Genomic DNA, 67,005 nt, shown 5'->3' on the forward strand with positions numbered 1-67,005 from the left:
TCCGCTTCTGGTGTCCAGCGGAAGTGCGTTTTCTTTAAACAGTTCCTCAATGTTGACACGAAGGGAAACGACTTATCCGCGTGGTTTGCCAAAAAGCGATTAAGTGCCACTAGTCGTCCATTCAGTGTCTGAGCCTGTTTGATGGTAGTAGGTGATTCCATTTTGATAATGGCTTCGACCTTTTCAGGGTTCGCTCTGAAGCCATCTTTAGTGACGATGACCCCCAAGAACTTCCCTTCTTCCATTCCAAAGGCACACTTGCTCGGGTTGAGCTTCATGTTTATCTTCCTGAGCGTGTTGAAAGTTTCTTCGATGTCTTTCAACATCGCTTCTGGGTCAGGGCTTTTGATGACCAAGTCATCCATGTAGACTTCCAAGTTCCTCCCAATTTGGGTATGAAACTGGTTGTCCATCAGGCGTTGGTATGTGGACCCGGCATTCTTAAGTCCGAATGGCATCATTTGGTAACAAAATGTGCCATCGGGCGTCCGAAAAGCGGTTTTGTCCTGATCATCAACGGCCATGTGGATTTGATGGTACCCCTTATACGCGTCCAGGAAGCATTTAAGGCGGAATGGTGCCAACGAGTCCACCTTAAGATCAATTTCAGGTAACGGATAACAATCTTTGGGGCATGCTTTGTTCAAGTCTTTGAAATCTATGCACATGCGCCATTGTTTGTTATTCTTCGGTACCATAACGGGATTTGCAACCCAAGTTTGATATCTACTAACGCGTACGATGCCTGCGTCAAGGAGTTCCTTGACTTGGGTTCTACACGCGTTAGTTTGTTCTGGCCCCATTGCTCTGCGCTTTTGTACGATCGGCGTAACAGCCGGATCGCATTTGAGCTTATGCTCTGCCTTAATTCGGGGTACACCAGTCATGTCAGCTGGTGTCCACGCGAAGATGTCAGCGTTCTTTTGTAATAAGCGCTTGAGTAAGGTGCGTGTGGGATCAACAATTGTTGGGCCAATGGAGACGGCCTGGTCCGGGTACTTGCCGTTGAAGGCCCATCTTTCTGGTTCGGTGATGGTTGGTTTAGCCATCTTTGGTTTGGGTTTAGATGAGACAGATGCGATGCATACCTGGGGAATGCCGGTGATCATCGCTACACCCTCAGCTGTTGGCCATCCCATCATGCCGTGGACTGAGGATACCACGGCGTTGAATCTTGCCATCCCGTCTCTCCCGAAGAGAATGTCGTATGTGTGGTGTGGCTTCCTCATCACGACAAAGTCCACATCTTCTGTGCGGGAGTGTTTCCCATCCGTAAGAGTGACGGGGAAAGATAGGATACCCAGGGGGGTGTTTGTGCTGCCATCAAACCCTTCCATCGAGGCGTAGATCGTTTCCAGGCGTTCCTTGTCTTCGTCATCTAGCTTGTCGAAGAACTGCCTGTACATCACCGTTGACGAGGCGCCGTTGTCAGCAAGAGTGCGGGAGGTGATGTAGTGCCCCAGCTGGCTTTTGATGACGATAGGGCCTTCTTTGCTGGGTCCTCCTGGCACTCGCGGGAAGCGCACCTCAGCTTCCTTCCACGCACATGGTTCTATCGTTCGCCTTTTTCTTCCTCTGATATTACCATGAACCATGTTGATGCTGATGTCAACGGGCTTTCGTCCGTTGCCTCGGTACCGGTTGTCGTTCCGTCCTCCCTTCTTGATTGATGCCACCAGGTGTGCCAGTCTTCCATCCTTGACGAATGCTTCAACAATATCCTTCAAGGATGTACACTCTTCCGTACCATGACCTTTTGTCCCGTGGAAGTCACAGGATTTGCTCTGATCCGCATTAGGTCGGTGCCGGATCATTGGAGCTTTTGGCCACGGTAGCTTTTCAGTGGCAAATATCTCCGTGACGCTTTTGGTAAGTGGCGTCCACCGGTGCTTTTGGCTTGAAGGGTGTGTGTGATTTCTTCCGCCAACAAGAGGGTGAGAGCTGGATGAGGTGTCAAAGTTTACCCTTGACTGCCAGATACCTAGCTTCCTCTTTTTGTTCTGTCGGGCGATCCGGACATTGTTCTCTCTTGTCCTCTGCGTGTAGAGGTGTGTACTCTGGGGAAGATCCCTTCCCAGTTGCTTCTCCGTCTCGGCAAAGCGCTTGGCCGCCGTCATGATGGCATCTCATGTTGATGGCATGCCATCCTTACCCGTCAATGTGCGGATAAGCTCCGGGTATTCGGCGCCTTGGATGAAAGCGGCGCGAACAAGATCTTCACTTATGTTGCCGAGACTTAGCTTTTTGGAGTTGAAGCGGGTGATGAAGTCTAATAAAGATTCATCCTCCTCTCTAACGCAGTTGAGGATCGTCCACTGTTCTTCAGTATATTTCCTCTGTTGGCTGAAGTGCTGGCTGAACTTGTTCTGAAAGTCCGCCCAGTCATATATGTGGTGGACCAGTAAACGATCGAACCATGCCCTGGCCGCTCCAACCAGAGTCATCTGGAACATATAACACCACGTGGGTTCCGTCCAGTTACTGACGGTTGCCCCCGCAATGAATCTGTTCAAGTGGTCGTCTGGGTCGGATAGACCATCATAAGTGCCAATGTTGGACATTTGTTTGGCACTTCTCGGGGCGATTGCTTCCGCAATGTCCCTTGCGAACTTTGACTTTCCTGCATTTGTAGCAGTTGGCCTAAAGGTTTTGGAGAAGTCACGCGGGTTTCTCTCCGCATTCGTTGGTTTAAAAGCTTCCCCAAAATTCCTTTTCGGCTGGAAGTCCGTTTCCTTACGCTTCCCTTTCGCCTTATGGCGAGGGTTTGCGTCGGTATCGGATTCTTCTCTCTCCTCGTCTGAGTACTCGCACTCGCTGTTCATATTGAGCTGTTGGCGAGTACTGCCGAATTCGTCAGCCTGTTGAACTGAACGCAAGCGTTCATCCAATTCAGCTTGGAACTCTCTCTGACGTGCTTCGGCCCACGCTTTCACTTGATCTAGTGTTTGGCGAGGGGCCCTCGTTCGTTTTTCCAACTGGGCATCAGTGAACCCCAGTGGAATATTTACTGCACTTGCCCCGGCTTGGGTAGTCGGGGTAGTGTTCGTAAGATTTGTATAACCGCCGGTGTTCCCCCCAGTTGCTGGGGTTGTGGTTACCGGGGTTTCTTGGTCGGTTACTGGCCTTGGGACCGGAGTAACGTTAACCATTTCAGAAATTTTGAAAAAACTAAATTAGTTCTAGCTTTTATGCACGGATGGCGCCAATGAAGAAACACTAAGTGAACCCTGGGCAGATTATAGATAATCTGGGGTTTAAGTAATGTTTCCCACGAGGATGAGGTCCAGCAGAGAAGGTTGTTCTTCAAGGGACCTGCAAAACAGACACCGTAAGCTCGTCACTGAGAAGGGGGGGTTCCTCCTTGTGACCACCCTCCGGCGTGAGAATCAGACTAGATTGCTCTGAATATAAGTGTATATTAAGAGATTGCTAGATAAGATTGAGATATCGGATGATGTCCTTACCATTCCAAGGTGTTGGAGTATTTATAGCCGAAGGTAGGTTTCCTAGAAGGTACAGCCGGCTGAATAATATTCCTGTTCTACCAACAGTGGACTACGCACAGGCCATGCTGGTTGGTGGATAGGCTACGGCCAACAGTAGCAAGGTCGGCTGTATACTGTTCCTTTACTGCCGGCTACGCACTGTTCCACCAACTGTAGGCTGCGCACGTCCCATCGTAAGGGTTGGTGAGTAGGCAGCGGCTAATAGTGACAAACAGTACTAGAGGGTGCTCCTTCTCGTATTGTTGTCGGTGAGCTGTCACCCTGTTATTAGTTCATGGGCTGCTCTGGTCAAATTGTATGTTCCGCCCATACCTTAGTAGGTATAGTACGAAAGACCTTCCAGAAGCATACGGACTGGCTCATTTAGGCGGGAGTATTCCCGCCTTGCTCATTCCTTCATGTGACTACTGAAGTAGCGAATGCCTTGTGCGTGTAGCCTTGCTGTTAGTGCGGGTAGCCTTCCCTGATGGCTTGTATCCGCAGCTGCGGGAACAGGCGGGGTACTTCACCATTGGGAGGCTTTCCCTGCGGGTACAGCTGGCGTACTGCGCGTAAGGTTCTCTGAGCATGGTGGGTCCTGCTGGAGCAGTTGGTCATTGCGCAGACGTCCCTATTCAAGGTGAGTCTTGCGGGTCCAACTGGGCTCTGCTGGGACCTACCTCTTCACTTACCTAAAAATCGTTAAATTTTTTTGGGCTGAAGGCGGGAAAAATTTTGAGCCTTAAGTAAAAGAGTTTTTCTTTCTTTTTTTTTTAAATGAGTGCATTTTTCATTTCTTTTATTTTAAAGGCTCAAATGAATTGTATATTTGAGTTTAAATATTAAGGATACATATTTTAAAATATATATATATATATATATATATACATTTATAAAAAAAAATTAGGCCAACCTAGGTAATCGGGCAGGAGATCGTTGTCCCTTCCCAGAGTGCTCCTGGCTTGTATCAAAATGCATGATTGTACGTACGTACGTACATACGTACGTACATACGTACGTACGTATGTATGTATTAATAAAAACACATGTTTCTTTACATTGATACATACATACATACATATGATTTATAATAAGAAAACTTTTAGGTAAAGAAGAAACAAGGCAAGATGGACATATATACTACCTTGTATAAATTTGCCAACATATGTAATTTTATTTAACTAATCTCTAATTATTGATATTGCTTTACAGGAAGTGTAATTCTTGGAAACAACCATTTTCTATGCAAAGCCGTATTAAAGTCTCGTACACAAGGTATATTCATTATCCGCAACTTAGTTGTATGCACACAACCGCGTTAAAATCAATGTTAAGTCGAAAATTGTGATATACGAATAAACACTTGTAAGTACTGTTTTCAATATGATATATAAGACAATTATGTTGAAAGTGAATAACCAAGTTGAATTGCTTCTAACATAAAAGAAAAACAGAAGAAAGAATCAAAATATGAATCGAATAGAAATTGACCTCCAACGATTAACAAAAGAACGATTGGTTATAAAGTATTTACGGGTTGGTTGATGCAGAATACTTTGATGCACTTCAGAAGAATGATGCTTCGTTTATCAATCGCGACAATGACAACATGATGTATCATTTGGACACGGACAAGGTTGTTATTTGACTTGTACTTTTAATGTGTTACATTTTTGTATCTACTAACATGTATCATTACCTTGTTTACCACAATGTCCAATCGCTATGTCAAAAGATCATGTATCCAAATGACGAGATTCAACAATTTGTTGCGCAAATTAAAGAAATGTTATGTTCTATGAGTGATGGGGAAATAAATGTGTCGGCTTATGATACGGCTTGGGTTGCACTAGTGCAAGATGTTAATGGAGGTGGTTCCCCGCAATTTCCATCAAGTTTGGAGTGGATTGCGAACAATCAATTGCCGGATGGGTCTTGGGGGGATCGTGTATTGTTTTTGGCTCATGACAGGATCATTAATACGTTGGCTTGTGTTATCGCACTAACTTCTTGGAACATTCATCCTAGTAAATGTGAAAAAGGTACAATTAAGCAGTTAAATATATGTATATTTATATTTGTATACGAGTTACACTTGAACACGAATAAAAAGAGATCAACGTCATGCCCCCTTTAAGTCGTTATGATGGTTGCAACATAAAAGAGTCGCTAATGCTTGTCGTATACACTCAGGAGTGAACTTTCTTAAAGAAAACATATGTAAACTTGAAGACGAGAATGAGGAACATATGCCGATTGGTTTCGAAGTAGCTTTCCCTTCGCCGCAAGGAGGCTAAAAATTGATGTTTTGGAGGACACTCCCGCCTTGAAAGAAATCTATGCACGACGAAACCTTAAGCTCAAAAAGTACTTACTTTTGCGCACTTCTTTAAAAGAAAAAAAATTGTTTTTTTAATAGGAAGAAAATAAGATAGCAAATAATTTATAGGATAGAGAATATTTGTTTTTGTTTTCAGATGATTTGTCATTTGAAATGACAAAACCTAAAAGTTGTACAGAAGTTGTCAGCTATTGTCTGGTGACATGGAAGTTTCGAAAGTGTTTTGATGACTTTTCCATTGCAGGACATACACCAAACATTAACATATTTGTGATGGTTTTTCTTTATACATTTTTTTTTTGTGATCAAAAGGATACCAATGGATCTAGTGCACAAAATGCCTACAACTTTACTTTATAGTTTAGAAGGAATACAAGATTTGAAGTGGGAAAAACTTCTAAAATTGCAATGTAAAGATGGATCATTTCTCTCTTCTCCATCATCTACTGCTTTCGCACTCATGCAAACCAACGACGAAAAGTGTCTTCAATATCTTACCAATATCGTTACCAAATTCAACGGTGGAGGTATGTTTAATGGTGGTTCAAGAAGCCCAACTTATGTAAGTTTATGAAACTTTTGGTTTTGATCATTTTGTAGTTCCAAATGTCTACCCGGTGGATCTTTTCGAGCATATTTGGGTAGTTGATCGCCTTCAACGACTTGGGATTTCTCGTTATTTTGAGTCAGAGATCAAGGATTGCGTGGAATACGTCTACAAGTATTGGACAAAGGATGGGATTTGTTGGGCAAGAAACTCGAATGTACAAGATATTGATGATACCGCGATGGGATTTAGGGTGTTAAGAATGCATGGTTATAAAATTAATCCAGGTTAGTATTCATGATAAGTATAATTAAATGAACTTAATTTGTTTGTCACAAACTTGTATGATTTAAATCACCAAATAACATTTTACATACCATAAACCATACCTCTCTAATTTGAGGTTTCGTCCTCAAAACCGAGTTATATATTAAACAAACACGAGAAGTTAATTTTCCTATTTTCTACAATTTTGTGACAGATGTATTTCAACAATTTGAGAAAGACGGTAAATTTGTATGTTGCGCTGGCCAGTCTACACAAGCTGTAACCGGGATGTTCAATTTGTATAGAGCTTCTCAGGTGCTCTTCCCCGGAGAGAAAATTCTTGAGGATGCGAAGAAATTCTCGTATAATTATTTGAAAGAAAAACAATCGCTAAACGAGCTTCTTGATAAATGGATCATTTCCAAAGACTTGCCTGGAGAGGTATGCAAATAGTCGAAAATAGCATATCGTCGAAAACTTTGTGCTATTTGTTATGGTATTTACACAATGAAATGTATATCAATAGGTTGTATATGCACTTGACATACCGTGGTACGCAAGCCTACCTAGACCCGAGACAAGATGTTACTTAGAACAGTATGGAGGCGCGGATGATGTGTGGATTGGCAAAACCTTATATAGGTATTATTACTACCAAACTCTTCTTTTCTATTAGCATATAATAAATTAATGTCTTTACAGAACAGCTAGCTAACGCACCTTCTAAATCTACGCATAAATTAAACTTATATTAGTTGTTTACTATAAGACTAAAACTCTTAGTACTAATGTCAGATTAGTTATTGTTTGTCGGGTATCGTAAATTTTTACTATCATCATCAAACAAACAAGTGAAAATTAATGATGCAGGATGGGGAATTTGAACAATAATACGTACCTTGAAATGGCTAAAGTGGACTACAACAACTGTCTAGCCATGCATCGGCTCGAATGGAACGCTATACAACAGTAAGTTTGCTATTTTCGTTACATAATTTTGTTAACTTGCAAGCACCGAGAAAACGAACCAATGGAACTAGTAACCGCCTATATAAATTATACGAAAAAAATACTATTGTAAAACGTTATTTGGTCTGGTTATGAAAAAATTGCGTATAAGATTTTGTGGTTTAAGCAAATAAGCAATGTAATGATTACATTGAATCATAAGGCAGCCGGACAACAAGCTGCGCCGCTACCCATATAACCTAAATAATAGCAAATAGAACCTAAACTACTTGAAATCTAGGCAACATAAAAAAAGGCCGAAAAAGCAGTGACCAAAATAATATCAGTTGCAAAATTAGCTACCAATCAAATTCAGTAACGAAACAGTTGCAAAAAATTGCGACCACTTAGTTTTTTATTGTAATTCGATAGACAAAAGTCATAAAAACATTTAATTAGTAATTTTGAACATCTGTCGCAGATGGTATGTGGATTCTAATATCGAACAGTTAGGGACTAGCAATATCACAAGCCTTTTAGTCGCTTATTACCTGGCTGTAGCCAGCATATTCGAGCCAGAAAGGTCTAAGGAGCGAATTGCATGGGCTAAAACTGCCATATTAGTTGACACTATCTCCTTGATTTTCGATTCGTCACAACTCCCAAAAGAGGACAGAATAGCTTTTGTTGACGAGTTTAAACACAAGTCTTCTTTCGGATCACGTTCCAAGTAAGTTTTTTCTTCTTAAAAGCGTAAACATTTAGCGACGGTGGTATTCAACTGTCGCAATAGTGTTCAATATTGTTAATTTGCCTTGTTTGGTTACATAGTAATGAACCATGGCATAATGTCATGGTTGCACTTCAAGAAACTCTACATGAGCTTGTTTTGGACGCGCTCATGACTCAAAGTCAAGACATCTATCCGCAACTCCACCATGTCGTAAGCTCGATATATCCCTATCCTTATGGTCTCTTTTTGCGACTAGCAATATGTTGTTGCTAACGCTTAAACTCGTGTTTTTGCCGTTTGGAATTAGTGGGAGATGTGGTTGACGAGATGGGAAGATGATGTAGATGTGACAGGAGAAGCGGAATTGATGGTAAAAATGATACATATTACTGCTGGCCGTTGGGTATCGAACGAGCTCTTAACTCATCCTCAATATCAACGGCTCTCGGCCCTCACTAATAACATTTGTCATGAAACATCTAAGTTCGATAGTTCCAAGGTAAAAACTATTTTTCAGGCTCGATTTGTGTAGCACCCCGCCTTGACTAGGCTGAGGTGTCACTGTACAGTAATTTAGAATTCAATCCATCAATTTCCATAATGATAAATATTACATTTTTACAATAAATCACAATAATACTTTTATGAATTCTTAAAATTATTTCAGTATCTATATTGTTATAATATATAGGTGAAAGTTAACGTACAAATGAAATTAACGTGCTAAACATGAGAATCAAGTAGAGTAATTGTATATACAAGTAGAGTAATTATGTAATTACATCATAGAGTAATTACATAATTACTCTACTTGTATATATAATTAATCTACTTGATTCTCACGTCTAGCACGTTAATTTCTTTTGTATATGATCCAAACCCATAATATATATATATATATATAAAACATTTAATTTAGGCTTTGAAAAAGACGTGTTATTTCAATTTGATTGTTGTTAAGATTTTCTCTTAATTGATTCACTTATAATAAAATTTCTCTCTCGATAGGAGAACTGCGTCACACGTGACAATGGGACTAGAAGTTATGGTATAATAGATTCGAAAATGCAAGAACTAATGCAACTTGTATTGTGCAACTCACCCGATGATCTTGATCGGGATTTGAAGCAGACGTTCCTAACTGTCGCAAGAACGTTCTACTACAAGGCGTACTGTGATCCAAAGACAATAGATGTCCATATTTCCAAAGTATTGTTTGAGATTGTAAATTAAAAACATTGATATGTCCAATGTAAGTATAAGATATATGTATAATTGTATATCATTAAAATAGAACTGGGTCGCTAAAAGCCTCTTTCAAAGGATATTGGTCATCACAAAACCCTCGTCGCTAATATGTTTGTGACTGTTTTTGGGGCCAACGTCTGATCTGTTTTAGAGACTAAACATATGTATCTATTCTTATGACCAACATGGATCATCATGCTTTTCGTCCTACTTGCATCTGCCTTGTTTTACAGCTAACTCGTGACCGTCCTGTTTCCGACCAATTTGCAACAGCCTCAATTTGCGACCACTACACGATTTAGCATTGATTCCAATCTAAATAAAACCCCAATTCAAAAATCAAATTCATATGAAACCATCTAGCAGCAATAAGTTTTATCTATACAAAAATCAAACTCTAATTAACCAACAAGTTTCATTTAACATAAAAATCCTAAATTTTTAAATAAAAAGTTTAGAAAAATACCTACATTGGTGGCACACGATTGGCGGGGCAGCGGATAGGTTGATGGTGAAAACGAAGGCATTCAGCTCGCACGAAAACAACAATATTGTAAAAACAGGGTCGACCCTAAAGTAATGTTGGGTGAAGCCAGGGCTTAAGGTCTCCAACGCTTCAGGCCCCAAAATAATTGGGCCGCCACAGGGTAAAAATCATAGCTTTTGTTTCGGGGAATCAAGTGGAATAGCGCTGATGTTTTAACGTTAAGGGAATAGATATGATATGCGTGCTTAAGTGATAAATACGGACCAATGGTCATTGGTCTAGTGATACCAAGGCGTTGGGCATTAGCTATAGTCATCAAATTGTTAAAAATTACCTATTGGGTTTCAAATACGTTCATTTCTATTTTAAGTTTATATAGTTCTACTATCTAAGAAAATTATATTAACAAAATAGTGAATTAGTAGAATATTTTATTTTATATTTTTAACGACAATTCATGTAATCTTTAAATTATACATTTATTGGCAACTAAACACCTATTGAAAAAACACGGATCCAATCCCTGGGTATGGGTCCTGGATCCAATGAGTCCACAGGGTAAATACGATAACTACTAACACAGTATGAGCATAACTTCCCGAAGTCCAATGACCGGAACCTGCAAAACAGACACCGTGAGTCTCGTTACAGGAAGGACAAGAGGGGGAGGGGGGGCTTCCTGTAACCACCCTCCGGCGTGAGAATCAGTATCGTTCGTAAGGGAGAAAGGACTTAAGTATACAGACTAAGTGTAGTCAGAGTATAAGTGAGTCAGAGTGAATATGAATGAATACCTCATGCAGGTTGACAAGGTATTTATAGCCGAATGATGTAGGAAGGGCCAGCTGTCATCTTCTAGAAGATTTTGATAACTGCCTGGACGCGTGTCCCTTTGTGATAGGTTGAGCTATACGTCCCATGTGCATGGGTATAACAATTTGGACACGCGTTGTCTTATGATAGGATGGACCATACCCTGGCCATGTGCACGGTTATAACAACCTGGCCAGCTGTCCTTTGCTCATTGGCTGGCGAGTCACGTAGTCTTCAAGTAACAATCGTGGATACTCTTCTAGAGGGTAGTTAGTTCATGACAACTGTTCAGTTGGCATTGCCTTCCGGTCATTTTGGCGGACATATGTCCTATCTCGCGGATGACTTCTGAGGGTGCCTGGATACTTCCGCGTGTGGTGTGAGGACGTTCTTCCTCTACCGTGTTATGCAGATGATCCGTATATCCCACGGGTGGTATATAAGGGGTTTCTCTACGACCCACGAGTGATACTTAAGGATACTTGGTCTTTTTGGTACCCTACCTCTATACCTATGAAAAGCAATTTTTTAATCAATTTTTTTTAATACCGTTAAGCCAAATCTTCATTGTTGGGCCTTTTCATATTTTTCATGTCCGTTCAAGATTTTCATCGGCCCACTAACATTATTGATGCACCATTTTTAAGTTATCATATGATTATGGGCTTCAGTTTAAAAGTTGAGGTACATAACTTGCACATTGTCATATGGATTAACTATTTAATTAAGTAAATATGTTTACACTTTATAGATCCAATTTCATATAATTAAAAAAGCAATATCACTTTAACAGTTTAACCTATCTAGTACTATTTTAAAAGTATATTTAACTTAGAAAATTACCATAAATAAATAAAATGTTGATTGTTAAAACTTAAAAGGTCTTAAAATACTTAAATTATTTGGAAGTTATGAATATATTCTGATCTTATACATACACAGTTTTAAAATTTTTGCGATTAAGGGATTATTTGCTTAATCATGAAGTCTACACACGTGAAAATTACAAAGGTCAACATGTTGGATTTTAGTATGTCGATTTTCAGTAATCTTGAAAATAAAAAACTATACAATGACTTTGAAACCATTTTAAAAACTTCCTGCTATTTGAAGCGTAATAGTAGCTAAAACCCGTTGATGAAGTGGATAACAATACTAAGATAGCCATGATCAAACGGTATCCCCACCAAACAACTTAACTCAAAAAGGTACAACCATTTACAACCTGTTACATGTCAAGTCCTAGTCCAAGTCGAACCCACAAATCCTTTATTGAAACTACTATGAATATGTTTGCAAGAAATAGAGAGAACATATAAAGAAATGCATCATGAAGAAAATCTAATACACCTACAAAAAAGACATGACTTCTAGTGTGGTAAAAGCCATACAAGATCCTTTAGAGTATCAAAAGAGATCATGTCACAACCGCACCCAAATCATCATGTTCCATAATACCAAAAGTAACAAAAGTAAAATAGATTTTGATCAAAACCCAATAAGATCCATTTGTTGGGTATACAAAAGCATTCAACACTTTAGTATATGTAGAAATATCAACTTTATTCAAATCAACTCCATAATCACATGTTTATAAAAAAAAACATTGTGATTCCAAAAATTCATTGTCAAATGGAAATTTTCAATACAAAATCCAAGAGAGACATGTTCATAGTTCAAGAAATTAAATGCAAAATTGAAAGTTTTGAAGAAATTAACAAGGGTGTTGAAGTGTCTCACAACTCGTTCTCGGTCTTGAACTTATACCTTAACCGCGTGCAACCAAAACCAATTGAGCCTGAAACCCAACATGCACATTAAAGTCTGGTCTTCGATTTTGTTTCCAGTTTAAACATGGGTCTCCGATTGGGTTTGGTGTAGTCTTCATGGGCGAAGCTTCCTTTGGGACAGGGGTGGCACCAAACTCCCTGATTTTTTGCGCAATAGTGTAAATTGATCCGCTTTCACCCAAACATTTGTACACGTAGTGTAAATTTACCCATTTTTGGCCGAAAATTTGAGCCTCCTTGTTTATGATTTTTTGAATACATTTTGAGTCCCCTTACCCCCGACGAACTCATCCAAGCTTCGCTACTAATAGTCTTGTTTCACACCATTGCTCACCTCTACATCTGAATGGGCCGACAATTCAGAATATAATTAAGATCATGTGTAGATAACCCTAATTTTGTTTGTTAAATCGTTACAACAAGTTGTAGAGGGCGCACCAAAGGGTGTAAATAGATAAGGGTGTGGAGACAAACCTTGTTCCAACCAATCAAATCTTACTTTTAAGATTTTTATAAAAAAAATAAAAAAGATTAGATAATAATTTTGTTATCACTTAAATCATTGTGCGTTTTTAGTGAAAAGTTGGTGAATGCCTATATATATACACCTACGTAATAACATTGTTTTTTTTTCATGATTTAGTTACTTTACTAAACATTGCCTTTAATGGGTTTAAGAAACAAAAAAAATAATAATAATAATAATAACAATAAAAATTATATAATAGTTTTCTAGATATCTAGGATTTTATATGTATGAATAATTGAGTACTAATTATTTTAATAATATATTGTTTGTTACAACAGTTTTGAAAGTAACAAATAGAAAACACAAATAAAACATCAAAATCTTAGGCAAGTTTGAGTGTCTTTATTTACGGAACAAGTTCTTAGCTTTAAAATGAAAGTTGTCGTGCCCCACATGTTTTGTTTCACCCTTTGTTGCTTGTTTTGATGTGTCTATTTTATCTTCTACATTATGAGGTTGATGACAAGATAATATTAGATACTTAAACGTCTATTCGATGTCACTACCTGTTTAACTTGATTGGTTAAAATCACATGTCTGACTTAGTAACCGGCTTAGTTACCGGGTAAAGACAGTTTGGCTAAAGGAATTGATCGTTATAAATAAAAAAAAGAAAAGGAGTAAATTGTTGTTCTGGCCCATGTGATTTATTTTATGTCTTGTACTTTATTCGATATTGTTTATGGTTTGCTATGAAGGGTATAAAATGAAACGTCAAGGGTATAAAAAACAATTAAAATGTTTTTTTAAAGTATTTTACTGCTAAATACTTATATAATCCACCTATGCTTGTAGGATTCGAATCGTTCACTTTTACTATACATTATAAAATTATAAATTACCCTGTTCACGCAATTGCTAAATGACGACTAGTCGGGACAAACGGGAAATTCAAACAGAAACTTTGGTTTTCAGTCCAGCAAATTCTCGAGTTTCAACCCTTTCCGCTCCTGGGTTAATTTCCGCCCTTTCAACAATTACAATATCCCGAATTTTTACACTTTCGTAATATCAGGTTCTCCCGGTTTTAAACAGTTGTTGCTTCTATTGAATCTGGAATGCAATACATTTTGAATGATAATATAGAACACCTTATACTAACCCTAAACCCACATAATAATTGATAAATAATCTCAAGATGGTTTAATAACATATAATCTAAGAATCTGATCACAAACTACAAAATAGTTACAAGTAAAACACAAACAACACATTCTTCATTGTTAGATAGTTATATTGTTAAATTTACGTAATGTACTTGTATTTTTTATATTCTTGTATCTTTTTTATTTCCGTAAATTGTTTTTAGTTTACCTATGTATGTCCTAATCATGATGGCCGTCCCCAATAATCATTAAAAATTTTAAATCGAATGCGAGTAAAAATTTGAACCTTAAAAAAAAGTAATTGTGATTGCTTTTATTAAAAATGGATGGTGTTGATTGTTTTATTAGAAAACATAATTTTTTTTAAATATATATGTATATATAAATATATCATTTTTTAATTAATTTTAGGCCTACCATGATGATCGAAACTCGGACGGTTGATTACCATGCCCCTTTATCAAAGACGCCTCCGCTCCTAATTGAGGAGATCTAGAGTCTCCATTAATCACATAATATCATAGCCAAAAGTGATCGAGTTTCCCTAAACATATAGTGGTCGAGAGGACTCACATTTGAGTTTGTACCTCAAGCATGGAAAAACGAAAAACAAATAAAAAGGGAAATATAGAGATGGTGATCGAGATAAAGAATGAGATGTAATACATTAAATAAAACTTTAAAAAAATATTGTGTTTTAGAGACATATAGAGATTTCAACATGAATGCTCTATACAAATAAAAGTTGTTTGGTAGTATCTTAATGATTCTGTTAAGAGACGATTTAAGAACCGTTCAGAGATAAAGTATGTTTGATTTATTTAAAAATCAATGACAACATAAAAGGTGGGACCAACAAAAAGATGTGACAAAAGCAAAGATAAGAAAGAGTAACTATGTAGATTAGGATCCAAGATTATCTGATGAAACAATGAGATCTCTAGGTTTAGCTTTATGCATGGAAATAAACAGTTATTAATGAGATGGAATCTATAATAATGTTTCATATCATATCTACCTACTACCGTCACGCTAGCTACAAGTGGTTTTAGAAATAAGATTAAAGTGAATGGAATATTTGATTAGTTTAAAGTTCGTTTGGTATACAAGGCCATATGTAACTAGGGGTGTGCAAAACTTGTCACACCCCCAAGACCCGATCCGGTCTTGTTTAATGGTATTCTCAGTACCCGTGACTCAATCCTATTGTGAATTATTGATAGCAAGATTCAAACTCGAGATCAATTTAGCATTGAGGGTTACTTAGAATGCCTTCAAAAGAACCAAAAGAATCATGAACATTATCTTAAACACCAAAAACAAATTATTGTATGATTCAACATGTAGTTGTTATTACTCATTCCGTCTCATTAAAAGTGTTCATATTTTTTTTATTTGTCTCATTATAAATGTTCACTTTCAAAATTTATTAGCCAATTTTCAAGTTTACCCGTAAACACACACAACTAGCATTAATAAACAATATTAATGGACCTGTTTTTCAAGGAATATTATTGTCATTTAGTAAACAAAAAAAGTAATCATTCAATCTAACTTGAACCATGACACTTTTAATGAGACGGTACGAGTAACTATTATTGAAAACGGTCAGGTTTTACAGACCGCAGTGGCGATGCATGAGTGAAGGACAATAGACGTAACCAGTTATGTCACGATGTAACACTAGGTTCATGATCATTTTAATTAGGGGCGTGCACAAATCGAAAAAACCTAACGAAACCGATAAAACCAAAAAAACCAAACCAAACCGACGGTTCGGTTTTGAACTTTAGCTAAAACCGAATATTGGTTTTGGTTCGGTTTTGTATTTTGTTAAGAACCAGAAAAACCGAACCGAACCGAAATTACCAAAAAAATTGAAATAACCATAATATCTTAAGCGTAACCGTTAAAACAAAATCTACCGACGACCATTTGTTTAGTTTTAACATATGGTTAATAACAAATATATATGGTTGCTACATATGGTTAATAACTGATAATAACAATACTTTTAGTTTTAATTTTTGATTAAAATGTATCTTTTCTTAGCTTTTAATATTGGAAGCCCAAATATTCAATATTATATTATTCATTAGTTTAAAAAAATATCATGCCCAATTTCAATATCTTGGTTCAAGTGTTTTTTTTGCCAAAATGTTTTGGCTCGATTAGCAAAACTGAAAAACCGCCTCCAAACCGAAACCGAACGGTTTTAAAAAATCATAAAACCGAAAGTTTGGTTTTTGGTTAGGTTTTAGTCAATAACAACGCCGAATCGCACCACACACTCATAATTTTAATATACTAAAATGCCATAGTGTAAACTCTTGTATTAAATAATAATAATAATAATAATAATAATAATAATAATAATTGCCGTTCAAAAAAAAATAATAAGTGTTTTGAAAACCGGCCCGGCCCGGCCCGACCGATCAGACCGGGACCCGGTACCTATACCGGGTCGGTATATTTGGGCCGTTTTGAAAAACCCGTCCGGATTTGCGGGTGGACGGTTGGCTCGGCGGTTGTACCGGTAAAACCAATTTTTCACTAAATTCAAAATGAAATGTGCATGCCGGAATTCGAATTTGAGACATTTCGGAGATAGAAACTTTAATAATTACTCATGAGCCAACCAACTATGCTTCATTAATGTCTCCATTAATCAAACATATATCATATATATTTAAAAAACAATGTATAAAACATTGATAAACATTAAAGTTTATTATTATTATTATTATTATTATTATTATTAATTTTTTATATGTATATGAAATATATATATATATATATATATGTATGTATGTATGTATGTATATATTTAAATTATTTATGACGTCATCCGGGTCAAACACCGGTCCACCCTCCCAGGTCAGTCCGACCTTTGACCCAGTAAGGCGTTCGGGTCAACGTCCGGCCCAGGTCTGAAAACATTGATAATAATAATAACTAAATAAGATTCCTTTATTTGATTCCATGCGTATAACACCACGATTTCCTGCTAACTTTAGAGACTCTCGAAGTCGTGTGCACTAGGGGTGCTCTTCGGGTTTGTTTTTCGGGTTTCGGGTTTTTCGGGTTTCAAAGTTTTAAATCTTGACTCAAAACCCAACCCAAATCTCCCATGGGTTTTTCGGGTTTGGGTTTTTTCGGGTTGAGTTAATCGGGTTTCATGTATCCTAGAAAAAAAACACAAAACCACAAATTTTTTAAAAACTATAATGCTAAAATTAAAACAAAATATTATTCTTTGCTTATAACACATATAATCAAATAATAAATTAACCTAACTTGATAAAACAATTCGAAATAATAGTAAAACTAACTCGAACCATAATCGTATTCAAGCGGACGTAAATTGGTTGTTCGATTATGGTTGCTATTAGTAATAAATGGAATTAATAAATTGGTTGTTCGATTATGGTTGCTATTAGTAATAAACGGAATTCATAAATTATTAATAAGCAATCGATCCATAATAGTTAGAATGACAACAGTCGATTAGAGCCAGATTCTGATTACTTTAATGACTAACACTTAGCCTAATACATAAAAATATATTTAATTTCAAAATTAAAAGTTTATTCGGGTTGACTCAAATCTTCTAAATCAAACCCGAGAACCAACCCGAATTACTTCGGTTCGGGTTCGGGTTTGTCTTTTCTCGGGTTCAGGTTCTTTGACTCGGGTTAGTTCGGATACGGGTACGGGTTTTTTCAGGTTGGGTTTCGTTAGGATAAAAATGACAGCACTAGTGTGAATATAACCTCAAAAGTCAAAAAACTTAACTTCATTAGTATGTATTCGACCACATGAGTTTGAACGTGTTTAATAATGTCTTATTTTATATTTGTTATGCTTATAAATATAGAGTTTTCTATTAACTAGTATTTTTCACTTATATGCTTGTCTACCTACCCCTAACTTTAATATACTAAAATGCCGTAGTGTAAATTATTGTATTAAATAATATGATTACTTTATAAAATAATAACCAGCTTTAAAAATTGTTTTAATTAGATTACTGATAAAAACTTTTGTTTCAATCAGGTTATTGAACTTTTATTTTTGTTCCAATCCTAGATATTTTACCTGGGTAGTAGGTAATATAGGTTTTTTTTCTAATTTTTTAATATTTTTACTTTGCATATAATTACTTTTAAAGGCTGCGAAAATTATTAAAAATACGAAATATAATTTTAAAATTCCGAAAATTTACAAAAAAAAGTCAAAAAATTGCAATATATTGCAAAAATTGAAAAAACAATGCAAAAATGTTCAAATTTTTTTTTTAAAAAAATTGCAATAAATTACAATCCTTATAGTTATATTGTTAACATGTGGCAAATGGGTTGGGTTGGGTCGAAACGGGTCATGGGTCGAAACGGGTAAGGGTCGAAACGGTTATGGTCGAAACGGGTCACTTAAAAAAGGATTGTTTTGGTTCGGGTCGGAACGGGATAGGGTCAACGGGTTCAGATTAGAACGGGTCAAGGTCGGAACGTGTCAAAACAGGTTTCAGGTCAGTTTTTTTTACCAACAAATCAACGCGTTTTCAACACGTTACAGCTCGTTTTAACAACAAAAGCTCGATTAAGTGATTTTTCAGTTCGTTTCAGCACTTAACAGCTCATTTAAGCGACCTTTCAGTTCGTTTCAGCACCTAACAGCTCGTTTAAGCGAAATTTCAGTTCGTTTAAGCACTTAACAGCTCATTTAAGCGACTTTTCAATTCGTTTCAGCACCTAACAGGTCGTTTAAGCGATTTTTCAGTTCGTTTCAACACCTAACAGTTCGTCAAAGCGATTTTTCAGTTCGTTTAAGCACTTAACAGCTCATTTAAGCCATTTTTCAGTTCGTTTCAGCATCTAACAGCTCGTTTAAGAGATTTTTCAGTTCATTTCATCACTTAACAGCTCGTTTAAGCGATTTTTCAGTTCATTTCAGCATCCAACAGCTCGTTTAAGCGATTTTTCAGTTCTTTTCAGCAACGAACAGCTCGTTTAAGGACTTTTCAGTTCATTTCAGAACTTAACAGCTCATTTAAGCGATTTTTCAGTTTGTTTAAGCACCTAACAGCTCGTTTAAGCGATTTTTCAGTTCGTTTCAGCACTTAACAGACCGTTTAAGCGATTTTTCAGTTTGTTTCAACACCTAACAACTCGTTTAAGCGATTTTTCAGTTCGTATCAGTACCTAAAAGCTCATTTAAATGATTTTTCAGTTCGTTTAAGCGTTTTTCAATTCGTTTAAGCACGTTTTGACCAAAATGGGTTGTTTTGGTTCGGGTTGAAACGGGTTAGGGTCAACAGGTTCGGGTCAGAACGGGTCCGGGTCGGAACGGGTTCAGGTAGGAAATGTTAAAACGGGTTTCAGGTCGTTTTTTTTGTTTTTATGTTTGTTGAACGAGGACAACGGACGAAACGTTTTAGTTTTTTTTTACTTTTTTTGTTTTTGTTTTATATTTTGAATTATGGTTAGAATGACAACAGTCGATTAGAGCCAGATTCTGATAATTTTAGTGACTAACACTTAGCTTATTATACATAAAAATATATTTAATTTTAAAACTAAAAGTTTATTCGGGTTTTTCGGGTTGAATCAAATCTTCTAAATCAAACCCGCGAACCAACCCGAAGTGTAAAGCGATCGGTGTTAGAGCCATTAGTAATCAAAAAGGGTATGGACGTAAGAAAATTGTTCGAAAAAATGATTTGACGATGAAGAAAGATGATCAAAGATTAGAGAAGAAAGTAGGGGTGTGCAAGAAACCGAAAAAACCGTTTCAAAACCGAAAAAACCAAAAAATCCAAACCGTAAAACCGAAACCGAAACAAAAACCGACAGTTTGGTTTTATGTTTTTGTAAAAACCGAACTAACGGTTCGGTTTTGGTTTTCCATGTAATAAAAACCAAAAAACCGAACCGAACCGAACCGAATTCCTAAATTTTTATTTTTTATTATAAGTAATTTATAAGAATTTAATAAATATGTAACTCAAATATTTTTGGTCAAATGTACAATAGTATATTAGTTAACAACGAATAAAATTATTTATACTTAAATTCATTATTTTTGTCAACTTTTTTTTTCGGCCTAAAACTTTTAAGCTTAAATTGCAAAACCGAAAAACACCGAAACCGAACCAAAACCAAAATGAAAACCGAAAAACCGTAACCGAAAAAACCGAAACCGAACGGTTTCAAAAAATTCAAAAACCGAAGTTTTGGTTTTCGGTTCGGTTTTAACCCAAAACCGCACCGAACCGCATCACACACACCCCTAGAAGAAAGTGAGATTGAGTGGGTTCATAAAATATTTTACAGGGTTTTCTTTTCATTTTAATTTTTTTTATGCAAATATAAAATTAAGTATATAGTTAAATTATTAGAGCATTCCCAACCCATTCCCCATAATTATGTGAGGGGAATTAGTAAATTATAGGGTGGATTTTAAATGGTTGTGAGTGTAGGGTGAAGAGAGAAATGTAGTGATTTTTTGTAAATTTGTGGAAACAAAGTTTGTCCCTATTTATTTTTTAATATTTGTTGAATTGGTTGTGAGTAGAGGAGAGAGAAAACTGTAATAATAAAAGTATAAAATGTATTATTTAATAATATAAAAAAGAAATGTAGTGTTTTGTAGTGTAGTTATAGGGATAAGGATGGGAGACGGGCTATGAATGCTCTTACTCCATATACATTTCACTGTTAATAAATAAAAATACACCTCACATATACAATTAATTATAAGAAAACAACAATGATTCCATTTTCATATTCTGAGCATCACTTGGGACCTGGATATTGTCTTCTTGCCTCATCCAGTCACTCTCTAGCCAAAGTATATATGATTACAATTATATTATGAAAGCTAAGTGACATTAATGTGAAGGCTTATAAATTGCCCCCCTAGGGTGACACAACTTCAATTCATTATACCTCATCCAAAACCAAATCTCTCTAGTTCATTATCCATGAAGATTGGAGTCATCATCTCTCCTACCACCACCTTCCACCACCGCGCTTCTCCGCCAATCGCTTCTTATCATTGTCTCCCTCCCTCCACTAGTCTCTCTCTCTCTCTCTCTCTCTCTCTATTTTGATCATTGCTTCTTGTATTAGATTAATGCATGTTTGTATGTGACATACATATGAATGAATGTTGATAGAAACCGATTTACCCTAGTCGAATTTCCTAACATATGTGTGTCTGTGTGTATGTATGTACGTACGTATATGTGTATGTATGTATTTATGTATGTATGTGTGTGTGAGAGAGAGATCCAAATTATAAGATCTTTCGTGTATAATCTTGCATAATCCCAAATGTTTTCAGTACGTTCTGATACGTAAACCAAACAAGACAATGCAAGCAAAGGTTTATAGATTTAATATATGTATCCGTGTATACATAGACATACAGACATACGTATGTATGTATGTATGTATGTATGTATGTACGTACGTACGTAAACCAAACACGACAATGCAAGCAAAGGTTTATAGATTTAAATATATGTATCCGTGTATACATAGACATATGTATGTATGTATGTGTGTGTATTTGTTATGATTTAAAATTATAAGTTTTTTATGAAAAAGAAGAAACAAGGCAAGATGGACAAAGTAGCATAAGTTATGACAAAAAATAAAACAACTTTAAAATCCTTATCCTTATGAAGATCTCTATGCGCATGTGTTGGACTCCACTGTTGAAATGAAGCAGAAAAATACAAGATTTATAATCATCATTATAACTTTATTCCTATCTACATTGATATCAACCACTTAATGTTATTGTTGTCAACTTACCATACGTAATTTAAATCAATCAATCTCTAATTATTGCCGTGTTTCTGTTACATTACAGGAAGTGCATTTCTTAGAAACACCGGGTTCCAGTGTAACGCGGTATCAAAGTCTCGTACACAAGGTATATAATTGTATACACACGTTTAATACAGAACCAAGTTTAAGTAGACGTCATCAAAAAATGGATTTATACTTGTTTATATTTTTTTTTATTTTTTCTAATGTAGTATTAAAAATATTTATGTAAGAGTTTATTTTTATCTTTGGTATTATTAGATTTCTAATGTAGTATTAAAAATATTTATGTATGAGTTTATTTTTATCTTTGGTATTATTAGAAACAAACTTCATTCTATGATTACTAATAGTAAGATTCCAACAAATGTGTTTTTGTCATTTATATACTAGGGTTTTTTTTTTTTCCGAGCGGTGACTTTCACAGTTAAGCTACTGCGCGAACACGTCGCGCCCCACCACCCCACTCAGGCCAACTATGTTGACATGATCGGGATCCACGCTGGCATCCGAGTTTGGCTTGGCGTTCCCGGTAAAACCCAGTTGGCTCACCCCGCCCGAAGTCACGACAAGTTTTAATGCTATGGTAAAATCCGGTCGAAATCAGAATTTGAACCCTGGACATCCGGGTTATCCATCACGTTTCCTGCCATTGGGGCAAGCCCCGATGGTTAATCATTTATATACTAGTTATTTGTATTACTTGACTAGTTATTTGTATTACTTGACATGTGTGTTGATTTAATAATTTAAATATTTATATTTTCTGATCGTCTATTATCATGACATTTAATATAAGGGTTCAATTCCTGTACAGTGTAACATTTAGTCGTTCAATTTTTTTTTTCACATTTCTCGTAATAATTAATATATAACCGGTTATTAAATATTCACTGGTTATTGCATGTGTTCCTGTGTGGGTTGGTGTAGAGTACTTTGATGTACTTGAAAAGAATGATGTGCCTTTTATCAACTGGGACGATGACAACGTTGAGGACCACTTCGATACAACTAAGGTTGCAATTTGTTTCTACTTTTATGTTCTTACATTTGATATCTACTAACATTTGTTTTTTACTTTGTTTTGTCTTAATCTTCATTCCTATGTAAAAAGATTTTGTACCCGAGTGATGATGTTAAGCGGTTTGTTGACATCATTAAATCGATGTTCGGTTCTATGAATGATGGAGAAATTAACGTGTCAGCTTATGATACGGCTTGGGTTGCACTCGTGCAAGATGTTAATGGTGGTGGTTGCCCGCAATTTCCATCAAGTTTGGAGTGGATCGCGAACAATCAACTGCCCGATGGGTCTTGGGGGGACCGCGTATTGTTTTTTGCTCATGATAGGATTATTAATACGTTGGCTTGTGTTATCGCGCTAACTTGTTGGAATGTTCATCCCAATAAATGTGAAAAAGGTAACATTATAAAACATATTTGTACTCTTTCCCTTTACAAACATTTATATAAAGTCTTACATTTTGACATTATCACTACTTTTTAATTTATTTTTCGTAATCAAATTATGTTTTTATACCAAATCAAATTATGTCTAAAATTTAATTAACTTAATAAACAAATATTTGTTGGTAAATAATTTATATAAATTAAATTAGTGTATAAATAGAAATAAAAATTCTGTAAAAAGTATAAGTTAATGTTCCAAAACTAAAACATTACACTAAAATTAATTCTAATTATATAAATGCTATGTAAAAGTCAAAGAGATAGTCTAAATCTTTGTTACAGTTCGATAGTTATTTACTTATTTAACGACATTTATCTTTATTTTGTACATCTTTTAATATTTTTAGTTATTAATTTGTACATGACAAATAAAAATTTTGGTGGTGTTTTGTCACTAAAAGGAGATGTCATGTCACCCTTTAAGTCGTCGCTATGTTGACGTTGTGTCACTAAAAACTGATGGTTGCAACAGGAATCAAATTTCTTAAAGATAACATAAGTAAACTTGAAGACGAGAATGCGGAACATATGCCAATTGGCTTCGAAGTAGCGTTTCCTTCGCTTATAGACATAGCAAGGAAGCTAAATATCGAAGTCCCTGAGGATACTCCAGCCTTAAAAGAAATTTATGCACGACGAAACCTAAAGCTCAAAAAGTAAGCATTTTTACACGCCTTTTTTTTTAAAAGCAACTTATGGTAGCGAATTAGGTTGCTTTCATAGGACACTCGACATGAACATTTTTTTTTGACGAATAGGATACCGATGGAAATATTGCATAAAGTACCGACAACTTTACTTCATAGTTTGGAAGGAATGTCGAATTTGGAGTGGGAAAAACTTTTGAAATTGCAATGTAAAGATGGGTCATTTCTCTTTTCTCCATCATCAACTGCTTTTGCACTTATGCAAACAAAAGATAAAAAGTGTCTTCAATATCTTACAAATATTGTTACCAAATTCAACGGTGGAGGTATGTTTTAATGATGGTTTATGGGACAAACTCTTTTGTTGTTCTTAAAAAAGAAATGTTTCTAATAATGGAATTTATGATTTTTTTTATTTTTTATTTTTTTTATTTTTAATTTTTGGGTTTTGATCATTTGTAGTTCCTAATGTCTACCCGGTGGATCTTTTCGAGCATATTTGGGTAGTGGATCGCCTTCAACGACTAGGGATATCTCGCTATTTTGAGTCAGAGATCACGGATTGCGTTAAGTACATTCATGAGTATTGGACAAAGGATGGGATTTGTTGGGCGAAAAACTCGAATGTACAAGATATTGATGATACCGCGATGGGCTTTAGGATATTAAGAATGCATGGTTATGAAATTACTTCAGGTTGGTTTCTTGATTTAGTATGTCACTACAAATAAGATTACTTTTACACAAGGAACTATCCGTCGGTAAAAATACCAAGCGTCATAATTTGTCGGTGAAAGTATGTAGGAAAATCGGGCTTCACCAATGAATTTTACTGACAGATCATCAATGAACATTAACGGGTTGCTAACGAATATGATCACTAACGTCGTTTTTAAAAACTAATTTTTCTTTTTTGATATTTTATTCGTTGGTGATCACTGAATGATCACCGGACGTTTAAAATTTATTTTTCTTTCCTTTTAATTGGATTTTTGTTAGTGATTACCAACGGATTACCAATGACCTTAAAATTTCGTTTTTTCATTTTTTCTAACAAATTTTGCCATCGGCGAAGTTCTGTTTACTAGTATTGCATTAAAAAGTATCTTTAGGGATGATGAACTCAACATAAATGTGCTCTTTTGTGACAGATGTATTTCGACAATTTGAGAAAGACGGTAAATTTGTATGCTTTGTTGGCCAGTCAACACAAGCTGTTACCGGGATGTTCAACTTGTATAGGGCTTCTCAAGTGCTCTTCCCCGGAGAGACGATTCTTGAAGATGCCAAGAAATTTTCATACAATTATTTGAAGGAAAAACAATCGGTAAATGAGCTTGTTGATAAATGGATCATTGCCAAAGACTTGCCTGGTGAGGTATGCAAATAGTACTTTAAAAGGAATAAAGAAAATTAGCGACGAATGTGTCGAGAAATTGTCACAAAAGACTATTTGTGACGTGTATTTATACAAATTTAGTTATGCTAACTCAATGGAATGTAAATCAACAGGTTGGATACGCGCTTAATATGCCATGGTATGCAAGCTTACCGCGACTCGAGACAAGATGTTACTTAGAACAGTACGGGGGCGAGGACGATGTTTGGATCGGAAAAACCTTATACAGGTAATTCTACGAGTTTGTGTAATTACACATAAAACTTAATGAAACTAATATGTATAATACATAAAAATGAAAAACTGTCGTGTAACAATTTGTATCCACGTTAGTGAACAAAGGTAAATATGACCTACATGTCTGCAAAGCTTCAAAAAGCAAAAGTATCCCCTCTCTTTCATGTCAGTCCGCCCGAATGAAATTTCATCATCTCGCTCTCAATTTTAACAGACGTCACTTTGTTTCTTCGCTCCCTATTTACCCTATCTCACAATAATACTTATTTTCCTATTTACCCTATCTCACAATAATGTTTAGTTTTTTAATACTTTGAAAATCTAAGCTTTCACATTTTAATGTTTGAAATGATTTAAATAATTAAGTTTTAATACATTTAAGTTTAAACATAAAAAAACGGTTTAAACATGCCGTATTCAGGTTATATGATTTTTAGTGTGTGTGTTAGAGTTACATAGATAGATATACGAGTCATGTTTATGTTGAATAATTCAATGCAGGATGGGGAACGTGAGCAATAACACGTACCTTGAAATGGCTAAATTGGACTATAACAATTGTCTAGCTGTGCATCAGCTCGAATGGAACACGATTCAACAGTAAGTTGGCTATTTTTGTCACATAATCGATCCGGTTGAGTACTATAGGTCTTTGGTTGTACTATTTTCTAAAGGATAAAAAAAACTTTTATAACCTTTTTAAAATCTAGTTTAATGATTCATTTACTATATCAGACTTCATATTTTGTTTATTTTATATTTTAAATTGCGTGATCTGTTAATATTACAAATTCACCAAAAGATAACGTAATTCCATATTAGTTAGATATATATTTTTATTATTATTATTATTATTATTATTATCAAATATTTGTTTTTTAAACCAGTCCGGCCAATGAACCAATAAGAGTGTTGGTTTGATGACTAATCTGGTTGAAAGTAGTGAACTTCAAGGTTTAGACGAATGGAACCTAATTGACTTTGTATGTATGCAGATGGTATATGGATTCTAGTATTGAACAGTTTGGGACTAACAATATCACAGGCCTTTTAGTCGCTTATTACCTGGCTGCTGCCAGCATATTCGAGCCTGAAAAATCCAAAGAGCGAATTGCGTGGGCTAAAACCATGATATTAATGGATACCATCTCCTCATTTTTTGATTCGTCACATCTATCAAAAGAGGATAGAACGGCTTTTGTTGATGCATTTAGAAACGAATTCTCTTTCAGAAAACATTCCAAGTACGTTTTTCATTCTAGTGCTTTTTCAAAATTGTGACCCGAGCATGTGGTTAGTTTCGTTCGGTGGGTTGGGGGGGGGGGTCGGATGGTTGAACCGGTGACCAAGTTTGTGATCACACAAGGTTTGGATTTAAAAAAAAGTTTTAGAAGTTTATAATTTGTATTATTATAATCGAAGATATCCTATATATTTTTTATAATTTATTTGAACATTTTAAATTACTTTTAATCTCATCGATTTTAAGTCCGATCTGACTAGTGAATCAGTAAGTCGGCCGGTTTGATGACCGATTACTAGGCATCTGTTTTTCTTCTTAAAAGAGTTTCTTGTCAAGTTTGTGTCGTAAAACTTTTAGCGACTAATATATTCTGTTGTCGAATAGTTTTCAATAGTATTTGCTTTGTTTGGTTGCTCAGAAATGAACCATGGCACGAAGTTATGGTTGCACTTCTTAAAACACTACATACGTTTGCTTTGGACGCACTTATGGCTCACAGTCAAGACATCCATCCGCAACTCCACCATGCCGTAAGTGCAACATAACCCTTATGGTTCCGTTTTTGCGACAACACACATAGTCGCTAGTATCACTTACATTCGTGTTTTTTTTTTTCGTTTTATATTAGTGGGAAACATGGTTAACGAGGTGGGAAGATGGAGTAGAAGTGACCGGAGAAGCGGAATTGATTATACAAATGATAAACTTGACTGCTGGCCGGAGGCTATCGAAAGAGTTGTCAACTCATCCTCAATACCGACAGCTCTCAAGTGTCACTAATAACATTTGTCATGAATTATCTAACTTACAGAACTCCAAGGTAAACTTTTTTTTTTGACTAATTTAAGTGTCATTAAATATTTTCACATATTTAGTTTTTTATGAGGTGGCTTGTCGTTCTAAAAAAATTACTTTTTATCGTGTAGGAGAAGCATATGGTGAGTGACAACGGGATTATAAGTTACACAACGATGGACTTGAAAATGCAAAAACTTGTGCAACTTGTATTTCGCGACTCACCCGATGGCCTTGACCGGGATCTGAAGCAGATGTTCCTAACCGTCGCAAAAACATTCTACTACAAGGCGTATTGTGATCATAAGACGATAAATATGCATATCTCCAAAGTGTTATTCGAGATTGTAATTTAAAAGCATTGGTAAATCTCATATTTGTTAGTATATCAAAAGAAACAATGTTAATAAATAATATTAGGAGATTTAAACTACAATGCTATTAATTTGAGATTATCAATTAGTTCAATTTTGTTGTATTTTAGTCGCAAATCCCTCTAATCTGTTTTGTCACCATTATTATAACCATTTGCGGCGGGCTGTTTGCAACAACCACCATGTTGCAACTGGCCACCCGTTTATGACCGAATTTCGGTCTCCTTGTTTGTGACCGACAACCGCCCTATTTTGTGACCCGCTTGCAATTTGCAGCTGCTCTAGTTTGAGACCTCATTGTGTCCACCTAGTTTGTGACCCGCTTGCAATTTGCAACATACTTCCAACTATGTTGCGACTGCTAATTAGTTTATGCTTAAACTAATTTCTTTCTGGTTTTTGCGGCCGAAATTGAATAATCACAATTTTTGCGGCTGCTTTGAGACCAAAATAGGTACGAACGTGCGACTGTTTTGCGACCGAATTAGTCGCTAAATTTTACCACTGGCAAGTTCGGTCCTGACTGAGTAAACTAAAGAAGATAAAATCATCTAACAAATATATATGACTTTTATGTCTAAATTTTTTCATTTTTAAATTTTAGTTTAATAAAAGCCGTAAAGTTATATTTTATTGGGACAAGTGGTTAAAAACCCTCTCACCTTAATGTAAGTTATTTGTTTTGATTTCGTCTTCTTGCTGAAACCCATGTTTTTATTTCGAACAACCAACAAAAAATTTATTAAAACAAACTAGTAAGATGCTAGAACACCAACACATCAAAAAATGAAAAATAAAAATTACACTTTAAACATACACCAATTCTTCCACATAATTTCCTTCAATTTCCCCTATTCTTTATCCATAAAAATCCTAACACTTTTACTTCCTCGATCAGGCTTGAGATTGAGACAGGAGACCCGCTATGAACAAGGTTGTTTCTCTTTTTCCATAGACACTAACTCGCAACCAAACAAACCGCTTGGAACACTTTTGCTTTCTCATGCGAAAGCTTGGAGAATTTATGGTTTAATAAAACCTTTGCTGTAGTTAAAAAAACCATGAAATTGATAGGGTATTGGCAGAATTAGAAAATTAGAAAAGTAAAATGAAATGAAATGTTAAGGTGATAGATTAAGAGACATGAGTGGATTTATGCATGGTGGATGAGGGGCATGTATCTTTGAGAACACAATCATTAAAAGCATCATTTTAGCCAAACTCATATCAAACAATAGCTATCAAAGTTACATGTGGCCCATATTTATAAATGCTAATGTCATGATGTTCATGGTTCAATTTTGTCTTTATAGATTGAATTTAAATAATATAATAAAGTACTAGATTTTAAAGTGATTAAAGTCGTGTGACAATGTTATTGGTGAAATTATTTGTTTGAAGTTATTATTATTATTATTATTAGGGAAATTGGATTTTAATATTCCCAACTTTCGCTTATTGGCCGCTGACACTCCCAACTTACAAATTGACCGCTAGCACTCCCAACTTTTCACATATATTCTTGTACCACTCTAGTCGTTAAAAAACAATAATGTCATTAGTGTTTGGGCAAAAAGTGCAAAATGGCTAAGTTAAAGGTAAAATCAAAACTTATTTTAAATATATCTCACCACCATCACCTTCCTCCACTGCACTACTACCACCCACTACCAACCGCCACCTCCAGCCACTACCTACTACGACCCACCACCAACCACCACCGCCGCCGCCACCACCACCCACCTCCTGCCAACGCCTATCACCACCACTACAACCACCCACTGCCCCTACCCTTAACAGCCTCCACTACCACCATCACCACTGCAACCACCCACCACAACCACCACCTGGTTCGTGTAGTTGGTGGTGGTAGGTGGCGGCGGTGGTAGTGGGGGGTGGCTGCAAGTGATGGCGGGTGGGGCAGTGGTTATGGTGGTTGCAATGGTGGTGGTGGTAAGCGGTGACGGTGGTGGGTGGTGGTGGTGAGCGGCTGTGGTGGCGGTGTAAGTAGTGGTGGTGTTAGGTGGTGGCAATAGGTGGCGATGGAGGGAGGTGATGATGGTAGAATATATATTTAAAAAAAAATTGATTTTACTTTTAACTTAGTCATTTTACACTTTTTGCCCAAAAACTAACGACGGGAGTGGTATAGGAAAATATGTGAAAAGTTAGGAGTGTCAACGACCAATTTGTAAATTGGGAGTGCCAGCGGCCAATAAGCAAAAGTTGGGAGTATTAAAATCCAATTTCCCTTATTATTATTATTATTTGTAAAAGGTAGATAGAAATAATAAAACTAGTAAATTGAGATGATTTGAGAATATAATTTGTACATTCCACCATCAATTTACTACCACCATCACAGGTTGGGTATTCTTTTTTTCATCACAGGTTGGGTATTCTTTTTTTCTTCCTCAAGGTCTTATTATTCATCGATTACTATCACAACTTATCATTTGATTATGACGTCGGATGTTGGTTACAGGATCCCCTTCCTATAACAAGGCTAACACGTTTCTATTTTACATATCATACTCATTTTCACGAAGAACTCTAGGTCGTCTGAGAATTTCCATTTTGTTGAGCCTTTGATCTAAGTCCATATTAAATTGGTGTTTCTTCATGTATATTAATAAGAATCATCGTTAGTTATTATTCAAGAGAAATGTTGTCGGTTTTAACCTCTCTTTAAACATTTAAAAGACTTAAATGTTGTGATGCAAATCACTGAGGTGGTTTGAGTGACCCAATTATCGGTGGGGGGGGGGGGGACGTAAAATTGTTTAAAATTTGCGATTTCAGTATAAAAGTTTACAATTTATGATTTCAGATCCTGGCCTTTCACTTTCGTCACAATAAACAATGTTTTTAATTATTTTAATACATTTGTTAAAATAGGAGAGTGTTTTGATCTTTTTAGCTAATGCGCAGGTGCTAATGCAAATAGTGCATAACAATACGAAAAGAAATCACTTTAAAGCTTTTTGTCATAATCATGTAGAGTTGGTTTTTAACTTATTTACTCATGAATTAATATCGGGCGGTTACGAGTTACATACTGAAATAATTTTAAATTTTTAATCATATATATATACTTACAAGTTACAACTAGAGTCGTAGATGTGTAAAAGAACCGGTTTGGGCCAAACCAGTTTGTAACCCGACCCAGCCCATAGGTTTGTACCAGTTCGTATTCTCGTTCTTTGAAACTCGTTTATAACCCGAATCGGTAGTAAAATACCAGTTAAAACCATTTTTTTTGTGCACAAACGGTTTGTTAGTTTGTAAGCCTGCAGTTTCGTCTTTCAAAACCGGTTTGTAACCTGAACCAGTTGGCCCATTGGGCTTTCAAACCAAGTCGGTTCATAACCGAAACCGTTTTGAATAAAACCCCAATTGTACATGTCTAGTTACAACTTACAACTTACAACTTACAACTCACTCCTTTTATGAATATTTGGTTTTGGGAAATTGGGCTACAACTAGAGTGGAGGATGGTTGATTCTACTTTGGGCTTTGCCACTAGCAAAAACTTATGTACAAATTTTTTTAATAGAATTTGTGTATTGTTAGTGTGTGACTTCGTAAATCACTACATATATTGGGCCTAGTAAAATGTGTAATTGGGTCAACCCGTAAAAATACTTCTTTTGTACAGAAAAAAAATATACTTAAACCCAAATTAATAGTATTGGAATCGATTTCTGCAGTTTCCAAGCCATTCTTGCAAGCTCGAGCACAAAATTTTGGTATTCATAGGACCAGCAAATAGACCTTATTGTATTCTAAGCGGGTTTGATCTGTTTGGGTCATGCTAACATAACAAAATAATATTAAGGGTAGTGTACTTTAGTTCTTGAAAAAAGAAGACATGCCTTATTGTAAGATGAGAAGGGTCTTACTAATGTCACACCAACAAACGCTAATCGGTATAAGTCCATCAATGACATAATAATCTTTTAATAAGATGCATCAAACGTGTATGCTTACTTATAAACATTACAAACTAGGGGTATTTATGGTTCGGTTAAGGTCAGTTTTAAGCTAAACCCGAACCAAAAACCAAAACTTCAATTTTGAATTTTTGAAACCATCAACTTTCAGTTTTTCCAATTTTCGATTTTGGGTTCTTTTCGTTTTGCTGGTTGTAAAGAAAATTTTGGTCTATAATAATGAATTTTACCTTGAATCTCTTTGTTAATTAATAACTAATCGATTATTTTACTTTTGGGTGCTAAAATTATTAAGTTACTTATTCGTTAAATTCTTATAAATTACTTAGAGCATTCACAACAAGTCTTTTATATTTATGTGAATGAGTTCATTGTATGGAGTAATTATGAGTGGATGAGAGTATAAATGTTACACTTCATAAGTAACTTTAGAGAAACATTGTTCATAGTCTATAATTTTTTAATGTTGAAGTGGTTGTGAGTGTAGGATAGAGAAAAAATAATGATAAATGTTTAAAAAATATAACTAAATTGAAAATGAGAGTATAAATTAAATAATTTTTTGTGTAAACAGTGTAGCAAAAAATCCGACTAGGCGTCGATTAATCGTTAGTTTCCACCTCACTAGGCTAGTTAGCCAATTAATCAATGGTCAAATTCGGGAAAACCATGATTAACCGGACTTAGTCGGCGTTTTCTGGCGACGTTTCGGCCAAAATTCGCGGTTCCTAACGATGTCCCAGCCAAATTCAGCGGTTTTCATTTTCCAATGAGATTTCGGCTAGGTCAGAATGTATATGTGTGTATATAAACTGAAAAAGTATATATAAAAATGTTTGTGTATATATATATAACTAAAAAATTATACATTAAAGTCCGATCTGATTAATCCCGATTAATCGTTAGTTCCTACCCCATCACCCGACTAGTTATTAACGATTTCTACAACGCCATATGTAATTATAGAGACCGGGAAATTGAATATCCCGAAAATCTATATAGTCACAAAAACGAAACCGAAAATTTAATTTTTACGTAAACCGTCAGTTTTTATTTCAATTCGATTTTTTACGTTCCAACCCATAAATAAGCTTAACTTTGTCCAAACCAACCATAATAACAATAATAATAATATTATGGGCAGCACCACCACCAACTCCGGCAACCCACCACCACCTTACACCCCATACCGCCTCCTCAAAACCCTCGCCGGCCACCACTCCGCCATCTCCACCGTCAAATTCTCCAACAACGGCCAACTCCTAGCCTCCGGTTCCTTAGACAAAACCCTCATCCTCTGGTCCACCCAAACCCTAACCCCCACCACCGTCCTCTCCGGCCACTCGTCCGGCGTCTCCGACCTCGCCTGGTCCTCCGACTCCCACTACCTCTGCTCCGCCTCCGACGACAAAACCCTCCGCATCTGGGACGCACGCGCCGGTGAGTGCGTCAAAACCCTTCGCGGACACACGAGCTTTGTCTTCTGTGTTAATTTTAGTGTGAATTCGAATCTGATTGTGAGTGGGTCGTTTGATGAGACGATTAGGGTTTGGGATGTGAAGACGGGTAAGGCGAGCCGGGTTATTAGAGGCCATGTGATGCCGGTGACGTCGGTGAATTTTAATCGGGACGGGTCGTTGATTGTGAGTGGCAGTCATGATGGGAGTTGTCGGATTTGGGATGCCGAGACCGGGGCCTGTTTGAAGACGTTGATTGATGATAAGGTCCCCGCGGTTTCGTTTACGAAGTTCTCGCCGAATGGGAAGTTTATACTCGTCGCCACGCTTGATGATAATTTGGTTAGTTTCGGGTTGTTGTAGTTTAATTAGTTGGGATTTGGGGATTGGCATAGATTGGTAAACGAGCTGAGCCCGAGCTTGTTTTGGCTTACGAAAGATCAAGCTTGAGCTCGTTTTGACTTACGAATGCTCAAGGTTGAAGTTGTTTTGACTTACGAATGCTCAAGCTTGAGCTTGTTTTTGTTTTGACTTACGAAAGCTCAAGCTTGAAGTTGTTTTGACTTGCGAATGCTCAAGCTTGAAGTCGTTTTGACTTACAAAAGCTCAAGCTTGAGCTTGTTTTGACTTACGAAAGCTCAAGCTTGAAGTCCTTTTGACTTATGAATGCTCAAGCTTGAGCTCGTTTTGGCTTACGGGAGCTCATGCTTGAGCTCCTTTTTGGCTTACGGGAGCTCATGCTTGAGCTCGTTTTTGGCTTATGAAAGTTCAGGCTTGAGCTTGTTTTGACTTACGAGAGCTTGAGCTTGTTTTGACTTACGAAAGTTCAGGCTTGAGCTCGTTTTGACTTACGAAAGTTCAGGCTTGAGCTTGTTTTTGGCTTACGAAAGTTCAGGCTTGAAGTCGTTTGGGGATTGGCATTGGTGTATTTAGTTGCTATTTAAATTGGATCAACAAATCGGTAGTCGGTTAAAGTTGGTGTGAATTGGCTTGGATTGTTGACAAGCAGTAAAATTTGGTCAAAATTTGGGGTATAAAGGAGCAGAGCCCGAGCTCGAATAAGTAGAAATGTTCTAGTTTAGTTAGTTGGGGTTTGGGGATTGGCATTGGGGTATTTAGTGTTGTAGAAGCTGCGATTGGTCACAGGTTAGTTGATATTTTATTGGACCAACAAATCCGTAACCGGTCAATGTTGGTCCTAATTGTTCAAAATGGGTAAAATTTGGTCAAAAGTGGTCAAATTTGGGGCAAAGTTAGGGGTTTAAACGAGTTCGAGCTGAACTTGGCTTGTTTTGACTTACGAAAACTCGAGCTCTGCTTGTTTTGAGCTTTATTTTTAAGGCACGGGCTTGGCTTGTGAATTATATTTTCAAGCTCGGTGCTTGGCTCGTTTGTTATTTATAAATTAATTTATATATTATTTTTATTATTTTATATATTGTGAGGAAATTAAAAAACTTAAAACAAGTCTAAGCTTGGGTCGAGCTTTTATAGCACCTTAAACGAGCTAAAGCTGTATATATAGTGTTTGGGGATTGGCATTGGTGTATATAGTGTTGTAATAGTCACGCTTAGTTAGTTACTGATTAGTTGATATTTGATTACAGTTAATTGGATTAATGAATTGGTAGTTGGTTAAAGTTGGTTCAAATTGGTTGGCCCAATTTGTTGAAAAGCAGTAAAATTTGGTCAAAATTAGGGGAGCCCGAGATCGACTAAGTAGAAATGGGTTCTGGGGATTGGCATTGGTGTATTTAGTGTTGTAGAAGCTGCGATTGGTCGCGGATTAGTCGATATTCGATCGGACCACCTAATTGTTAGTCGGTCAAAGTCGGTCTGCATTGGTCCGAATTGTTCAAAATGGGTCAAATTTTGTTCAAAGTTAGGGGTGTGAACGAGCTGAGGCCAAGCTCAACTTGTTTTGACTTACAAAAGCTCGAGCTTGAGCTTGTTTTTTCAAGCTCCGGTCTTAGGTCTGGCTTAGCAAGCTTATTATTAATTAATTTTTGTGCGTTTTTATTTATTTGATATATATTTTGGAAGGAAATCCTAAACGAGCTTGAGCTTGGATGAAGCTCACATAGCACCTTAAGCTAGCTAGACCTTTGCTTGAGTTCAGCTGATAAGTCGTGATTTGATTCAATCTAATTAGACCAAATCACCCTACAGATCGCCCAAGCTGGAGCCTAGCTCGACTAGGCTCGAGCTTGGCTTGTTTTGACTTACAAGAGCTCAAGCTTGAGCCCATTTTGACTTACGAATGCTCAAGCTTGAAGTTGTTGTGACTTACGAATGCTCAAGCTTGAAGTCTTTTTGACTTACGAATGCTCAGGCCTGAGCTCGTTTTGACTTACGAATGCTCAGGCCTGAGCTCTTTTTGACTTACGAATGCTCAGGCCTGAGCTCATTTTTGGCTTACGAAACTCAAGCTTGAGCTTGTTTTTGGCTTACGAATGCTCAAGCTTGAGCTTGATTTGACTTACAAATGCTTAAGCTTGAGCTCGTTTTTGGCTTTCGAAAGCTCAAGCTTGAAGTCATTTTGACTTACGAAAACTCGAGCTTGAGTTTTTTTTTTTCATGCTCATCTCTGGATTGGCTTGTTTAATGTTTATTAATTAATCTATATGCATTTTTATCATTTTTGTATGTTTTGTAAAAAAATACTTAGATGAGCCTAAGCTCTGCTCAAGTTCACATAGCACCTTAAACGAGCTAAACCTCAGCTTGAGCTCATCTGATTATCGGTATTTGATTCAATCTAGTTGGACCAATAATTTGGTGGTTGGTCAAAGTCAGTCCAAGTTGCTCAAATAGTTCAAAATTTGGTAGATTTTGGTCATAGTCGGTCAAATTTCAGTCAAAAATAGGATGTAAACTGTAAACGAGCTTAAGATCGGCTCGTTTTGACCTACAAAAACTCGAGTTCGGCTTAATTTGAGCTCTTTTAAAGCTCGAGCTCGGCTAGTGAGCTGTTTTTTCAAGCTCGGGACTTGGCTTGTTTATTAATTATTTATCAATTTATACGCGTTTTTTTAATTATTTTTATATATTTTGAAAGATAATAAACTTAGCCGAGCCTTAGTTCGGCTCGAGCTCGTGTAGCACTTTAAACACTCTAAAGAGGTATACTAATTACTAACATATACACAAGGATCGTTAATGCTCGACAAGCCTTAAGGAGCTTCCCATAGAAGGCTCAGGGCTAGATTTCTAAACGAACTTTATTTGATGCTTGGGCTCTGCTCTAGTTCGAAAAGGCTTGACTCGTTTTAAGCTTTCTATTGAACCAATCTTGAGTAGCTTGCGAGCGACTCGGCTCGTTTGCACCCCTAGTCAAAATCTGTCAAATTTGGTCAAAGTCAATCAAAATTGGTCAAACTTTTAAAGTTTTTGAAAAATTATACTTACTAATCCAATCTGATTTATCACTAGTCGGTATGCACCGCCCGACTAGCGCTTGGCCTATGAATATGTGTTAGTTAGGGTTATTGCAGTTAAAACTTAGATAATAAAATCGACTACTTTAACTAGATGTTTGACATTTAGTTTTCTGTTTTTGTGAATGCAGAAGCTATGGAACTACTCAACTGGTAAATTCTTGAAGATGTATACGGGTCACGTAAACAAAACATATTGTATAACTCCCACTTTCTCCGTGACAAATGGCAAGTATATCGTTAGCGGATCAGAGGATCACTGTGTCTACATTTGGGATTTACAGGGTAAGAACTTACTTCAGAAGCTAGAAGGCCATACTGATACTGTTATATCTGTTAATTGTCACCCGTCAGAGAATATGATCGCGTCTGCTGGACTTATGAATGACCAAACAATCAAAATTTGGCTTCAACCGTCTTAACTAGTGGCAGTAATAAGCTGCTTCTGTATACTTTTGAGTTGAGGGTACTTGCAGGGTTTTTGATGAATGGATAAACGTGTATGATTCTGTTTGGTTACTCGGTTTTATACTAGCTGCAACGAAACTGATTACGAATGGGTGAAATAAATTGTGTATGTACTATTATGTAACTAATTTATACGACTTTAGACTATCGTCATAACCTAATTTAACGTTCCGAATTAGACGATGATTAAAACTGTTGTTCGTGGTTTGTTGTTTTAGGGCTGATTATGATGATTTAAAGTTACATGTCACTTGCAAAGCATGCATCCAAACATCCCTAGATACATCTCGTGTTAAAAAGCGCTCTTAGGTGTGAAACGGCCTTGGCCGATCGAGTGCAGGATTTGGAAGCGGCCGTCTCTGAGCTACTGTAGACACAATAGTGCGAGACGGAAGCTTTTGGCATATAATGCCCTGGTTGCATTTATGTGTTTAATCAATAGTTAAAGAGCTGAACTCGAGCTTTAGATATAGAGCTCGAGATCGAGCTCTCAAAAATTAAATGATTCTAGTCCAAACTTTAGATATATCAATCAAGATCAAGCTCTTAACCTAAAACCGGTTATGGTCAACGCAGTCAACTACCTGTTTAGCCCAATAACCGGTTTTCAGTGATGAAACCCCTACCTGGTATAACCGGTTTTGGGTATAACCGAACTGGTTAACCGGTAAATAACCTAGAAGAAAAACGGTTTAAAAAAAAACTCAGAACCAGTTTTGGTTAATTGGTTTGTAACCGGTTTTGAAGCTCAATACTACCAACCGGTTTGTATCCAGTGGGTATAATTGAGTATAAACGAGTTTTTTTTGGGGGATCACACCGGGTACAAGCCGGTTAGCTTGTGCATTTATAGTGGTTAAGACCATTTGATCATTTACACCCCAAGGTCACTATTGATTATATCTAAATCAACTACAAAGACCCATGTACCGGGCACATTCTTTACGTGGAACATCATGTGATTGGTTAGAACACATTCTACATGTTAAATCTCAGTTGTCATCCACCCCTGCCATTCTACCAATTTCGTTTAATCTCAATGGAGATTGTTAATGATGACGGGGGTAGCCTAAGGAATTAATAAAATGACTTTCACACATCAACGCTAAAAAGGTTAAAAGGTTAAAAGCTTCGTTTCCCGCTCATTTTATGTAAACAAGTACGTGCACAGTACCCACGTGCAACAGTACAACGTCAAATCACTATTCACATCACTGTTCCCTCTGAACAGGGAACAGGCTCAGATAAAGTAATATTATTATAATTAGAGACCAACGGTCAAAAGGTTCCCGCCCATAAAGGTCAACTCTCTAAGCAAACTGGAGGCTAACTAGTTTAGTTACTTTAGTTACTGGACTAAAGTCTTGGGCTCTCCCCCCTATAAAAGGAGAACTCAATCATAAACAAGAGGACATCAGATATGAAGATAACACACTCTCCCTGATATTCTCTTCTTCCTTGAGAAATTAGCACTTTGCTTATTTCTTTTTTACTTCAATAATATCATAGCTTCACCAAGAACTTCATCCAAAAACCGATCCCAAATATCTCGGTCTTGGATCTCCGGCGAACTATAAACAACAATAAACTAGTGAACCTCTCTCTACGTTTTGCAAACGTAGAGGGACACCACGACCTGCGTTAGGCTAACCTGAACCCTTGAAGCTTGTTAGCCTAACCAGTCTCTTCACTATCAATGGTCTTATCTTTGTTGTAGCAACAAGTTGGCGCCCACCGTGGGGCTACGCCGCTTACTTTATCTTAAAGACCAGTAGTGTAGCTCCATTTTCATCACCATGTCGGAAGGTGGATCTCCCGATGAAGTCGACCAAGTGTCAAGAACACCGACACCAAAGTGCCGGCCAGGAAACTCCGGCAGCCACCATATCTTTTTCCACCCCGGGAGGAACTCCGACGGAACCTTTGTTCCTCGAGTTTTCACATTTCCGAACTTCAACCCCTTCACGATCTGGAGTTCCTTCTCCTCATGCAGGAGTCACGAACACCCCGGAGCGTGTCGACTTGACGATGGAAGGGGTATCACGGCATTTCTTGCAACTAAGACATCTTCTTAACCAACACGTGAGCCAAGAAATTCGGCTTCCGCTGCATGCCTCTAGACTCTACCCTTATCGTCGTCGTCGTCGTCGTTGTTGTTATAATAATTATTATTATTAGTTTTAAATAATCTCAATTATGTCATATTGGCAACTATCAGTCCCAACTTCACTCTTGGCTGGTAATGGTCCAAACTAAAAGTGTGTTTTTCTCCAACGATTTGCAACTAATAGAGTTAACCATCTGTTGGTCTATGCTTACGTGGCACGCCTAGTTGTCAATAAACATCTATAAAATCCTTATTTAACCTAATTTCTTATAACCAACCTCCCAGCTCCCTCATAACCAGCACCAGCTAACTCACATCTGACGAACGACATAAATCCCAAACGACCCGCAAGCACAAGAACCCGGCACATGAACCTCACCATGACACACATAGCCGGCCGGAGCTGAACCACCGGCCGGACCACGCCCAGCAACCACAGGAACAGCCACCGGAGCTTCAACTTCCAATGCCGATGGAACATAAACCACGACCGCCCTTTCGCCGTTGAAACGAGCCAAACGGGCACCGCACTGCCTCCAGTGCGCGACGAACGTAGAGAGCTGATCGAAATGAGTACCACAGAAAACACATTGTCCGGCAGCCATTTTTGAAGTGAAAGCTTAGTTTATATTATAGAGTGTACGTAAAAAGGTTGGTAGGTCACTGTGACACTGTTCCTCCGGGTTATTCGGGTTAGTCGGGTTACTCTATAATTTTAAGCTTGATTTCATAGTTCTTTACATTAGATTTATAGATATTAGCCATGATTCAATACATAATTAACTTTATATCCTTTTTTTTTTTGCTTTTCTATGTTACCCTTCTTCACTCTAGTACTCTCACTTTCACATTAAATGTTAAGCATTATTTTTGATTTTCTTGGTTTGGGGATCGGGATTTCGGTTTCTTACACACCCCTAGTAGAAACTAAAACTAAGACGTGTCTAAAAAATAATTTTATCTTTACTAAAATATAAAAAGACTTAAATAAACTATGGGTTAAATTATTCTACAAACGTGAACAAAATTTAAAAAAGATGAAAAAAAATTTGGGAAAAAATAACTTACAAAATAAAATAAAAATCAAAAAAAGAAAAAACACACAAATGTCCCCGTCTTCATTGTCTAAAAAAAGAAAAAGAAACAATGTTGATGAAAAATATCATTGTGTTTTTTTTTCGTTAATGATTGTGTTTTTTTTACTGACATGTGTCTTTTTTTATATTGTGTTATATTTTGCGATATGTTGTGTTTTTTATATGTTATTATGTTTTTTGTTTATTTTCGTTATTGTATATATTACTTTTATCTACATTGTGTCTTTTTCGGATTTTTTAACGAGAAAGACGCTGAAAACATATTAGTTCTTTTTTTCAGTTTTGATTTATATTTGTAGTTAAGTTTTTTTTTCTTGAATTTTGTAAGAGGTTTAATTTAGACCATAAATTCTTCACACAATTCTCAATTTTTTTTTCTCAATTTGTATTTTAATATTTTGCTATAAACTATAGGTATAAATGTTTATAAATGTTATATGTGTAACTATCTACATAAATTATAAGTGTTAAATATATTTTAAACTCTTATATGTTGTAAATAGCCGAATTTTACTACGATTTTTAAATATATTTTAAACTAAATGTTGAAAAAAATATACATTTAGTTTGGACTGTCACCAGCCAAGTATGAAGTCGAGACTGTTATTTATCAACAGGACATAGTTATGAGTATTTAAAACTAATTTTCATTATTATTATTATTATTATTATTATTATTATTATTATTATTGTTATATGTAGAGAGAGGGATTGAAAATGAAATGAAAGAAACCAAAAATAGTAGTCAATGTCTTTTGGTTGAAGTGGTCAAAGAGCAGTGTCGTATGTCGTCTATTTGACAACAAACATGCAATTTGAGCAGCGTGCCATTATATCTTATCTGCCATTGACTGACCACCTCTTACGGTCCTATATTGTTTAGCAACTTTAAGGAATATTACTCCTTTATACACACATGTTTGGATTTTTCTCTAAGACAACATATATATATGTACAATCATTATAATAATAAATCAAACTATAGTAACTTCATTGACCACCTCTACGGTTGTTTTCGGTTGTTTCGTCTTTATTTGTTTGAGGCGTTTTGCTATTTGTAAGTCGTTCGGTTTTTTATAAAAGTTGACCTTTCAAAAATAAATAAACAGGTCAAACACTAAAATTCCTATACATGACAAGTACACAAATTCACGTGGCGTATATGGCATATAAACCTGTTTATGATCTTATATGGTAGAATGTTAAGAGTTACCTATTACTCGAAATCTAATATTAAACTCACCTAAAACCGACTTCAAACAAAAATAAAAAATACTTAACTACACTTCAACAATGCATAACTATTTACATTTCCTATTTATTATACTTAAATGATATATAATCAATACAAAATAATTTATTAATTAACTTAGCTCAATCTTTTTTTTTCTAGCTTCTTTTATTTAACCTTAGATCACTTCAACTATTTAAATCCTATTTAATATTTTCAAATCTTTATTATATTAACTATCTAATATTTCATTTATTGAACTCGTGTAATATATTGGTTTATTACTTAGTCCATTAATATATATGGCTTAAATAACGCATTCAGGTAATTAGACGAGTATCACTTAATATGTTCACTGCTATTTTCTCTAAACTAATTACATGCCCGGTGTAACACTCAAATACACGTCCCAAATGTTTCATGTTTTCCGTCCCAACGCAAACGCTTGTTAACAAGATATCCTAAAGGTTTTACCTACCTTGACTACAATTCTTTGCACAATATTATTCTCAAGGTCAAAACAAATCAACCAACCATTCACTTAGCCAGTCAAAGTGGTTGAACCCCTATGGCAACCCACCAACCCATAAATCTCCTACAAAAACCATATGTGACAACCACAATCCTACACCAACAATGGACCGGTTTTCGGGTTTATTAACCGCTTTTCTAGCGATCACGGTTTTTTCAGTTAAGGGTCAAATCATTAACACTCCATGCACGACGTCAATGATTGCTAGCTTCACCCCGTGTGTGAATTACCTCACGGGGAGTAGCGCAAACGGGGGATCACCAACCGCAGATTGCTGTAAAGCGGTTGAGTCACTTATGTCTACTAGCATGCAGTGCACGTGTCTTATTGTGACGGGAAATGTACCGTTTTCATTACCGAGCACTATTAACCAAGCGTTGGCTATTAGACTCCCGAGAGTGTGTAACTCTCAAAGTGTGCCGGTGCAATGCAAAAGTAACGGTTTTTTAATAGTTAGTTTATTTTGTTATTATTTTTATAAAAAATCTCACTTTTTTTTTAAATATTGTTGGTTTTGTAGCTACTGGTGTTCCTCTGCCTCCTGCAGGTAATGTTTACGGGTCGATAAGTATATTATGTTTTAACTAAAAGGTAAACGGGTCGGATAAGATGATGAACGGGTTAAATTGATGAATTTTGGTACGAATACAAATGGGTCGGGTTGGGCTGGCCCGTCGATATTTTTGTCTATTTCTTCTAGTTTTATAAATAATTTAATAAATATTATTACATTGCTAATGTAACTAATCACTTATAAGTCATAACACTGTAAAATATGAAACGAGTCAAACGGGTCGAGAAGGTCAAACGGGCCAAATGATATTAAAATGCTTTCAACCTTCTAAATAGCTTAATTCAAAGGATTAAGACTGATTTTCTAATACAGTTCTCTGCAATCAAAGATAACAATAATAATAATAATAATATTAATAATAATAATAACAACTTAATATAATGACTAATTGACTATTTACAAAATTACATATTAACCCGACCCGTTATATGAGACAGGTCCTGCATTATTTCTACCTCCTCCACCGAGAGCTCTTCCACCTGCAGCCGATACTCCAGAACTGCCGCCAAGCCCTAACGGTAAGAACCATAATATTATACAAACCGGATCAATTTACAAAGATTTTGATACCCTAAATATTTCCACGTCCCGTGACAGCAGAGTTGGCAGTTGCACCAACCGCATCTGAAACAAGTCCAGACGACGAGCCTGAGTCAGACTCGCACAAGTCCAGCCCGGTGACACCTGGTGCATCAGCACCAACTACTCAACACGGTTCAAAAGCTAGTTCAGGCATCAAACCAGTGTTTACACCATCATCGGGTTCAAACCGATTACATTGTTCACCACTAGTTGCTTTGCTAATGCTTGCAGCGATCACAGTCACTAGTTTTCGTGAAGCGTTTATTTTTTGATGAATTTGTGTGATGTTTTAATTATGTTGTTTCTTTCGTTTTATGTTGGAAAAAGGAATGAAAATATATATACTTTGTGAATATAATGAAATATGATGCATAATCTTCATGTTTACTATCTTTAAGAAACGTGTTAAACGGGTCGTAAACACGTTGACCTTGTTAAATATACTTTCTATCTCTCATTCTAACTTTAAACGGGCTAACAGGTCAGCCTATATAGTTAACTATGTTAAACATGTCAACCTGAACACAGCCTGTTCATTAAACAGGTTAGACGTAACATTATAACAACCGAAAACCTAATTATTTTCGTGTTGTGTCAAAAAGCGTCACCCTATTCACAATATCAAAGTAGGCAAAAACTTCATCTATTCTCGTTCATTGTCTTTCGTTACATAATACTATAATGCATTAGACTAATAAAAACTAAACATATATATGCACACAACAAACCGTAAAAAGGTTTTAAAAAACGTACCTCGTTTTCTTACTCGCAAAACAAAATCTTCAAGTCTTTAAGTCAACGTCATGACTAGCGAGAAACCGTTAAAATTTTGAATGATTTATATTTCCTTTAAAGATTATTTTATGCGCGTCTATCATACTTACTAAGCATGCAAACACAAATTCATCACAAAAGGATTCAAAAGAATCGAAAACATAACCGATAATGCATTGATTATAGTTAAAATCAAGATAAATATGTATTTCAAATTTTGAATAACATCTTGCACAACATTTGGTAAATATATCATCAAAAGCATACTTCTATTCACTTCTCCAAGCACACAACACTAAAGAAAACCCTAACCCGTTCGAGTGCGAATCTCTACGAAACGAGTTTGACCAAGACGGGTCCAAGTTAGGCTGACTCGTCGCCCACATTTTCTCAGCCGACAAACACGTTTGAAACAAGAAATTAGCTTCACCGGTTAACTTCCCGAATAACCAATTATGCACATCCCAATACACTTCAACCGGCAATCCATCAACCAAAATCGTATAATTCCCCCTAAATTTCCACCTCAAATGCTTCACTTGCATCATTGTCTTCCCATCGACCCGAATCAAAAGACACGGGTCATTCGTACCCGCAATATCACATTCAATAACAATATCATGCACCATCCCTTTCCCACAAAATTGAGCTCGGGTCGAGTACGCTTTCTTACCAAAAATATGTTCTTTCTTCGACACAAAAACGAAATTTGGCGTAAAACTAGAAACATCCATTTTATTTTTCACTTCCTTCTCCATATCCCCTAATATCAAGATCAAATCTTGATTAACAACAATGGCAAGATAATAACCCTCGACCGGTTCGGGCGAAAGCCCGAACCTTGCGGACGATAAATCCCAATAAACATCAATTAACTTAGACCCCACTTCAAGATTCTTGAACCCTCTTCTTTTAGAGAACACCCCTGGTTTAATCTCAACTTTACACAAACATTGATTGGTTGAATCATCAATTTGGACACAAAGACCTTGGCCCATTAGGGTTTTGGTCCAAGTGAGGGTAATAATAAAGCAAGAAAAGTTTCTTAGTCTGCACTGGTAAACACAAGTAACAAGATTTTGACCAGTTTTACCACTGGATGTAGTGATGGAACCACTTGATGAAGATGCAGCATCTGAAACTTGAACACCATTTTCACCAAAACATGAAAAATCCCTCATTAAAGATATGGTAAAGTTTGAATCTTTTTGGTGTTTTGAGGTGAGATATGAAATTGGTGTAGAGATTATAGGCTTATTATAGGTTTAAACCCCCAAGATTGATGAAAATCTATGTGGGTTTTTTATTAAATATGATAAAGATTGAAGCTTTTAGGTTTAAACCCCCAAAATTGATGAAAATCTATTTGGGTTTTTGATTAAAGATGATAAAGTTTGAATCTTTATGGTGTTTTGAGGTGAGATATGAAGTGGATATAGTGAATTTAACCCTAAATTGATGAAAATCTATGTGGGTTTTGGGATTAAAGATGATAAAGATTGAATCTTTATGGTGTTTGAAGGTAAGATATGAAATGGGTATGGTGATAATAAGTTTTAAAACCCAAGATTGATGAAAATCAATGTGTGTTTTGGGATTAAAGATGATAAAGTTTGAAACTTTATGGTGTTTTGAGGTGAGATATGAAGTGGGTATAGTGAATTTAACCTTAAATTGATGAAAATCTATGTGGGTTTTGAGATTAAAGATGATAAAGATTGAATCTTTATGGTGTTTGAAGGTGAGATATGAAGTGGTATAGTGAATATAAGTTTAAAAACTCTAAATTGATGAAAATCTATGTGGGATTGGTTGGAATTAAAAGGGGATTAGGGCAAAAGATTGTTGATATGAAGAAGAAGACATGTGGGTAGGAAAGATGCAGGTTTAATAGGCAATAATGGATATAATTATAAATGACATATTTGATTTTAATATTTCTATCTAAAGGTTGAGTTAGAGGCAGTTTCAAATTAAAAAAAAATGGCTTTTAGTGGTCTTTGGTAAAAAAAAACTTTAGTGGTGTCAGTTTTTTTTTTTAATTTCTAATTGATTTTATAGGGTTTTTTATTGGAAAGTTGATACGTGTAGGTTGATTTAAAAGTTAGCTCAAAACTATCATTCAAAAGGTTTGATTTTTGTTAATTGTAAGTTCAAAAACCTGATTTGAAGCACTATTCAAGCCATTTAGAGCGTTGTTTCTAACTAATCGGCTCGCATCCTCCTTCCGATCAAAAGTCTTAAAAATAAGTTTGAAATTCGAAAAAAACATTGTTAAGTTTTCTTAACGGAGGACCACTGAGAGCCATTTCTTTAAAAAAAATTGAGATCAGTAGTGGTGATATACTCGGTTGGATTATTATCAGTCAACAGTCTTTAGCTGTGATTATTAAAATCCAATACCCAATTATAAATTTATAATTGTTGTTTTGTGGTCATGGTTGATAGATGAAGGGGTGGAAGTGTTCATTTTGAAACTTGATTGTGTAGCGGTTTAGTGAGTAAATGCTGAGGTGAAACTGGAGTTGGTGTGTACGATGTACAAGTTGTTTGTTCTTTATTTAATGCAGTGTTTGTCGAAATAATCGTACCAAGTTGTATTCACAATTTTATAAGATAATAAATAATAATATAGTCGCGAGTTTTGAAAGATTTGTGGGGCGAGGTGAAAGAGAGACGTTAATGTGAAGAAATGAGAAAGCGAGAAATTTATTTCATACTGGAGATTAAAAAAACAGGAAAAAACGTTATCGTTTAAGAAATCTATTGTGACGCGGTTCTGAAATTAAATCTAACTTGGAAAGTTATTGATTGAATGATAAAATGAAAATGATATGGTGGGTATTTTTGTTTTAGAAGAAATATTGAGCATGTGACATGTTAATAATAGAGAATAGAAGTTGTATTAGGTTTATTGTAACATATTGATAAGAATAGAAAATTGAAATTGTATTAGGTTTATTAGAATAATCGAAAAAGCTTTAGAATTGAGGGGTCCCCTTGTGTTGGAAGACTAATAAAATAATAGGACTTGTTACGTTATAGCACACAAAACAACAAAGAGAATAATAGTATTGGTTTTTGGTACTATATTCTAATTCAATTCTATAAGGCCGAGTGTAGTGGGCGTTAATTTGGGATGAAAAGGGGCGATAATTGGGTGAAACACCGCCACCCTCCCCCCTCCCCTCCCGGTGATAATTGGGCGAAAAGGGGCGGGGGCGGGGTAATCTTGTCGCCCGATGGAGATGATAAATAATAATATTATAATAAAATGACCGTTGTCAAACGGTCAACTTTAAAAAAATAATAATTAAACAATATATATATATATATAAACATACACTCTTCTTCTCCATTTTATATCCATTTTATACACAAATCATACCAAAATTCTTACAAAAAATAAACAGAATGAATCCTAGAAACAACCTGAACCAACCGAACTATCAATTCCCTGGTTTCGGTCAAGCGTATGGTTCGCAATCGAGCCAACCGAACCAACCGAACTACCAATTCCCTGGTTTCGGTCAAATGTATGGTTCACAATCGAGCCAACCGAGCCAACCGAGCTTACAATGGAACCAACCGAGCCAACCGAACCAACCGAGTTATTCGTATCAATTTTCCGACCCGAACCTAAACATGTACGCCAACTTTCTCAGCCCCCAAAACACAATGCCGGCGTTCGGGTCTACACCACCGGAGTCGGAGCCGTTGACGGTACCGGATACACAAACGTCACGGGCCTCTGGTTCAAGCAAAAAGCCGACCCGTAAACACAAAAAAAAACAACCGGGGGAGATGATGGCGCAACGTGATCCATACAAGCATTGGAGCGAGGAGGAGGTGGCCCTTGCAAGGGCTTGGATCGTCATTTCGGAGGATCCCGACGTCGGTAAGTTTTTTAATATTAAGTATTTATTAAAAATGTATTTAGTGTTTATTAAAACATATACTAGTTGTGACAAATAATTTTAATTTGTAACTAACTTTCAAGCTACTTGGGTGTTTTGGAAGAAAGTATTTGAAGCTTGGCTCGAGATAACCAATAAACTCGAAGACTATCGTTGAAAAGAAGCGATTCAAGCCCACTGGAAGGGGCTTAACGCCGATTGTCAAAAATTTGCCGGCACAATTAATCGGTTGCAGGGGCCCGGCTGGTGTAGCGGGCATAACGATAGTAACATTATAACTCAAGCCTTGAGCGACTTTCGAGCTCAGGTCCAAACTTTTTGGCGGCCCGGGAAAACGTTCAAGTAATTGAATTGTTGGAAAAAACTACGCGGGTGCGCGAAATGGGTCGGGGCACCAACCGTTCCTGTCGCCCGACGAGCCAGCTCATCCCGACAATCAAAAAGGTCGAAGACATCGTCGTCGACAAATCCGAGCACACCAAACACACCCTCCGATGCTCGTAGCTTCTTCCTGGAAAACACGGTTAATTTACCCGAAGATTTTAATATACCCGACGACGATGAGGTAGAGGAGTTGCCTCGACCACGCGGAATATCGAGGAAAAATAATGGGGAATGTTCGTCGTCAACACGATTCAATACGGAGCCCGTTGAAATAAACGAGTTGGTCGGTCGTTTGGAAACAAATGCCACCGTAATTAGAGCCGACCTTCGAGCATCCAACAAACAACAAGAAAAGCTGAACCAGACGTTAGAATTAAAACAAATGAAAGAGCCTCAAAGCGGAGGGGTTTCACAAGGATGCCGCGTTATTGTTTCAACACCAATGTGAAAAAATGCGCGAATATTACGGATATTAGTTTCTTTTTTTTAGTTATGTTTTTTTTTTATTTTTTTCTTTAGTTATGTTTTTTAATATTTTTAGTTATGTTTTTTTTTGTATATCTTGTAAGAATCCGTTACGGATCTAGCCGCTAATACGATACAACGATTATATACAAGATCTAAACGTTAAATTATTACTTTATTGATAAATATGTGATGAATACATTATGGTGGATGGAAATAACTTATGGATAGCATAATTTAGATCTAGATCTCTCTCTAAATATGTACATGCTAATTATGAGCATGGAACCACCTATTTATAGGCCACATGCTCCATTTACAATAAATAAACAATCTAGACTATGTATAACTTATTCGAATGCTACGGACAACCATTTCGTGCACTAACATTTCTTTTTAATTTTAATGCATTTTTATTTAATTATTAAATAAATTGGTTTTTATTTAATTAGTTTAATTATAAAAAGAAAATAATAAAAAAGACACTGTGGGTCCAACTTGTAACCCCTACACCATTACACCCCAAAAACAAATTTCCACTTCATGCTGACTGGGCGCCACGTGTCACAATTCGCCCCCAATTGTAGTCCCTCCACTACACATAGCCTAACAAGCAAAACATGTATACCCTCTTCCATAACAAAAATGCATTACGAAATCGACAATATTAAAGCGTACTTTGATTGGTTTTGGATATCGAAGCACTTAGTTATGTCACGTGACGTTAATTATGTGAAACTTGTTGTATAAGTTTCGAAGGTCTCCATTGTACATACAACTCTTAAATATTATCACTAGTATTGTCAAGACATGGATTTATGACGCAATAAATGATAATCTTAAGCGAATGATATGAAGAAAAGTGTCACAACACGGGCTTACGAGTTAATGTTGAGTGTGTATCCAAAGAAAACAAAGATGGTCACGATATATATAAATAATAGCCTGTAAATTATTCAAACTGATGTTTTATCTGTTAAAAGTTATAGTATGCACGTTTAGATGTTATATGGTCTCCTTTCTAATGTTTATGTTGAAGTCCAAAAACATATGTTACATACATGACCACAAATTGAGTGGAAAGTATGACAAGAATTATTCGCCAAACCCCTTTTGAGTTTTCTTCAAACGAGAACAATGTTTTGTTATCCCTTGAAGAACAATGTGTATCATGTTATTTGAACGAATTTATGCTTCGGGAATTCTATTACGTTATCCCTATCTAAATGGAACCTAGGGTTTTAAGTTGATTGAATGCCCATATCTATATATCTAGTCTTGTATCTCATGTGTACAAGATACAAAAATATATAAACCTTAAGAAACAAGTTCAATAGACTTTAAAACTTTTAAAAATTCAACTGTGATAAAAGAAATTGTTTTGATTTCTCCTGCGTGAAATACAATTCAACGGAGTTTTTACCACATGATTGTACGTAGCTTCTTAAAAATGAAGGAAAGTGTTTTGAACCGGGCCTAAAAGTGTCAAAAGTGTCGAGTCTAAAGTGTTACCTTTTTATATAATTTCGGGCCGGTACCACAAACATAGTTCCAAAAGATGCCCCCTTTAATGTTTTTTATGCTCTTATTTAGGTGGATACAAGCAATGAAAATTAAATCCTAATAGCCTTTTGTCCATAACTAGCATATCATGTATACAATAGTGTACAATGACCATACACACAACAAGATAAGGTGTTTGAAGAGGCCTACATGGCCAAAAGTTGAGAAAATTAATCCAGGTGACAATATAAGGAATTATTACCGGTGTACAACTTTGCATAAACATATTTTTAAGGATATATGTGAATAATCAACAATGTACGATATTAGTAATCGTTAAGTTGGAGATTAGACGATGTTTATAAATAAAATCAAACGATTATACGTTTGCGTGTATGCGTGCGAAATGTGTGTGTATGGTCTAATCAACTTAAGAATGAGTTCAAATTTGTTAATACGTGTATGGGTAGGATAAACATACGTAAAATAATACTCGTGCCGAGTAGATGATTATGAATGAGAGAAGGAAACAAATCTCTATTGAATTTTTTAGGTTATACATATCTTTACTATTTTTTAGAAATCAAATAAAGTTTACATAATTCATTTTGTATAAATAAACTACATCATAAAGCGAATAATTTTGTTACCTTGAATTTGATTGTATATTAAAGAGAAAAAATTGAACAAACGTTAATTTGAGTATAAAAGTGTTTAACCATGCATACATGTTATAAAATTATACACGTAAAAGTATCTCCAAAAGACACATGTATGCCCCAGGGGACAGACACCCACACAACGGCGAATGTGAGAGAGAGGTGAGAAGACTTGGGTGTCCATATAGACAACCGACTTGCTTTAAGTCTGTTCACCCTCTATTTTAAATGCTCTAAGTGGATAACTATATATCCACGATGCATAATCTCTATCTCTACTATATATAAAGAGGGAGTGAAGGACCTTTAAAAGTTAAGAGGTATAAATTATGATTCATAAAGTACTAAATATAATGCATGAAAAAGATAACTTTTAGGGACATCCGTGTCTTTTAGTCGCAAGTTCTATTCATTCACAATATAGTTACAATATGTCCCCTTCAAGTTTACCCAACTTTTATAAATTTAAAATATAATTACAACTTCGACCCCTCATCTTTACTCGTGTATTTGACAAGTTTATTTAAAATTCTTATTCTTTCTATATCTTTTGATATACTATGTTTTAAATAAAACCGAACTTACCGTTACTTATTTTTGTTAGCATTTCGATATAAAAGTTACTCAATAACAAGTTGTATATTATAATGTACAACTCAATGAAGGTACAAGTTATTAAAGTAATTAAAATGATAGATCAGGAAGATTTAGGATGCCTATAATTCGATTTTCAAGAAGATGTAAAGATTTCCACAAATTGGGGAAAACTTTGCTTAATTGCTCTGCTAATTAAGTCTTATTATTCTTTTATCTGCTTGGTAGTGTTTAGGCATTCATATAAAGCAGCCATTCATCATCGAAACCATGTGCTCATCATTTAACTATGTTTCAAACATAGATTGGTTATGTGTGTAAAAATGGACTTATAAATATTGAGCATGTGGTTTGGGTACAAATATGGTGTGTTTTTGGTCCATAAAATCTCATGTGATGTTTGTTATTGTTAAATAAACTATGGTAAGTTTTTTATTATGTTAATTAATTTTGTAGGTATCGGTTGCTTCTGGTGGTCTGTGGAACATGTTTAAAACATATTCAACCATTCAAAGAACATGTGAATTCTGTGGATTTGGTCAATCATTTCTTTTTATGGCCTGGTTCAACAGTCAGAAATTTGCATATTGTGGTTAGTTATTAAGTCATTTGTATGACAGTTTAATCCATTGTTGAATATAATCGTCTATGATGTCTCTTTTCTTTTATTTATTTATTTATTTTGTAATGTTATACAGTTTGCTAATTGTGTGCCCCTCGAGTTTCAGGTCTCAGGTGAGGACCAAATTGATTGGTAAGTTCTTTTTACTCTATCAGTTTTATCATCCTTTTGTAATCCGTGTTGATTATTGTTGTCACATGCTACGGGAGTCGTTGATCCTTCCATTTACGAGACGGAGCTTGGTTTTAGCGGTTATTGTTCCACAGCAGCGATGGAGATGCAACCATTGTCTTCGGGATAATTACTTTGTTTCTTCGTTGCAGCTTTCATCGCTACTTCATTGATTACAGGCTAGTTATACCTTTTTGATTGCAGGGCACATATTTTTATCCCTTTAAAAATTATTTGGTTGCATAGGTTTGCTGCAACCCTTTATTTGCTTTTTTATTACAGACAATCTAATGTGTGTTTTGCATCTATTATTTAATAGGGTTGTTGTCGAGCTGGGACAAGCTCGCACCATGCTTGGTTTTAAACCGAGCTGGCTCGGCTCGGTTTTAAAAACGAGCTGAAACATTGTTCTTGAGTTAGGCTTAGTTTGGCTCAATTTTTTAAATACAAATTAAGTTTATAATGTGTGCAACTGAATACAAAATACTTTACGAGTTTAAGCAAATACAAAATAAGTTTAAGAGTTTTGTTTTTAACAATTTGTCTATATTAGGAATTGGGATTTGAGTTGTATTTGGGAGGGAAATATTCCCCTTCTCTTTTTAAAATTTTTAATAATATCTTATATGTAAAATAATTCGAGCCAAACCGAGACAATCTGGCTCGTTACGAACCGAGCTGAGCTAAGCTTGATTTCTAACCGAACCAAGCCTGCTTGGTTCATTTTCAATCCGAACCATGAGGTGTAGTGTTATCTTTCTTGCTCTTATAAAGTTGGCTTTTTGCTGTAATGCACATTTTTTTACAAAAATATTATGCTTTTTGGTTTTTGTTGACTGTTAAATCACAAGCAAACATTCTTGCAGATCTTCTTCACTACAGGTATGTTTTACAGGTGATGATATATTTTATACCTTATTTTATAATAAAGAACCGTGCGGGCCTATTCCAAAGTTTAGAGGATTACGTGAAGTTCATTCTGATAAAAAAAAACAGTTTTCGTAACTGGAAGATTGTTGAAGAACAACATTTTGCAAAAGCTGCAATTGCATCTGGTGCGTTTAATCTTTCGGTTGATTAGTTTCACCTATGGATGGTTATGGACATGTAAGGTTAGTTATTTAAATAGATACAGTTATATAAATGGTGTTACTTCTGCAGTTTGACTTTTGGGAAGTCAAATATGTTAAATACTTTTTCTTTCCTTCTTTATATATATATATATATATATATATATATATTTAAAATAATTCATTTTCTACCTTCTTTTATAATTCGTTTGAGTCCATAATAAGAGGAATTGGTCAATACACATTTTAGCTCGTTTACTTATGAATGAGCGAAGTCAGGTTAGAATTTCATTGAATAAGGGGATATATTTTAAACCAACTTTTGCAAATTTTGTTGATAGCTGTTATTATTATTTTTTATTGGCAATATATATTAAATAAAGCAACAAAGAGCTGCAAAAAACAACATAACACAGTATGCAATACAAGGAGATACGAAGCATAAAAGACTAAATTACCCACCATATATTAAAAGAAGCAGAGCGCCCCCACAATGTGCAGAAATATTCTGCTAGAAACCAAGACATTTCTCCCCATGTATGCATAGCCTTATGAGTGCATGGATAGTCTCTCAATCCTTTAAAGATGACAAAGGAGAGTTAGATCTTTGTGCAGTTCAATTCTTTTACATATTTGTTTCTAGCTTGTGCGGTTCAGTTAAACTTTGATGAATATAGTTCTTTTATCTGTGTTTATAGTAAGTTTCTGATTTGTTTGTCAATTTATTACATAAACTTATTTTGTGTCCTGTTAAACCCGTTATGTATTGTGTATCAAGTTGAACTTCTTGTGAAATTATTTTGTATTTCGTTGTAACGTGTTTATAAAATTTCCTTTTTATAATGAAACCAACCCGAGCCAGCTTGGGTTAAATTAACTCGACATTGAGCTCAAATTTTCAACTCGGTTTCAAAACTGAGCCAAGTCTACCCTGTCTCAGTTCGTGAACACTCCTATATGAGGAAAGTGGTTGAAAAACCCGTTGCAAAGTGTCGTCGCTGCATCGCGCGGGTTATCTGCTAGTAATTATATATGCATATGTTAGTTGTTACATAAGTATACAAATACAAGCTTTTGCTTAAAACACGCCTATCAAGCCGTAGGTACTACATACGCTTCATTTAAAAAAACCACCTTTTTAAAATAAACAACCAAACAAACCCAATAATATTCCAACTATTAAAATTGGACGAGGGTGAGAAGAGAGCAAACTTTTCTTTATCCCGTGGTATAGAGATACTGTTTCCAACTGAAGAAACACTAAGTGACCCCGGGCAGATTACGGATAATCTGGGGGTTAAGTAGATGTTTCCCACGAGGGTTAGGTCCGGCAAAGATGGTTGTTCTTCTGATGACCTGCAAAACAGACCGTGAGCTCGTCACTGAGAAGGGGGGGGGGGTACCTCCTTGTGACCACCCTTCGGCGTGAGAATCAGACTAGATTGCTCTTGAATATAAGTGTATATTAAGAGAAATAGCTAGAGAGAAGATACGATGGTATGAGATAAGATGATAATACCGTTCCAAGGTGTTGGAGTATTTATAGCCGAAGGTAGGTTTCCAAGCAGGTACAGCCGGCTGAATAGTATTCCTGTTCTACCAACTGTGTGCTACGCACGTGCCATGCTGGTGGTTGGTGGGTAGGTAGCGGCTGATAGTGACCAGGCCGGCCGGCTGTGTACTATTCCTTTCCTACCAACTGCAGGCTATGCACGTGCTACGACAGGGGTTGGTGAGTAGGCAGCGGCTGATAGTGACAGGGGTTGATGAGTAGGCAGCGGCTGATAGTGACCAGGCCGGCTGTGTACTATTCCTTTATCACAGTGAGCTGTCGCAGCTTTGGTCAGATCTTTTGTCAATACCTTGGCAGGTACAGTACAAAAGATCCTCCAGTAATGTACGGACTGGCTCATTTGGGCGGGAGTATTCCCGGCTTGCTCATTCCCTCTTCAGGTGACATTACTGAATTATTTGAGAGTTAGTGCCTTGTGCGTGTAGCCTTGCTGTGCGGGTAGCCTTCCCTGATGGCTAGTATCCGTAGCTGTGGGAACAGGCGGAGTACGTTGACCATTGGGAGGCGTTTCCTGCGGGAGCAGCTAGCGTACTGCGCGTAAGGACGTCGCGTCTCTGAGCATGGTTGGTCATGCGGATCCAGTTGGTCTTTGCGCAGACGTCTCTTTTAAGGAGTCTTGCGAGTTCAACTGCGCAGACGTCCCTCTTCGAGGAGTCTTGCGGGTCCAACTGCGCAGACGTCCCTGTTTAAGGTGAGTCTTGTGGGTCCAACCGCGCAGACGTCCCTGTCGAAGGTGAGTCTTGCGGGTCCAACTGGGCTCTGCTGGGACCTACCTCTTCAAGTCCCCCCAGTCCAATGTTCTTCTCATGAATTGTTAATAAGTGAGGTGAACTTTTGGACTTAAGCAAGGGGTTTTGAAAAGGGTTTAGTTTTAAGGTTTTCCATGGGGATTCTTCCCGCGGAAGTCCTAATGTCACGTGCAGAATTTCCCACTGTTCTGCTTGATCTTTGGGTATGATGCGGGTAGGTGTGTAACCTCCTCGCAAGTCGGGAGCGTTGAGTTTCACTTGTGTGGATTCTCCACGGGGTTTTGGTAGTTTTAAACATAGTGATCAATTATGTTAAACAACCAATTCCATCTTGGAGCTTCGAACAATCTAGTTCTCAACGTTCCCGCTATGCGGGGATGTTATATCCCTTTCCGCAAGCATGGCCCAGAAGATCCTTCTTGGTTTCAATTCCCTGCGGAGTGCTAAGTATGTGAAGGGTTTCGCCTTAACACTGTACTCGCACTCGTCTTATAGTTACTTTACTTCCAAGGTATTCCTGGCTTCAATTCCCTGCGGGTGCCAAGTATGTGAAGGGTTTTGCCTTGACACTGTACCCGCACCCGTCTTATAGTTACTTGGTTGCCGAGGTATTCTTGGCTTCAATTCCCTGCAGGTGCTAAGTATGTGAAGGGTTTTGCCTTGACACTATACCCGCACCTGTCTTATAGTTACTTAGTTGCCAAGGTAAGGGGTATGGTCCCGCTTACTTTTGAATCTTTGATTTGCGTTATAAACGTTATATGACTTGCTCGTGCATATTTTAGTTTAACTTAGCAATTTTCTAAGTGTTTTTGAATAAGTTAACCTGTCGACGCGTGGTTGTCAATAGGTTAATAGAGTTTCCTCTATCATGATTGTGCGGGTAGGACCGTCACTTTCATTTAGTGGGATGATCAACCTTTACCTATAACTGACCTGCATGAAGATTTTCCTCATCTTTTCCTTAGAAATTTTTGCCGTTTTTTGTGTTTATGCGGGGTTTGCCGCCGTCTACACGCAACGACTTCTTTCCATATTTATGCGGTGAATACCGGCATATTCGTCCGGAAAGTTCATTAAGTGTAAATGTAAGACTATCAACACAATGTGAAAGGAGAATCATTTCCATTAGAAGTGGCTCTAGGCCGTTTCTTTATAAGTTTGGAATTGATCTACATGTAGCATTTGCGTAATTGAGCTCCGTTCCATGTTCTTGGGACGGGAGTGTCATCGAGCCTTTCGAGCTGGTATGCGCCCTTTCCCAGAACTTCTTTGATAATGTATGGACCTTCCCAGACCGGGGCCAATTTCCTGGGCGTTCTTGGTTCGAAGCCTCGTTGTTACGCAATATGTAGTCTCCTACATTGAAGTTGCAGAGTTTTACGCTCGTGTTGTAGTATTTTTGCATTTGTCGCTTGTAATTCTCTTCACGCGCTGCGGCTAAGTCTCTGCGTTCTTCGGTTAGCATGAGGTCTAACCGTCTTTCTACATTATTGTCTTCTGGTTGAATCATGACCCTTGGTGAGGGTAAACCAATTTCGACCGGGACCATGGCTTCAGTGCCATAAGTGAGGCTGAACGGGGTTTCTCCCGTGCTTGCCTTTTTCATTGTTCTGTTTGCCCAAAGGACGTGTGGAACTTCGTCCACCCGGCCGGATCTGTGTTCCAAGAGTCTTTTCTTTATGCCGTCGACGATGCTCTTATTTGCTCTTTCCACCTCACCATTACCCTGTGGGTGCGCCACTGAGGTAAAGGTGTGGGTGATTTGAAGTTCTTTCAGCCACTGTTGTAGCTTCTTGTCAGCAAAGTTGGTGCCGTTATCGCTCACCAAATTCTGTGGGAGTCCGAAACGACAAATTATAAATTCCCAAATAAATTTTTTGATATGTTTTGCGGTTGTTTGGGCTAAGGGTTTTGCTTCTATCCACTTGGTGAAGTAGTCGATGGCTACTACTAGATACTGAACGTTCCCTGCTGCTGTGGGAAACGGGCCTGTCACATCGATGGCCCATTTCTGAAATGGCCATGAGGAGGTGACTGGAACAAGCTCATTCTTCGGGCGATGCGTGTTAGGTGCGTGGAGTTGGCAAGACCTGCACTTTCTGATGTATGCCAGCGCATCCGTATGCATCCCCGGCCAAAAGTATCCCGCGTTGTTTAGCTTAGCTGCAACAGCGCGTGGACCTGCGTGTATCCCACAGATGCCCTCGTGTACTTCCCTTAGGAGGTAGCCAGCATCTTGGTCGTCCACGCATCGTAGGAGTGGGCCAAGAAAGTTACGTCTGTACAGGATGTCATCGATAAGTTGATAGTTCAGTGCTTTACAGCGTAGTTTTCTTGCCTGCGTTTTTGACTCTGGTAGTATACCCGCCGCAAGGTAATTTATTATTGGTGTCATCCATGTTCTTGTGCCGGTTTGGATGACACAGACTTCCTTGTGTGGGACTGATGGTGCTCCAAGGAGTTCAATGCGGATGTCTTTTCCCAAGTGGGTGAAGGCCAATGACGCAAGCTTGCTTAACTCATCCGCAGATTTGTTTTCGCTACGCTTGACGTGTATGACCTTACAGTCGTTAAAATCGCGCATAAGGGTTTTTGCTTGCGCGAGGTACAGGGCCATTGTGTCGTTCACGGCCGTGTAAGTCCCGTTTATTTGGTTGGCTACTAACATGGAATCCACGTGGGCTTCCAAGTTCTTCACTCCCATCTTCCGCGCAATTCTCAGCCCGGCCAAGAATGCTTCATACTCAGCTTCGTTATTCGTACTTGGAAAATCCAGTCGAATAGCGTAAGTGTATTCTTGGCCTGCTGGGTTGGTTAGTTTCAACCCTGCGCCTGAGCCTTCGTTGTTGGCTGCTCCATCAGTGTAGAGCCGCCAGACATCATCGATGTCCTGTGCTGGAGAGGGTTGAGCCTCTTCCTGGCACTCTTTCTCCCGCGAGGCGGGGACTTCTGCAATAAAGTCGGCCAAGACCTGGCCTTTTATGGCTGGTCTCGGCTTGTACTTTATCGCGTATTCTCCCAATTCTTTTGCCCATTTGGCTAGGCGTCCCGATAATTCGGGTTTGCCTAGAACGTTTGCGAGTTTGAAGTTGGTGAGAATGGTGATTGGGTGACCCTGGAAGTATCGTCTTAGCCTGCGTGAAGCCTGTACAAGTGCTAAGACTAATTTTTCCAGGGTAGAGTACCGGGTTTCGACGTCTGTTAGGAGACGACTAACATAGTAGATTGGCATCTGGATGCCTTTTCGCTCGACTAGCAGGACGGCCCCGGTTGCTCTATCTGTGGCGGAGAGGTATAGGATTAATTCCTCTCCCGCTTCTGGTGCTGTGAGCGTTGGGAGTTCGATCAAGCGTGACCGAATTTCCTGAAAAGCTGCTTCCGCTTCTGGTGTCCAGCGGAAGTGCGTTTTCTTTAAACAGTTTCTCAGTGTTGACACGAATGGGAACGACCTATCCGCATGGTTTGCCAAAAAGCGGTTAAGCGCGACTAGGCGTCCATTCAGTGTCTGAGCTTGCTTGATGGTAGTAGGTGATTCCATTTTAATAATGGCTTCGACCTTCTAAGGGTTCGCTCTGAAGCCATCTTTAGTAACGATGACTCCTAAGAACTTCCCTTCTTCCATCCCAAAGGAACACTTGCTCGGGTTGAGCTTCATGTTTATCTTTCTGAGTGTATTGAAAGTTTCTTCGATGTCTTTCAACATCGTTTCTGGGTCAAGGCTTTTGATGACCAGGTCATCCATGTATACTTCCAAGTTCCTCCCAATTTGGGCATGAAACTCTTTGTCCATCAGGCGTTGGTATGTGGACCCGGCATTCTTGAGTCCGAATGGCATCATTTGATAACAAAATGTGCCATCGGGCGTCCGAAATGCGGTTTTGTCCTGATCGTCAACGGCCATGTGGATTTGATGGTACCCTTTATACGCATCAAGGAAGCATTTAAGGCGAAACGGTGCTAACGAATCTACCTTAAGATCAATTTCGGGTAACGGGTAACAATCTTTGGGGCATGCTTTGTTTAAGTCTTTGAAATCTATGCACATGCGCCATTGTTTGTTGGACTTCGGTACCATGACGGGATTTGCAACCCATGTTTGATATCTGCTAACGCGTACGATGCCTGCGTCAAGGAGTTCCTTGACTTGGGTTCTACACGCGTTAGCTTGTTCCGCCCCATTACTCTGCGCTTTTGTATGATCGGCGTAAAAGCCGGGTCACACTTGAGCTTATGTCCTGCCTTACTTTGGGGTACACCAGTCATGTCAGCTGGTGTCCACGCGAAGATGTCAACGTTTTTCTGTAGTAAGCGTTTGAGTAAGGTGCGCGTAGGATCAGTGACTGTTGGGCCAATGGTAACAGCCTGGTCAGGATATTTGCCATTGAAGGCCCATTCTTCTGGTTCGGTAATGGTTGGTTTAGCCATCTTTGGTTTGGGTGTTGATGAGACAGATGCGATGCATACCTGGGGAATACCGGTGACCATCGCTACGCCCTCAGCTGTTGGCCATCCCATCATGCCGTGGACTGAAGATACCACGGCATTGAATCTTGCCATCCCGTCTCTCCCGAATAGAATGTCGTATGTGTGGTGTGGCTTCCTCATTACGACAAAGTACACGTCTTCTGTGCGGGAGTGTTTCCCGTCTGTGAGAATGACGGGGAAGGATAGGATACCCAGGGGGGTGTTTGTGCTGCCGTCAAACCCTTCCATCGAGGCGTAGACCGTTTCCAGGCGTTCCTTGTCTTCGTCGTCTAGCTTGTCGAAGAACTGCCTGTACATAACCGTTGACGAGGCGCCGTTGTCAACAAGAGTGCGGGAAGTGATGTAGTGCCCCAGCTGGCTTTTGATGACGATAGGGCCTTCTTTGCTGGGTCCTCCCGTTACTCGCGGGAAGCGCACCTCAGCTTCCTTCCATGCGCATGGTTCTGTCATCCGTCTTTTTCTTCCTCTGATGTTACTATGAACCATGTGGATGCTGATGTCAACGGGCTTTCGTCCGTTGCTTTTGTATCGGTTGTCATTCTTCCCCCATTCTTGATTGATGCCACCAGGTGTGTAAGTTTTCCATCCTTGACGAATGTTTCAATAATATTCCTCAAGGATGTACACTTCTCCGTGGTGTGACCCTTTGTCCCGTGGAAGTCACAAGATTTGCTCTGGTCCACGTTAGGTCGCTGCCGGACTGTTGGAGCTTTTGGCCATGGGAGTTTTTCGGTGGCAAATATCTCCGTGACGCTTTTGGTGAGTGGCGTCCACCTGGGGTGTCGGCTTGATGGGTGCGTGTTATCCCTTCCGCCTACTAGAGGGCGAGAGCTGGATGAGGTGTCAAAGTTTACCCTTGACTGCCACATGCCTAGCTTCCTCTTTTTGTTTTGCCAGGCGGTTCGGACGTTTTCCCTAGTCTCCTGCGTGTAGAGGTTTGTACTCTGGGGGAGATCCCTACCCAGTTGCTTCTCCGTTTCGGCAAAGCGCTTGGCCGCCGTCATGATGGCATCCCATGTGGATGGCATGCCGTCTTTACCCGTCAACGTGCGGATAAGCTCTGGGTATTCGGTGCCCTGGATGAAAGCGGCGCGAACAAGATCTTCACTTATGGTGCCCAGACTCAGCTTTTTCAAGTTAAAGCGAGTGATGAAGTCTAGTAAAGATTCACCCTCCTCTCTAACGCAGTTGAGGATCGTCCACTGTTCTTCAGTATATTTCCTCTGTTGACTGAAGTGTTGGCTGAACTTGTGTTGGAAGTCCGCCCAATCGTAGATGTGGTGGACCGGTAAACGGTCAAACCACGCTCTAGCCGCTCCAACCAGCGTCATCTGGAACATATAACACCACGTGGGTTCCGTCCAGTTGCTGACGGTTGCCCCCGCTATGAATCTGTTCAAGTGATCATCTGGGTCGGATATACCATCATAAGTGCCGATGTTGGGCATCTGCTTGGCACTCTTCGGGGCGATTGCTTCCGCAATGTCCATTGCAAACTTGGACGTTCTCGCATTTGCAACAGTTGGTCTAAAGGCTTTGGAGAAGTCACGTGGGTTTCCCCCCGCGTTCCTTTGTTTGAAGGTTTCTCCAAACTTCCTTCTCGGTTGGAAGTCCGTTTCGTTACGCTTCCCTTTCGCCCTATGGCGAGGGTTTGCGTCACTATCGGATTCCTCCCGATCATCGTCCGAGGACTCGCACTCGTTGCTCATGTTGAGCTGTTGTCGAGTGCTTCCAAATTCGTCAGCCTGTTGGATGGAACGTAAGCGTTCGTCCAACTCAGCTTGGAATTCTTTCTGACGTGCTTCCGCCCACGCTTTAACTTGTTCAAGTGTTTGGCGGGGGAGCCTCGTCTGTTGTCTTTCCCACTGGGTATCAATGAATCCCAGTGAAGGATTGTTTACTGCACTTGCCCCGGCTCGGGTAACCGGGGTAGTGTTCGTAAAATTTACTGCACTTGCCCCGGCGTGAGTAACCGGGGTAGTGTTCGTAAAATTTATGTAGTCGCCGGTGTTCCTCCTAGTAGCTGGGGTTGTGATTACCGAGGTTTCTTGGTTACTCGCTGGCCTCGGGACCGGAGTAACGTTAACCATCTTTCCAGAAGTTTTGAAAAAACTGAAAAAGAATAAGTTCTAGCTTTTATGCACGGATGGCGCCAATGAAGAAACACTAAGTGACCCCGGGCAGATTACGGATAATCTGGGGGTTAAGTAGATGTTTCCCACGAGGGTTAGGTCCGGCAAAGATGGTTGTTCTTCTGATGACCTGCAAAACAGACCGTGAGCTCGTCACTGAGAAGGGGGGGGTACCTCCTTGTGACCACCCTCCGTCGTGAGAATCAGACTAGATTGCTCTTGAATATAAGTGTATATTAAGAGAAATAGCTAGAGAGAAGATATGATGGTATGAGATAAGATGATAATACCGTTCCAAGGTGTTGGAGTATTTATAGCCGAAGGTAGGTTTCCAAGCAGGTACAGCCGGCTGAATAGTATTCCTGTTCTACCAACTGTGTGCTACGCACGTGCCATGCTGGTGGTTGGTGGATAGGTAGCGGCTGATAGTGACCAGGCCGACTGTGTACTATTCCTTTCCTACCAACTGCAGGCTATGCACGTGCTACGACAGGGGTTGGTGAGTAGGCAGCGGCTGATAGTGACAGGGGTTGGTGAGTAGGCAGCGGCTGATAGTGACCAGGCCGGCTGTGTACTATTCCTTTATCACAGTGAGCTGTCGCAGCTTTGGTCAGATCTTTTGTCCATACCTTGGCAGGTACAGTACAAAAGATCCTCCAGTAATGTACGGACTGGCTCATTTGGGCGGGAGTATTCTCGGCTTGCTCATTCCCTCTTCAGGTGACATTACTGAATTATTTGAGAGTTAGTGCCTTGTGCGTGTAGCCTTGCTGTGCGGGTAGCCTTCCCTGATGGCTAGTATCCGTAGCTGTGGGAACAGGCGGAGTACGTCGACCATTGGGGGGCGTTTCCTGCGGGAGCAGCTAGCGTACTGCGCGTAAGGACGTCGCGTCTCTGAGCATGGTTGGTCCTGCGGATCCAGTTGGTCTTTGCGCAGACGTCTCTTCTAAGGAGTCTTGCGAGTTCAACTGCGCAGACGTCCCTCTTCGAGGAGTCTTACGGGTCCAACTGCGCAGACGTCCCTGTTTAAGGTGAGTCTTGCGGGTCCAACCGCGCAGACGTTCCTGTCGAAGGTGAGTCTTGCGGGTCCAACTCGGCTCTGCTGGGACCTACCTCTTCACCAACGAAGACACCCACTAAAATCTTCTATTTTTACAAACTAACCACATTATATATATTTTGAACCAAAGTGTGTGCATTTTAGAGATTTAAGCCTATTGTTTGTAGACTGTAGTGTCTCTATTGTCCACCTCCATAAATGTGCTTGATTGATACATCTTCTGTTTGGTCTATGAAACAACACAATGAATTCCAAACTGGCCACATGCATAGCATTTGCCTTGTTTAATTATTGAAAGCTACCACACGTCCTTTCTAAATAACCAAAATTATTAAATTAGTTTTACCATCACATTTTTTCAATGTTTTGATCATATACCAAACCTATCATATGTTACTATTTTGAAAAAAAAAAAACATATTTGACCACAAAACCATTCGAGATTTAATTTTTTTTATCAAGCTATATGTGCGTACGATATACTATAACAACAGATGAATTTTTTTAATAAAGACAAAGTTACGTTATTATTCTAAGATCATACAGTTAAGTTGGGATAAGGTTTTTATTCCCCTTAAAAGAGTTTTAACAATTTAACGTTCATTATCACCCGATTAATTGTTACTTATCGTCGTCGGTTGGATACCAATTTGATTAATTTTATAATAGGCAAATATGGTAAATGTATTATATCTATCGAATTTAATTATCGTTCGAGGACGCATTTATGCCCTATATTACGTTTTATTAACACTTTTATAATTAATTATAAATTTAAGTTAATTATGATAGGAAGTTAGTTAATACTTGTTTGCTTTAGGGATGACTAATACTTGTTGGCAAACCCGAAGCATTCGAAACAACTAAGGGACAATAGATTTTGGTTTGTTTGAAAAATTGTGGGCATGAGATGGTGTCGTTATAGGATGATCTGATTACCTAAAACATACACACACGTAAATATTTTAAATAATTTTATTTTTATTTTCTTGTGTTCCTGATGATTAAACAATCTACTGTTTAACTAAGTTTTAATTTTCATAATTCTAATTTATTTGTGTAATAAAACAACAGAAAAATAAAGTAGTAAAATTATGTAATTAGCGATCCCAACCAACATCTTTTAACAAGTTAATGGGTACGCTCTATATCCGACAAGTAACTATCGACACATACTTAATAGGTATTGGGCGTAATATAGAACATGATTTTACAAATGTATATGAGGCTCGGTTTTACGGCTCAAACATGTGCCTATTTTTTACGTGTCATCCAACTTAGAGGTGGGCAAAAGCCCCAGTTTTGGACCCCATCAGAAACCGGACCCAGTTGTACCCGGCCAGCGGGTTGGGACCAGGTTTCGGGTTCTTAAAAAAATCATACCCAGACCTGCCGGAACCAATTCCATCTTTACCCACTCAAAACCCGGACATGGCCGGGCCAAAACCTGACCATACATGGAACCGGTTCCTACCTGACCCGTTTTTTGACTTTTATTAACCATACCCGAAATTAGAGATGCATAAAAAACCGGTTATAGCCAAACCGGGACTCAAACCGACCCAACATGCCGTTACATCACCAAGTCGGTTTTAAAACCGGACCAAATCGATTTGGACTAGTTCGAACTTTCATGATCCTAAACCGAACCGGTTTGAGTCAAACCGGTGTTGACCATGGTTTGACCCAACCAGTTTCGTACACCTCTACCTGAAATCGATTCCTATCTGGTTCCGGTTTGGCGGTCAGTTCATGAAAATACAGGATCTATGCACCTCTGTCCTCTAATGCAGCCCAAAAAGAAACAACTTACTAAGAGATAATGATATAGCCCAGCCCACTAAATAGGCCCATTTTACACATTCATTTACATATCATCATCATGTTCTGTATTAGGGTTTCATCACTTCCAATCCAATTACTCACATCAGAAGCAGTGCCGCCGCAGTCCATCGGTGCAGCTAACAGCAGGTTCATTTATTCCGTACAAACTTTTACTAATCATTTAAACAATTACATCAGTTAGTTAACTGATATTATTATATTAGTGTTAGTTAACTTTATACCCGTTGATTAACGGTTTTGGATCTAGATTTATAGGTTTGTTAGTTGCTAGGGTTTGTTTAAATTCAATTTGAGCTTTATTCAGCTGAAGGTGTTTCTGATTTATAGAATATTGATGATTGATATTAATATGGCTGTAAATTGAGTTCTCGTTTATGTTTGTTGCTTAGTTTATATTCTAAATTAATATATGAGTATGAGTATTAAAAAAACACAAAATTTTGAGTAACCATTAGCGAATATAAGGAGCTCGAGCCACCTCGCGAGCCTAAACTAGCTTGTAATTTATATAATTTTTTAAAATATAAATTTAATAATTAATAATTAGTATATATAATATTATGAAAAAAAAAATAAAAATTAACTAAATAATATATATTATGTTATACATAAAATTATAACTTAAAAAATATATATACAAAAATATTCAAAAATAAAAAAAAAATTAATAAATAGTAAACGAGCCGAGCTCGAGCTTGAAAATCTACTCACGAGTTGAGCTCGAGCTTTTAAAATAGACCTTGAAACAAGCCGAGCCGGCCCGGCGCGTTTGCACCATACTTAGTTAACTTCATAATTGCTGATCGACGATTTTTGATCTAGATTTATAGGTTTGTCGGTTGCTCGGGGTTTGTTAAAGCTCAATTTAAGCTTTATCCAGCTGAAGGTTGTTCTGATTTATAGAATGTTGATATTAATAGGGCTGTAAATGAGCCAAACGTTTCAGTGATTTTGTTCGAGTAACTGTGGTTGTGAACGTTTTATAAGGTGTTTGTTTACGTAATTACGTCTATTTATGTTTGTTAGTGTTTGCTCATTAAAGGTTTTTTTATAATTTTTTAATGATTTTTCTAATTTTATCATATAGGTTTAAGCTAAGCTATTAACTGTAAAACTAAAGGAGTATTGTGAATAAGTTTAACTAATTAGTTTGTATGTAAGTTAACATACGAATAAGAATGTTAAAGAAAACATTCTGACAAACCGTTGACACTGACCATTTTTGGTTATTGATTAAATAAACACGAACAAGAATGTCGTTTGGTCA

At 37.5% G+C, this 67,005-nt stretch overlaps 4 protein-coding genes and 1 pseudogene across 5 annotated transcripts; 4 read left to right on the plus strand and 1 right to left on the minus strand.

The window, feature by feature from the left end:
* Positions 1-5,058: 5,058 nt before the first annotated feature.
* Positions 5,059-9,629, plus strand: LOC143596388 ((-)-kolavenyl diphosphate synthase TPS28, chloroplastic-like; annotated as a pseudogene). Its single transcript, XR_013146698.1, has 12 exons — positions 5,059-5,121; positions 5,221-5,527; positions 5,679-5,852; positions 6,139-6,353; positions 6,427-6,660; positions 6,855-7,081; positions 7,167-7,282; positions 7,511-7,609; positions 8,070-8,318; positions 8,420-8,531; positions 8,629-8,820; positions 9,330-9,629. The product of XR_013146698.1 is annotated as a (-)-kolavenyl diphosphate synthase TPS28, chloroplastic-like (transcript).
* Positions 9,630-21,033: 11,404 nt separating this feature from the next.
* On the plus strand, positions 21,034-28,386 carry LOC143596386 (ent-copalyl diphosphate synthase 1-like). Its single transcript, XM_077075173.1, has 14 exons — positions 21,034-21,370; positions 22,173-22,235; positions 23,060-23,145; positions 23,244-23,550; positions 24,072-24,255; positions 24,358-24,572; positions 24,709-24,942; positions 25,398-25,624; positions 25,759-25,874; positions 26,384-26,482; positions 26,878-27,126; positions 27,544-27,655; positions 27,754-27,945; positions 28,052-28,386. Exons 1-14 carry the CDS (start codon positions 21,277-21,279, stop codon positions 28,274-28,276), a joined length of 2,403 nt encoding a protein of 800 aa, XP_076931288.1. The 5' UTR covers positions 21,034-21,276; the 3' UTR covers positions 28,277-28,386.
* Positions 28,387-33,383: 4,997 nt separating this feature from the next.
* Positions 33,384-37,774, plus strand: LOC143596387 (COMPASS-like H3K4 histone methylase component WDR5B). The gene is made up of 2 exons (XM_077075174.1): positions 33,384-34,046; positions 37,273-37,774. Exons 1-2 carry the CDS (start codon positions 33,384-33,386, stop codon positions 37,561-37,563), a joined length of 954 nt encoding a protein of 317 aa, XP_076931289.1. The 3' UTR covers positions 37,564-37,774.
* Positions 37,775-42,643: 4,869 nt separating this feature from the next.
* LOC143596383 (non-specific lipid transfer protein GPI-anchored 16-like) lies at positions 42,644-44,021 on the plus strand. Its single transcript, XM_077075170.1, has 4 exons — positions 42,644-43,011; positions 43,097-43,123; positions 43,588-43,668; positions 43,748-44,021. Exons 1-4 carry the CDS (start codon positions 42,681-42,683, stop codon positions 44,002-44,004), a joined length of 696 nt encoding a protein of 231 aa, XP_076931285.1. The 5' UTR covers positions 42,644-42,680; the 3' UTR covers positions 44,005-44,021.
* Positions 44,022-44,647: 626 nt separating this feature from the next.
* Positions 44,648-45,836, minus strand: LOC143596389 (uncharacterized). Its single transcript, XM_077075175.1, has one exon. The coding sequence runs from the start codon at positions 45,685-45,687 to the stop codon at positions 44,776-44,778; it is 912 nt and encodes a 303-aa protein (XP_076931290.1). The 5' UTR covers positions 45,688-45,836; the 3' UTR covers positions 44,648-44,775.
* Between the last annotated feature and the right edge of the window lie 21,169 nt (positions 45,837-67,005).

Source organism: Bidens hawaiensis, unplaced genomic scaffold (assembly GCF_021521415.1).
Source record: "Bidens hawaiensis isolate Kalapana, Puna unplaced genomic scaffold, B.hawaiensis_p1.1 tig00046324_1, whole genome shotgun sequence".
NCBI lineage: Eukaryota > Viridiplantae > Streptophyta > Magnoliopsida > Asterales > Asteraceae > Bidens > Bidens hawaiensis.

Coding starts and splice junctions, on each gene's coding strand:
- LOC143596386 (XM_077075173.1), top strand. CDS start 21,277: ATGAAGATTGGAGTCATCATCTCTCCTACCACCACCTTCCACCACCGC. Junction 23,551..24,071: donor TCCCAATAAATGTGAAAAAG/GTAACATTATAA, acceptor TGGTTGCAACAG/GAATCAAATTTCTTAAAGAT. Junction 27,946..28,051: donor CTAACTTACAGAACTCCAAG/GTAAACTTTTTT, acceptor TTTATCGTGTAG/GAGAAGCATATGGTGAGTGA.
- LOC143596387 (XM_077075174.1), top strand. CDS start 33,384: ATGGGCAGCACCACCACCAACTCCGGCAACCCACCACCACCTTACACC. Junction 34,047..37,272: donor CCACGCTTGATGATAATTTG/GTTAGTTTCGGG, acceptor TTGTGAATGCAG/AAGCTATGGAACTACTCAAC.
- LOC143596383 (XM_077075170.1), top strand. CDS start 42,681: ATGGACCGGTTTTCGGGTTTATTAACCGCTTTTCTAGCGATCACGGTT. Junction 43,012..43,096: donor TGTGCCGGTGCAATGCAAAA/GTAACGGTTTTT, acceptor TTGGTTTTGTAG/CTACTGGTGTTCCTCTGCCT. Junction 43,669..43,747: donor ACTGCCGCCAAGCCCTAACG/GTAAGAACCATA, acceptor GTCCCGTGACAG/CAGAGTTGGCAGTTGCACCA.
- LOC143596389 (XM_077075175.1), bottom strand. CDS start 45,687: ATGAGGGATTTTTCATGTTTTGGTGAAAATGGTGTTCAAGTTTCAGAT.